Raw genomic sequence first — 72,089 nt, forward strand, 5'->3', positions numbered from 1 at the left:
TAAACAAGTAAATAAACTGATCATGATAAGTGCTATGAACAAAATAAAACTGAGTTATAGAGACACTAATGCTAGACAAGGTCTCTCTGAGGAGCTAAGTGTGCTAGTAAACAAACCTTGCACCAACAGGGGGAAGAACATTTCAGGCAGATAAAAATAACAAGAACAAAGGCCTAAGACTGGAGCAAAAAGAACACCGTGACCAGAGTATAGTGTGTTAAGGGGAAGAGTGATTATAAGAGCAGAGTTGTAGACGGGGGCAAATCATATAGGGCCTTGTAGAAAGCTACTAGGGTATTTAAATAGAAGGGTGAAATCATTTGATAATGAGCAGTACATTTTTAAAAATTATTCTGGGGGGTTGTGGTTAAACATGGTAGATAGAACATGTACATTTATATTCCTTTGCCTCTCAATATTTACTAAAACAACAGTAGAATAAAAATCATAATAAAAGTAAACAGTTTTACAAAACTTTGAAGTCTAGAAAAAGGATGGATTAGTAGCAACTAACTTAGCTAAGAAGGTAAGTCAACAAAAAAATCAAGTCAATTCATATCCCCAGAAATCTGGAAATGTACAGAAATTAAAGACCAGATACTTCTGAAAGAGATGCTAAAATTTGGAACTGAAAAAAGGAACATTTTGCTAAAATTCTGAATAAGAAGCATTAGAACCCCACCTCCAGGTTTCCTATATCACGATTGTCAAGTGACATCTTTTCCTCCCAAACAGAAGGCTACAAGTTTATCTCATGAGGAAAATGAATCAGAGAGGCTAAGAGCTCAGAACTGTACAGCTAAGGGTGGGGTCGAGGTGCTGGACTGAAAATGGGGGAGAAGTATAGGTAAACAATGATGTCTGATTTGTGCCTCTAAGAAAGGAGATTGGAAAATTCCTCCCCAGGGAAATCGATTGTCCCAGGAGGAAATACCTATAGATACTGACCTTTAGGAATTTCTCCAATGAAACATCCAGGTGTCCATTTTATCACTCTGTAGGGAGGTCCCCAATCGGTGAGTAAACAAAACCCACTCATACACACCTTGCAATAGGCTTCTTCAGTGTTTTGTTCTTAAATATGAGTGGATACTCAAGGATCACCAGGCACTTGAGTATAACCTATGGCATGTAAGATAGAAACTAAAACATGTTTTTGTTTTTTTTTTAAAGTGAACTTTGAAGAAACTCAGACAAAGAATAGAGGAGAAAAAAAAATTAATGGAAACCACAATTAATACCTTGAGAAACATAAGAAAATGTATTTAATCTCTTTATCAAAAATAAGATATAGGTCTTGGGGTTAAAAAATGTGACCACAGATTTAAAAAATATATATCAATAGAGATCTGTAAGATAAATCCCAAGAAATATCTTGGAAAAGAGAACAAAAAGAACAAGAGGTGGAAAGTAGGAGAGAAAGAAAAATCATATAATAAATTGGGTTCCACATTCAACTAATAAGACATACAGAAAGGAAAAATAGGGAAAAAGCAGTGGAAAATTAATTATTAAAGAAATGAAATTGAAGATAATTTTTCCAAAACATTACTTCTAATCCATTTTTTCCTCAGGAAGCTCCTACCAAAATGAGGGAAGAAGCAAAGAAAGTGGAAGATATGGAATTCAACAAGAAGCTCTGCCGAAGTGAGGGAGGAAAGAAAGAAAAAGAAAAAAAAAAAAGAGAAAGAGGGAGGGAAGGAGGGAAGGAAATACAGGAGGAAGGGAAAAAGCAACTGACACATCACCCCATGTTTATGAAAATACTGAGAGAAATATACCCTGGTAAGCATAGTAGTAGTCTTCAAAGATATCCATGTTCTAATTCTCAGAAGCTGTGAATATGTTACTTTACATGGTAAAAGGGAATTTGCAGATATGATTAAGTTAAGCATCTTGAAATGGGAAGATTATACTGGAGGGTGAAATGTAATAACAAGAGTCCTTAGAAGAGGGAGATAGGAAGGTCAGCATCAGAGAAGGAGATGTGACAACAGAAGCAGAGATCAGAGTGATGAGATTGCTAGAAGGGTCCACAAGCCAAGCAATGCTTCTAGGAACTGGGAAAGGCAAGGAAATGGATTATCCCCTAGAGCCTCCAGAAGGAACACGGCTCTGTTGACACCTTGATTTTAACTCAGTAAGATCTGTTTTGGACTTCTGCCCTGTAAAACTTTGAGATAATAAATTTGTATTGATTTAAGCCAGTAAGTTTGTGGTAATTTGTACTGCAGTAATACGAAACTGATATACACCTCTAGCAGTGTGTTTGAGGATGAATTCATAATGAGCATGTAGAAAACTGAACAAATGATAATGACAGAAAACGAGCAATTATTAACTTAAGAATAATAAAAAAGCTGTATAAGAAAATATTATATCATGAGGTGCAGCTCTGCTCACTATTTGTGTAACACTATTTACATAAAAATTAAATATTGATTTAATCAAAATAATTTTAATAGAACTAACTAAGAAGATGTGAGATAAGGAGGTATGTGTATGAGTGTGTGTGTGTGTGTGTGTGTGTTGGGAGTCTATTGTGCTTGAAAGAGTGATAAGTATTCATTTTGTAAGAAAGGTTAACAATAGATAATGTCTAAGATTTTTTAAAATTAAGAAATAGCAAATGACTTAGAAATATAGATGAAATACCAATAAGAAATACCTAAACAAATTGAAAATGGTAGCTCCTGGGTAGTGGCAATTGGAGAAAGTCGGGGAGGGAAGTGTTAATTTTCTTGACACACTTTGTAATATTACTGGACTTTTAAAACTTTTTACTTCTATTATTTGATTAAAATAAATAAATATTTAATTTTAAGTTGCTGCACTCTGTCTTTTGGTAGGGAATAGATTATAAAGGAGTTGAGGTGGGTACAGATTGCTCAGTTAGGACATGATTGCAGTTTATGAAAGAGATAATGGAATGTTGGAGAAGGTGTCAGTCATGATAAACTAGGAATAGATAAGGGCTATTTTGGAGGTAGAATCAAAAGACAGAAGAGATTGTTAAGGGAAAGATAAAGAATGATTCCTAAAGTATTTAGCTGGAGCGTTTGACAACACGGTGATATAATTTCAGGAATCATGTGTTATCTTGTATATTCTGTGCCTGGCATTGCATCTGCTTTAAATAGTGTTATTGATTACAGGGCTGCGCGCGCGCGCGCGTGTGTGTGTTATAATAATTTAGAGTAATTTATCTGGAGTTTTTCATTTCATGTATCAGCGACTAAATTTTTTTAATCACAAATCCACAGATGTTATAGAATCCAAAGTTACAAATAAATGCCAAATTAAAAGGCTTGAAACAAACGAGCAGAGCATATAGGAAGAAGTTAATGAATCTGAAGAAGGCGAGAGTTTCTCTGTAAACTCCACGAGTCTGAGATTTTTACCGGTTTCTTTCATTGTTGCACTCCCAATATCTAAAACGGTAGCCCAGATTAGACCCTAATCAATACTAGGTTGTAGGATGAATGAATAGATGAACGAGTGAATGAGAGCTCGACTCTGGGCACGGGGAGAACCAGGGACAATAGCGCACACGTTTGCCACAGTGTACGCGCGGCTTAAATCCAGGGACTGGCTCCTCCTTCTGAGCACAGGGGCAAACACTTCCCTCCGCCACTCTGCGGGTCGGTGCAGCCCCGGCCCCGCCTCCGCCACCACCTCCTCCTCCGCCGCTGCCGCCGCCTCCTCCTCCGCCGCTGCCGCCGCCGCAGCCGCAGCCGCCGCCGCCGCGTGCAAGGGCTTCTGGGAGTCGAGTCTCGGGGTCTCGGGGAAGGGGCGCAGGTGGCCGCCATCTTGGGCTGCGAACCGGCTCGGTAGGCTCCACGCTAGGGGCGGAGTGGCTGCTGCTCTGTTACTCGCAGTAGACGTCGCCGCCGGGGACTGGAAAGTCAGGGCAAGGAGGGTACCACATTAATGGGTAAGTGGGAGTGACACAGGCCAGGTTGGAGGATCCTCGATCCGGTCCCTTTGAACGCTACTAGTTCCTGGGGCCACTGTTTTTAATTATCCCCTTCCTCACGAAGGGTTCAGGACCTGGCCTTGCCAGGGTGGTTTCTCAGGTTTTCCTGAGGGCGACGTTAATCGCGGGGGCGTGGCAGCCGCACCTTTTCCTTGCAGACGCGATGGCGCGCTGAGTCCAGATTCCGCTCAGCCAGGCAGGCTGGTCCTCGGAAGGAGCTTTGGGCAGCCGATCTCATCTTCTCGCCGCTCTGCCTCACCGTTTCTTGGCAGTTCTTCTCTGTACATGGTCTTGGTAAACGTTGCCACTCACTCCTGGTACGCAGCGGCTGTCTGTATCCTGCAGCTTATGGAAATTCCACAGTGCCCAGAGAAGAGGCAGGTTCTGTCCCCGGGGCCTGCTTGCAGTACCCTGTATTGCCGCCGCCGCCGCCTTTTCCACCTGGATGCAGGTGCCTCCAAGTGCTCAGTCCCGACGGCTGCATAGTTTGTCTGCTCCGTTCCAAGATGCAGACTTAATAATGTTTCATGGATAATGCATGAGAGATGAAAAGATTCGAAAGCTGTGAAACGGCGTAATGATACTACAAAAGAATATGACACTGGCATTTACTCATGAACTTTTTTGGCAAATTAAAAGAAAAGACTTCTAACTTAATCTCCCGATTACAACTCTCAATAATGACTCATTTTGTAGGAAAGTGACTTTCTTGTTAAGCTATGCAGAACAGCTCTGTCGTTCAGATCCTGGTAGGTTATAGGGACTCCAGTTGGCACTTCCCCATTTTTACAGTGTTGTAATTGTACTAATGAGGCACCCAAACCCATGGCAGTGAAGGCTTGACTGGCATGAGAAATTCTGATAATAGATATAAGAAAAAGAAAACCCTAAGTTCAAATTCAAGTTATTTTCACAACTTCAACACAGTTTTTCTGAGAGCTGGGCAAAAAATATGCTTATGAATGGAAAAAAAAAAATTCCTCTGTTTGGCAGCTTTAAAGTAATGTGAATACAATTCTTGCATTTAAAATAATTTGTATGAGACTCCAGCCTTCGAAGTACAGTCTTTAAATTTATTTTCCATTGATTGGATGAGGCATCTTCGGAGATAATTTTCCTTAGCCGTAACATATCCTTTAAAGCAACTGCAGAGAGGATGCAGGTGTTAAATAAGAAGCAGGAAGTTAGTATTAAAGAAAAGAAAAAGGAACAAATGATATATGAGTTGTTGGGGCTACATTTTATTTGGTTAACAAGTTTATATTGAAAAGTGGTTGCCTGGATTAATGGTCTCAGAAGTAGTGTCTGCAGTGTGTTTTGTGTGTGTGGTGGGAGAGTGGGACACAAGGTGATCCAATCAGATGTGGGAAGAAATTATTAGAACTTGTATTTGTTTACCTTTAAAAACTATTCCTTTTAAATGTTTTTTATGTTTTGTGAACTTTTTAATTGGATAGTACATTAAGGTAGTAATACATGTATAGAAATAAATATATTGAGAATGGATGCACAAATATATTTTACATGCATGATCAAAAAAGTTTAGAGGCCACTGGCTTAGAAAATGCCGCAAATATAGTTGATAAATATTTTAAGAGGTTTATTTTCATGAAATTTCATTTTGATAAGATACTTTATACTTATTGAGTATAATACAACAATTAATATAGAGTAATGAACTCTGATCTTTATTTTTTCTTCGAAGAGCCTAAGCTGTTAGTAATATGATAGATTTTTATATATATAAAATAAAGAATAATGCTAAACATTATTATTATTAACAAGATTGAGCAGTTTCTAGTGATAACTATTTGTAGGTGCACACAGTACTGTGAAAGTCCATTAAATATTTTAAAGAGGGATTTTGGTCAATTATAAATGCATTTTGATTGCCAGAATATAACGTGTTAAGTTCACAGGCACGAAGTACTTTTTAAATCATTTCCAAGTCCTCAGTCCATGCCATTCTATCTTTAGCTCTACCACTAGTGAGATTTGTCTCACTATCTTTACCAGTGACCTGATTACCAAATCCGTTGCCTGGTATGGTACTTGGCTTATTGCAGCCCCTTATTTGTTTGATGAATCGATGAATGGATAAATTGGCCAGTTTTTAGTGCAAACTTAAATATTCCTCTAGCTCTTGAACTCCCTTCCCTTATAGGACTTATTTTCTTTTGATTCTCCTACTTCTCTGACTTATTTCTTTTTGGTTTCCCTACTTTGCATTTTCCACTAAAATGTGAATATCCTCAAGGTTTCTCCTTTGGTCATCTTTCTTTTATAGCTCTACATGATATTAGATGATCAGTTCGGACTCTTGTCCTGAGTTCTGACTCATATTTTCAACCATCTATAGATCAAAGCCTCTCATATGTGCCCTAAGTACTATAAATTTAACATGTTTAAAACCAAATCAGTGAAATAAGGGTAATGATTTTGTGTTTAGATCAAAATCTATTAATTTGTTTAATCTGTTATTCCTAAGATATTTTGTCATTTTGCTCCAATCTTAATATGGGAATGAGGGAATGTATTCTTCGTATGTAACTTTCAGAATGGTTTTTGTTGCTCTATTTAATCAGTGACCTTTAATTTAATTGCCCCAGAGTAAGCATCTTGTGTTGTTTTGAGAATCATCAGTGTCTGTTCTCTTCTCTTAAGATGCCATGGCTAGTCCAGGGAAAGATAACTATAGAATGAAAAGTTATAAGAATAAAGCCCTAAATCCTCAAGAGATGCGTAGACGAAGAGAAGAGGAAGGAATACAGCTTCGAAAACAAAAAAGGGAAGAACAGGTAGGTGTTTTTAAATATTTAATTTTGTTTAACAAAAGTTATATCATGTAGAGTTTTTAGAAGTTTAATTATTATTGCTAATTTTTAGATAATTTAAAATGGAAAAGTGTTTAGGAAATTGACAAATAGCTGAAATAGCTAAATCTATTCTTTAGTTTATTAGACTACAGGAATAATATTTGTAAATTTATGAATCAGATTCCTGTATGGTTTTTAGTAACGAAGAGGAATAGTATTTCTGTTTCATTGATAAACGTTTTCCGTCATTTATTTTATTTTATTTTTTTTTTGTCTTTTTCGTGACCGGCACTCAGCCAGTGAGTGCACCGGCCATTCCCATATAGGATCCGAACCCGGGGCGGGAGCTTCACTGCGCTCCCAGCGCTGCACTCTCCCAAGTGCGCCACGGGCTTGGCCCCGTCAGTTATACTTTTACCCCACTGCTAAGAAATTTTTACTCTTGAGTCTATTTAGATTACTTCCATTTGTCAATGTAAAATTTTCCCTCTAAAAAAAATTAATTATACTTGTTTGCTGCTTTGTGGTTTTCATAGCTCTTGCCCCTAAGTTAATTATAGTAATCTTCCCATTCTATTCATACTGTTTTCCTGTAGTCTCAGCCAGATCTCTTAGCCTTCCCTGTTTATACTTTGCATATGTGATATAAAGAATTGAAAATCATTTAAGAGAGTGCATCTCAACAACATTTTTCATTCTAAGATATTGAAATTTAGAAATATTTATAAATATATAGTAGGGTGTGGTCCTTACATATACAAATGAAAAGTGATGTGTGAAAAGGGCTAGCAATGAAGAAAGTAGAAAAAGCCCAGCTTTAGAAATATAATTATGATTTGTCATCTCCCTATCCATAGTATCTAGCACAGTCTTTAATATATTATAGTAGATACTAAAAAAAAATTTCACTGAATGATTAGAAAGAGAAGTGTGTATACATTGAAGAAGAGGAGTATTTATTTAGCTATCTAAAGGACTATACGGTAGTCCCCTTTTGTCCAAGGATTCCTTTTCCATGATTTCAGTACCCACATCAACTGTGGTCTGAAAATATTAAATGGAAAATTTCCTAAGTAAACAATTCATAAATTTTAAATCGCTTGCAGTTCTGAGTAGTGTGATAAAATCTCTCACCTTCCATTCCATCCTGCCCCATCCCTCCTGGAATGTGAATCATCCCTTTTTCTAGTGTCTCCCCTTTGAGATGGAAAAGGCGTTAAATTTGTCGGTGGAAGACATGAACAGAAACGTGTTCGCCACTATCTGTGGTTTCGGGTATCCACTGGGGGTCTTAGAACATATCCTTTGTGGATAAGGGGAGGACTACTGAAACCAAATTTTTTTTTTTCCTCAATTTTTGTTTAGGAAGTGTACCTATAAATTTCCCTTAGTGACCTCAACATGTTTCTTTGTCTCTTTCCTCCTTCCCCCCCTCTTTTTTGGCCGCTGGCCGGTAAGGGGATCCAAACCCTTGATCTTGGTGTTATAACACTGTGCTCTAACCAACTGAGCTAACCAGCCAGCCCTTTTCCTTCATTTTTATCCACTCCTGAGTTAATAAGCATTGGGTCGTCTTTCCTGAGAATTTGTTCTCTAGTCCTTGTTAATAGGATATACAACTCTGTTAATATACCTTATGTTATCTCTCCTATGTAACAGATTTGCTTTTTAATTAATTAAGATTTTCTTGGAAAAATTCTTAGGCACCTCATAATTCAGTGTAGGTATGTATGCTTTTTCAAGTGCTATGAAATGTAAATGCGTACTCTACTTACGGGCTCGCCTTTGGTAAAAGACCTGAGATTGAAAATGACCTAAAGTAGGTCTGCAAGCAAAAGCTAACCTAGCCCAGAAAGTTTTACTTCTCACAAGTACTCTAGGTCTTTCTGGTGTAATGATTGGGAAATACTAAGATATTCATAATTTTAAATTATAAATTATTAGTTTGTTTTCTTCACTTAAATGAAAAATGGAATTCTATGGCAATTGAATGTTTTATGGAAAGCTTAATGTATAAAGTGATTTCTTTTTATTATAGTTGTTCAAACGCAGAAACGTCTCTTTGCCCAGAAATGATGAATCTATGCTGGAAAGTCCTATCCAGGATCCGGATATCAGTTCCACTGTACCCATTCCAGAGGTATATTTTACAAAAATATTTTGAATTCTATTTCAGCAAAATTTCAGAAGTGTATACAGCAAATATTCATGCAGAATATTTAAATGTTAATCATATTTTCTTTTGTGTGTTTTAGGAAGAAGTTATTACTACAGATATGGTTCAGATGATTTTTTCTAATAATGCTGATCAACAGCTAACAGCAACACAGAAATTTAGAAAACTGCTTTCTAAAGGCAAGAATTATTTCAGTATGCTTATTTGATATTACAGGATTTTGTAGTAGTTATATTTTATTAGATATTTTTTATTTTAAAACACCTTTCTTTGCCAGACATAGTAGATTTTAGTTTCTGTTTAAAATAACATCTATTTTTAAATTATATGAGTATTATCAAAGTAACACATGTTGATTATAGAAAAATTGCAAAATGTAAAAGAATTTAATGACGCAAATATAAAAATCCTTTTAGTCCTGCTGCCAAGAAACAAAGTTAGAGAAACATAGTTTTAAATTCTTGTGGAAATATTTTTCAGACATGATTTTTAAATGGCAACATAACATTATAGGACAAATATAAAATCAATCAGGTATATAATATTTTCCCAATATTTGATTATCAAAAATGATGCTACAAAAATCATGGTACAATCTAAAACTTCCTTGATATACATTCATAAAAGTGAAATAGTGGGTCAAAGGGAATAACCAGTATTAATTTACACTCCCATCTTCAGTTTGTACAAGTATTCATTTCACTGTATTTTTACTAAAACTCACAATTATCTTTAAAACAGAAATAATGCTTATGCAATTATAGCTCATTGTATGGTAATTTTTTAGAAATTAGGTTGAATATTTTTCCTTATTCATCGACTTTTTATATTTTATAATTGCCTGTTCATGTTATTTGTCCAATTTTATATTGAGTTTATAAGAATTAATTATTAAAAAAAAATTTAAACCTTTGTCTTGTGTTTCATATATGGAATTTATAGAATTAGTGATTCTAATTATGTGGAATCCCATATATAAACTTATAAGATTTTGAAAATGCCCTTGGCTCTGCTGCCTTATCTTCCTAAGAGAGACAGAATTTAGTAACATGAGGAATGAAAGAACTCTTGTGGTCAAGACAGCATAGATTATAAAGTTTTTACCTTTCCTTTCCTATTGTACTATGTGTTCATAAATACATTTATCTTTTGTTGTCCATTCCTCATCTCCCAAGCTAAAGTAACTTATACAATCAAGAACAGCCTTCTCTCTCTTCCTCACATACTTCACAGTTTTTATTTTTGTAATTGGGATTATTTTGGGGGGTCAAATTAATATTTTTAAATTGTTTTTTACATTATCAAATTCTCTTTCAAGATTTCTTTTTGACATGTACATTATATCATAATCATTAATAGAATTTTTTTAGATTTAATTATGTTTAAGAGTTTTAGATTTTGTCACCAGTATTTTTATACCACAACTTCTCCATTATTGAATTCTTTATTTTGATTCATCTTTTATTAAGGCATTAATGAAAGAGTATTGCTTGAAGAATTTTCTTCCCTTGTCCCTATGAAATTTGCATTGATACAATTCCTTTTCAGCCTTTGCATGTCTAAATAACATCTTTCTATAATGTCTTTGAGCAAGTTGTCTGGGTTTAGAATTCTTTGAGCAGAGTATTTTATTCTCAGTTGCCCTAATTCCTCAAGATATTCTGTTTCTGTTAAACTGTAGTATCTTTCTCATAGAGACAATTTTTTTTCCTCTTATTTCTTCTTTGTAGTGGGATTATGCTTGCCCAGGTTGGGTATACAGCAGGAGTTATAGATGTTTTCTTTTACTGATTGATATGAGTTCCTGCCAAATTTCTCAGGCCTAGAAAAATATTAGATTTGCTGTGTTTTTACTTGATATATCGGTGTAGGAAATATGGGAAAGTAGCCAGAACTAGAACTGGAGGCAGAAACAGCAGGAAATTTTGCCTTTTTTGTCAGTGTTTTTAAAATTGTAATTAGTGTTCTTACTGTTGGCACTAGGGATTTATAAATATGCCCCTGGCTACTCCACAGCCTACCCTTAGCTCTAGTCTTTACTCTGATTTGTTATGACAGTGACCTTTTTATTTCCCTATCATGGCCACTCTTGTGGATATAAATCACAAGTCATTCTTTTCTTCAATCCTAGTTTTGTAGAAATTTCTCCAGAGCTTTTTTGTTTTGCATGACTCCTTGCTTAGTTTTCAGTGCTGAAGCAGATATTCCCCTATTTCGCTTATGTTTACATTTTCATAATGACTAAAAGTCTTCTTTATGGTAGTTCATTACCTTTATAAAATTATATAAACTATTGTTTATTCTTTCAATTAATATAATACTAATAATAGTTCATGATATCTATTAGATTAACTGATGTTCCAAGTGCACTTTAATTGCTCTCTTTTAGATGAAGGTAACAATAAATGTCTTGCTTTTAATCCTCCAGGAAAAAACCGTACTTGGGTTCTTATATCTATGTGTATATATATCATTTATATCTATATTTACCTACATATGTAGATATAACTGACTGCCTCAGCACTCACTTCTCCCCAGCTTCTAACCACAAAAACCCTGTTTTCTTCCTTTTCTCGGCCTCATCTCCTTCTCCCTTCAAAAAGAACAAGATAAAATTTTTGTTCCTTAAATTAAAAAAAAAAAAGGAGGATAGTAAATTTAGAATTTTCTTTTGGAAAAAAGAGAAAAAAACAAGAATGTGAAAGTGGTAACTACAACCCTAGGATTTTGTTTTGATTTTTTTAAAGGTGGAACGTAAAAGATTACTAACATGTAGTTTTTCCTGTTGATGTTTTATGACTATAACAATAGTTTAGGGTCTGGAATTAACATTTTGAAGAATCTGAAATTTTCATTTAGAACTCCAAAACGAAACTTTATGGGCATAGCTTTATTAACTTTGCAGAAATCTTCTAATTTTTGACCAAGTTAGAAGAATAGCACATTTGTGTAAAAATGAAGAAAAGAAAGAAGTTCATTTTGAAGTAAATCTTTTTTCACAATTGAGAATATGGTTTCTAGGATTTGAATTGACTTAAAACTTAATGGGAAGGTTTTTCTTTTTCAAAAAAGGAGGATTTGTACAGATGTTCTATGATTACCATTCACTTATTCATCCTGCTGATTGTTACAATGTGTTAATATTTATATGAGTTATTTATGATCGTTAATATAGTCAAATAGAGGAAGTAAAAAGAAAAGGAAGAGTCAGAAGTGGAAATGAGAATTCTTTGTGACTAGATGGATGTATAACTCAGTAAAAGATTTGGGTGTTGGGCACAACGCAAGGAGAAGGAACACACATAGTGATATAATGAGTTTAGTTTTGGTTATGCTACATTTTGAAGCAGGCGCGAAAATAAAAATGCATCTAATAGGCACTTAGAAATATGGTCTGGAATAGAGAAGAATTCAGTTAAAGAAGTTAGATTCGTGAGTTATCACAAATGATAATGATAAGTGATAATTCAATTCACATAATAGGTAAATTTTCTAGGAAGCAAATAAACAACAGGAATAAGACTAACCCAAAGGCACACCAACAGAAAAGTCACTGAAGAACCACAGAGGGTACTTTTTGCTGAAGCCAAGGTAGAAAAAAAAAGTTCTTTGTATGTGACCAGTAACTAAAATATCTTTGAATTTTACATAAACTTCCTAGAGATTTTATGATTCTCAGAAGCCCTCTGCATTTCATGAAAACTTTTCAGGAATTTTAGATAGTCCAATAGCATTTCTGTAAATAATAAATAATACCCGACAAAATAGAATCTCACCTGGATAAGACACATTATGCAAGTCATGGTTGATAGTGCAGGAGTTATCCTTGGAAATTGAGGGTAGTGGTATAATTAGTGGAAACTTTCTCAGATGGTGTTTTGAGTATTGCACTGAAATAGTTCCATGTAGCAAAGGTAACCTCTTAAATAACCTTTAACTTAAGAAATTTAAATATTTACATAGGAAGTATTTTTAAAATTTCTTACCATTGCTGTAATGAGAAAGTAGAATTGGCTTTGCAAAAAACATTGCAATTATGACGATATTTGTCTTCATTTACATCCAGCTAAGGATTTTAAACTTAGATCAGTAAAACCGAGGAAAGAGTATTTTGTGTGCACTGTCAATTGGTATAGGGACCAGATCATTGTCTTTTTGTGTCTGTAATAACTTGATTCTTTTTTAATTTTTAGAACCTAATCCACCAATAGACCAAGTTATACAGAAACCAGGAATCGTACAGAGATTTGTGAAATTTCTTGAAAGAAATGAAAATTGTACTTTACAAGTGAGTCTAGTTTCCTTCTTAATGTCTTTCTAGAAATGACATGATTAAAGTTTCTAATGAAAGCAACTTCTGCAATGCTGACTTTATCGTAAGCATTCAATAAATACTTGGCAATTAAAGGAAAAGGTAATGCCACCTGTTTCACCTTGGGCACATGCTTGTTGCAGTGCTAGTTTCTTTTAGGAATTGTTATTTTATTAAACAATTTTAGAAAAAGTATATAAAACCATTATAATGTTAAGAAAAATTCTGTAGCTGCAGATCTTTAATAACTTTTTTATTTTAGAAAACCTCAAACTAAATTGTTCATTTAATGGTTAAATTTATTTTAGTTTTTAGCTAACCAGGGTTGTAACTTTTTCCTCTTAAAACTAATTGATTAGTTCTTTTTTTGAAAGAAGAATAAATTAGTGTAACCTACTAAAATTGTGACCAAGGTTAGGTTTGTCCTCAAGAGCATTGCTTCTCAACGATGTTATAGTTACAGTTTTAAGATGTCTTCCAAATAATTTGCTGCTAATGGTTTCTTGTTTTGGAGCCAATTTTGTTTGAATTGCTTCTATTATAAATCCATCACATGTAAGTATATTTGAGTTACTTCCGTTATAAAATCCATCACATATAAGTATATCTGAATTCTAATTGAATTGATATGAGTAAATTCTCAGAGGCTCTGCTGCTTAAAGAAGTCCTAGTCCTGGCTCTGCTAATAATGACCTCTTGATGTTAACAAACACCTAAATCTCTCAACTTCTAATTTTCATTTTCTTAAATGACGAGGTAAGGGCTGTATGTTCTCTAGGGAGACAAAAGTACTTTTTATGATTCTAAGTTCCCTAAATATACTATTGCTGTATTAAGTAGTGTCTCTTATTTATTTTTAAACTCCTTGCTTTACTTAGAACACCAAGCTCTGTAATACTAAACATTAGGAGTTTTATGAATTGCAGGTTGAGCATCTCTAATTTAGAAATCCAAAATTGAAAATCTCAAACTTTTTGAGCACTGACATTATGCCGCAAGTGGAAAATTTCACACCTGACTTCATGTGACCAGTTGCAGTCAAAATGCAAGTGCACAACACAGTTTATTCAGTATCCCCAAGGAAAAAAAGACCTTTCCAGCCCACTTCAGCTGTGATGTGTCTTTTCTGTGCATGCCCGGATTCCCCCACACAAGCATACCCACAAAGGGTAATAAAATAGTGCATGTTTAGGCTGGATGTGCAGACAGCATTTTCTCATATGATGTCCCTAATGGGGTCAAAATGTGCATGCATTACTCACTGTGCTTTTTTTGCTTATTCTCTGCTCTGTGGTGTAAAGATATTGTTGAAAATATCAAACTCTTGTAGATAACCCTTTGTGTAACAGCAATAAGAAAAAGAAGAAGCATTTATATTTATTTATAGCACAGAAAGTCAAGCTATTGGAGAAACTGGACAGTGGGGTAATGTGAAATGTCTTGTAGAAGAGTATGGTGTTGGAATAATCACCATATATGACCTGAGGAAACAGAAGGGTAAACTCTTGGGGTTCTATGCTCAGAACAATGAACAGAAGTTAATGAAAAATGGAAAACACTACATAAAGCCAAAAATGAAGATACTGATTATGTATTTATTGAAAGAGTAGATCCATCATTGTCACAGTGAACACTTAATGTTACATATTAAATGCCACTTAATTCTATGCTGCTATTGAAACAAAAACCTATCCTGATGAACTAAATATTGAAGGGAACTATGAATATTCAGCAGTCTGGTGGCAGAAATTTAAGAAGAGACACAGCATTAAATTTGTAGTATGCTGATCATGAAGCAGTGGAGAAATTCATTGATGATTTTGCCAATGTTATCACTGAGGAAAATCTGATGACAGAATATGTTTAACGCTGATAAAATATCACTGTTTTTCACTATTGCCCCAGAAAGACACTAACTGCAGCTGATGAGACAAGCACTACTGGAATTAAGGACACCAAGGGCAGAATAACTGCTGAGATGTGCTAATGCAGCAGGCATGCATAAGTGTAAACTTGCTGTGATAGGCAAAAGTTTGCATCATCACTATTTTCAAGGAGTGAATTCCTTACTGGTCCATTATTATGCTAATAAAAAGGGATGGATGACCAGGGACATTTTTTCTGATTGGTTTCACAAACATTTTGTACCACTGACTTGTGCTCACTGCAGGGAAGCTGGACTGGATGATGACTGTAAGATTTTGTTATTTCTTGACAACTGTTTTCTGCTCATTCTCCAGACGCAATTCTCATAAAAAATAATGTTTATACCATGTACTTTTCTCCAGTGTGACTTCATTAATTCAGCCATACAACCAGGATAAACTTGGATCAATGAAGAGTGAATATAAAAAACACTTTCTTGAATAGCATGCTAGCAGCAGTGAACAGAGGCATGGGTTTATGGAAGGTTTTCGGAAGAAGTTTAGTATGAAGGATACCATATATGCTGTTGTCAATGCTTGGAACATAGTTACTAAAGACAGTTTGCATGCCTGGACAACCTCTGGCCTGTAGTTATGTTTAGTGATGATGCTGAACAAGGTGGTGACTTTAAGGGATTCTGTATGTCAAGTGAGAAAAAAAAATGTTTTACCTCCGTACATATGCAAAAAATATACCTTCAGAGTCCTCCAGTAAGCTGAAAGAAATGGATATCAAAGAAGATTTTAACACTGATAATGATGCTCCATTTGTTCATTCATTGAGCGACAGTGAAATAGCTGAAATGGTTCTGAATCAAGGTGATCGTGATAATAGTGACAATGAGGATGATTTGTTAACTGAAAAAAGGTGCCTATAGATGACATGGTGAAAATGTGTGATGCGCTTTTTGAAGGACTAGAGCTGCATGCATTCATAACAGAACAAGAAATCATGTCAGTTTACAACATCAAACAGATACTTCTAAGATAGAAACTATTGTTAATGAGGCAGATGACTCTGGAGAAAACATTTAAAAAAGCCATCCAGCAAAATGCCTCCTTACCCCAAGAGGACTGACTTCCTGGTTTAACTGTTCCTCATGTTTCCTTTCACCTAAAAAAAAAAAAAAGTACAGTGGACAGTAACCTTTTAATCAAAACATAGCATTGTAGATGGAAACTGAAAGCCTGCCTTTTTTGTTGTTGTTTCTGTTTAACAGCTGATACATGTATTGTGGTGATGCTTCTGTGCTGCTTAGTTACCCTGAACACATTACTTTTTCACTGTATTAATGGTATATCATATTTTTTACTGTTATGTACTTATCTGTGAATAAGTGTAAGAAAATGATTGCATATCAGTAGCATATAAATTCAGAGTCGGGAATGATGGTTATGCCAACTAACCACAGATTATAACCACATGTGTGGCTGGTATAGTGACCCCTTTGCTTTCTGATGATTCAATGGACACAAACTTTGTTTCATGCACAAAATTATTAAAACATTGTATACATTTACCTTCAGGCTATGTGTATAATGTATATAAGAAATGTAAATGAATTTTGTGTTAAGACTTGGGTCGCATCCCTAAGCTATCTCATTACGTATATGCAAATATTCCAAATCTGAAAAAATCTGAAATCCAAAAATATTTCCGGTCCTAGCATTTTGGATAAAGGAGACTCCACCTGTATAAATTTAAATGTGTTTATATATTGTTGATTCTGTAAATTTTCATTATATTCTTTCCCAGGTCTTGTTTTTCAAATTGAAGAATACTTTTTAAAAAATATTTTTATCTATGAAATCTGACTTCATGATGCATCTTATTAATCATGTCAGTCTTTCTCTCAGACTTGTTCAGCTGTTTTTACTTCCTCTCTTCCCTTTTTCTCCTTTCTGACCTTTCTTTGGTGCTTTCATTTATTTTACCTTTTTTCTTCTTAGTTTGAAGCTGCGTGGGCATTAACTAATATAGCATCTGGAACTTTTCTGCATACCAAGGTAGTGATTGAAACTGGAGCTGTTCCAATTTTTATCAAACTTCTTAATTCAGAGCATGAAGATGTTCAAGAACAGGTAGGTTTCTAATTTGTTTTAATACTAGATTTTAATTTCCTTGTGAAAGTACCATTTGTGATTATGATTTGTAATTTATTTTTGTGCCTAATTGTCTGTACATTGCATTTGTTAAAATATAGTAGTTTTTTTTTCAATGTAAATTTAGGAGGGAGGAAGAATGAACTGTGTCAGGCATAGTCCTGGTTTCTTTATAAGTGTGATCTCAACTAGCATAGGAATTACTATTCCTATTTGTGAATGAGCATACTGAGACCCAGAAAACTCATACCCTGAGTTACAGTGAAATGTTGAACCAGGTTTTAAACTTTAGTCTGACTCCTTATTCTCCACATGTTAAGTGGATTATTTTGTTGTTCCTTTTTAAAATATCACATTACTTTGAATAGAACGATTTTTTAATAAACTGCATGAATACATTTTCAAAGTTTTGTTGTGAGAAGGAAAATTTAATCACATGTAATTGCACCATCCAAAGAAAATCAAGTATTTTATTTTTGTTTTGCATCATTTTAATGCACATTGATCTGTTGATCTCTCTACCATACCATTCGTCATGTAATTTTATATCACTTCCTTTTTCCATTTAACACTAATATTGGGCGCCCTTTCTTATGGCATTAATTATTCTCCCAAGAAAATTTTATTGACTACACATTATCCACTCGGGTTTGTACCATAATTTGTCATCTATTCCTCAATTGTTTTACATTTGAGTTTCTAGCTTATTAGAGTTGTTAATGATATTGTGATGAACATCATTGTATATCAGTCTTTATATGCCTTTGATTATTTTATTAGGGAAAATGACTACCTTGCCAAAAGATAAAAAAATTTTAAGGCTCTTACTATATATTTCCAAGTTGGCCAAAAAAGTTATACCAATTAATATCTGCACCAACAGAATATTGTACTTCATAGGATGGAAAATGTCTTTATTTTAAAGGTTTTTCTTAAAAAAAATAAAAAGTAAACTTAGGTCTAAAATATATATTAAAAATGTTAACTCATGTTTTAAACGTTAAAATAACATTTTCCCAATTGAAAAGTGACATGTCTACTTTTGTACTGGCATGAAAAATCTGAAGTGAGAATATAATAAAATGACTATTTTTATTTGTGTTATTTCTCTTCTAAGTGAAATTTAATAAGTGAATAATTTGATCTTTTACTAGCATTTATTTTAAAAATTATAATGAACCCTGTCTAATCTTAAACTTATTTTCAGGGATCAATCCAAGCTAATTCTCATATTAGCCATTACCTCATTTTTCTGTGCTTTGTTTCTCCTTCCCTTATTTTACAGTGAGTGGATTCTTGGCATAGAAGCAAACATCTAGTATAAGTAATTGGAAAATTTGCTAAATAGATATATTTTGTCTCTTCATGTAGATTCAGAGTAGACAAACTATGTTTTTTGTTGAACAGTATAGGCATTTTACTAGTAAAGGAAAACTTGTTAAATGCCCTATTTTTCAATTGATTTAAAAAATTATTAAATTGCATTTTTAAAGTTTTCTTTTCTCACTGCCCCACTTTTGTTTTTCATATGTTGTTTAAAACTATTGCTTTGTTCGTTCTGTACTAAGATCTCTCATTCTTAAGAGAGCATCTTAAGATATTGTCTTAAGAAAATTTTTTCTTATTTTTCTAAGGCTGTTTGGGCACTTGGTAATATTGCTGGTGACAATGCAGAATGCAGAGATTTTGTTTTGAATTGTGAAATACTTCCACCTCTTTTAGAGTAAGTACTTTGTTTATCACAATTAAGTTATTACTTTTGGAAAAGAAACTATATACTCCACTATGTTTCTACATACACTATTATGTTCTTCAGTGATGCTTTTTAAATTTGGCTGATAGTTAGCCATGCCTGTAGTAGCTTGAAATTAGGGAAAACCAGGAAAAATTTCAAATTGTGTCTTATCTATGTCTTTTATGTCCTCTTAAACCATATTTAACAGTGATCATTGCTTACTTGATGCTTACTATGCCAAAATACTTACTATACAAAACAATGATGTATAGAAGTTTATAATATAATAAAATGTAAACATTGCTACAGCAGGGAATCTTTAACACTTGAACAGATGGTGTATTTAGGATGTCAGAGGGGGTTATATTTGATTTTGAAATAAATGTTCAGAGAACAAATCTCATAAAGATTTTTCTTTCAGGATTAGAATTTTACTTAAAGTGTCTAATACAGTGGTTTCTTGAACCGTTTTACACATTTTTTTGAAAAGATATTGCTTTATAATGTAAGGTTTTTTATAGAAATGACATAAAATTATTTGAAAGATAGGTTTCTTTATACATTTTGATTATCATTCACTAAGAGGAACTTTATTTAGGCTAAATGACAGTGATAAGTACTGAAAAAAATGGAGGAGGTGATTAGAAGGAAAATTTTTACGTTATCATTTCTGCGCTATTCTCCATCCTCTCCAGCAGAGGATGGTAGACCATATTTCCAGATACTAGTTTGCAAATTACATTTTACTCCTTTAAAGAAAGTAGCTATCTGTGGACAGAAGTAATTTCTTGGCATAATTTCATTCAACTAAAATTAATTGAGGACAAACATTGTAGGACACTGAACCACTTGCTACAACTGCATTTACTATAGGTTTATCCAAAGTTAATGTTCCATACTATTTAAGAAGTTAGCTTAGCTATAAAAAAAATACTAATACTTTCTGTCTTACAATGGTTCAACATACTTTTTTTTGACTTTATGATGGTGTGAAACTAATGGGCAGTCAGTAAAAACTCACTTTGAATTTTGCATTCTTATCCTTTCCTGGGCTAGTGATATATGGTACGATATTCTCTTGCAGTGCTTGGCCAAATCATCTAATACAAAGCCTGTTTTATAATAAAGTTTTGAATATCTTATGTAATTTATTGAATACTGTGTTGGAAGTGTTCTGAGCATGTTTAAGGTAGGCTAGGCTAAACTATGATGTTCAGAAGGTTAGGTGTATTAAATGCATTTTTGACTTACAATATTTTCAATTTATGGGTTTCAATAATGGGTTTGTCGAGACACAACCACACTTAGTTGAAGAGCATCTGTACTGATTTACAGTTCAATATCAGAGTCATTTTGAAGTTTGTACTATTAAAAGCATCTTTTAGTGAATTGACTTTCCATTCTGCAAAAAGGCCATTATCATTTTGATAGAGATTACACTGAATCTATAAATTGCTTTGAGGAGTATTGCCATCTTAACAGTATTAAATCTTCCAATGCAAGAATATGGGGTATCTTTTAATTTATTTAGGTCTTCTTTAATTTTACCAGTATTTTGTAGTTTTCAGTGCCAAGTCATATACCATCTTGATTAAACTAATTCCAAAGTATTTTATTATTTTTGGTGCTATTGTAAATAAAATTGTTTTCATGATTTATTTTTTGACTTGTTATTTGGTAGTATATAGAAATACAACAAACACAACTTTGTTGAATTCATTTATTAGCACTAATAGTTTTTTGGGGGGTTATTTCTGTATACAAGATCATGTTACTGTGAATAGAAATAGTTTCACTTCTTGCTTTCTATTAGGCATCTTTTATTTCTTTTTTCATGTGTAATTGCTCTGGATAGAGCTTTCGGTACAGTGTTGCATAGAAGTGCCAAAAGCAAGTATCTTTTTCTAATTATCTTGGAGTGAAAACTTTCACTGTTTCATTATTGAGTATGATTTAGCTGTGGGTTTTTTATGAATACCCTTTATCATGTTGAGGAAGTTTCCTTCTATTCCTGGTTTGTTGAGTGTTTATATCATGAAAAGATATTGAGTTTTGAGTTCTTTTAAATGCCTTTTTCTTTTTGGCATCAATTGAGATGGTCACTTTTTTTTTCTCCCTTTATTCTGTTAATGTGGTTTATTACATTGATTGATATTTGTATATTGAACCACCCTTGCATTCATGGGATAAAACCAATCTGATCCATAGTATACAATCTTTTTACTATACTGCTGGACTCAGTTTCCTAGAATTTTATTGAGGACTTTTAAATGTATATTCATAAGAAATCTTGGTCTGTACTTTTGTTGTGGTCTTTGGCTTTGGTATCAGGGTAACGCTGTCCTCAAAGAATTAGGAAGTGTTCTCTTCTATTTTTTGGAAGAGTTTGAGAAGGACTTAATTCTTTCTTAATATTTGGTAGAATTCACCAGTGAAGCCAGTTGATGTTGGACTTTTCTTTACTGGGAAGTTTTTGATTAGTGATTTAATATCTTTACTCTTTATAGGTCTATTCATATTTTCTATTTCTTCTTGAGTCAGTTTGGTAGTTTGTGTGTTTCTAAGAATTAAAAAAATTTCCTCCATGTTATCCAATTTGTTGACTTTTAATTATTCATAATATTCTCATTTAATTCTTTTTATTTCTGAAAGGCTGGTAGTAACATCACCCACTTTCATTCCAAAATTTAGTAAATTTGAGTCTTTTTTCCATTGTAGGTCTGAACAAAAGTTTATTTTGTTCAGTTTTTTTTAAAGAACCACGTTTGCGTTTTGTTAGTGTTTTTCTATTCTCTATTTTGTTTATCTTTGCTCTTATGTTATTATTTTCTTCCTTCTGCCTGCTTTGGGTTTCATTTACTCTAATTTTTTAAAATGCTTGAAGTGGGAGGTTGAGTTTGTTGATTTGAGACCTTTTTTAATGTGAGTGTTTATAGGTGTAAATTTCCCTCTGAGCATTGCTTTCACTGTTGTGTTTCCTTTTCACTCCTCTCAAAATATTTCCTGGTGTGTGTGTGTGTGTGTGTGTGTGTGTGTGTGTGTGTGTGTGTGTGTGTGTGTGTGTGTGTGTGTGTGTGTGTGTGTGTGTGTGTGTGTGTGTGTGTGTGTGTGTGTGTGTGTGTGTGTGTGTGTGTGTGTTTGGATCTACTGGTTATTTAAGAGTGTGTTACTTAATTTCCACATTTGTGAATTTTCCAGTTTTCCTTCTGTGAGTGATTTTTATTTTTATTCCTTTGTGGTCAGAGAAGATACTTTGTATTATTTTAATTTTTTAGAATTTATCAGGCTTGCTTTGTGAGCTAACATATGATGTATCCTGGAGAATGTATCATTTGCACTTGAGAAGAGTATATGTTCTTCTGTTCTTAAGTGGAGTGTTTTATAGATGTCTGTTACATTTAGTTGATTTTTAGTTGTAAAGTCCTCTATTTTCTTACTGATCATCTACCTAGATATTCTATCCATTGTTGAAAGCAGCATTTTGAACTGTCAAACTATTATTGTACAATTGTCTATTTCTCTCTTCAATTCTGTTTGCTACACATATTTCGGAGCACTGTTTTTAGGTCATATAAGTTTATAAGTGCTATATCTTCACGATTGATTGACTTTTTATTATTATATAATGTTTTTCTTTGTCTCTTAAAACATTTTTTGGTTTCAAGTCTATTTTGTCTGATATTAGTTTAACCACACTGTCTCTCTGTTGATTACTATTTTGCATGGAAATTTATTTTCCATTCTTTCACTTTCTACCCATTTGTGTCTTTGAATCTATTTTTTTACACTATTTTTTTTATTAAATGTTTAACATGTTATCCTACTAGCCAAACACTACACAAATGGTGTAGGGTGCTTAACTCTATATAAACTGAGACAATAAAAACTCAAGATTCTCTTAGGAGGAAATGATATTCACTATAAAAATAGTGCTGTGTCTGGATAAAGAGTCTTGTTCCACTGCATGGCCAAAAGTAATACTATATATGAAATAGTATTTTCCTTCTTTTTTGTAATTTGCTTCTTTCCCTCAAAATTTTTCTTTCAAAAACTTCTTAGTGAAATATAACATATGTACAGAAAAGTTCACAAGTCATAACTGTGTAGGTTTGATGATTTTTAGAGATTGTAGGTAGAAAATAAGTGAAATTATTAAGTTATATACAGAAGATAGTTCTATAGAGAAAAATAAAAAGGGAAGGGGACTAGAGTGATAGATAAGAGGGAACTGTAGTATGCATAGTGTGGTCAAGAAAGAATTATTCCTAAGTAAGTATAATTTTAGCAAAGATTTAAAGGAAGAGAGGAGGTATAGCTTTGGAGGGAATGGATCTAGAATGCTAGCAATTTCTCTTTTTGGCTGCTGGTTACACAGATGTGTCTTTGAATCTAAAGTGAGTCTCTTGTAGATGGATCATGTGTTTTTTGGTTTGTTTAATGTATTCTGCCAGTTAATACTTTGTAATTTGAACATTTAATCTGTTTATTTAGTGTAACTACTGATAAGGAAAGACTTACTTTTACCGTTTTGTTACTTGTCTTCTGTATGTCATACCTTTTTTTCTCCTTAGTTTCTCTAATGGCCTTCTTTTATATTTAATTGATTTTTGGGGGTAATGGACAGTATTGATTTCCTTCTCATGTCCTTTCTTGTATATTTTTAAAGTTATATTCTTGAGAGTTACTCTAGGGAGTACAATTAACATCTTAAACTTACAACGATCTTGTTTGAATTACTACCAATTTACCTTCAAAAGTAAACAAAAACTTTGCTCCAAGACATCTCTGTTCCACTCTTTTTAAGTTGTTATTGCCACAAATGGCATCATTATACATTGTGTGCTCATTACCATAAATTTATAATTATTATTTTATGCATTTGTCTTTTAATGACATAGTCAAAAGTTTACAGCAACTAAGAGAGCTTTTGACTGTCATCCAGAGTTCTGATAAAATTGATTCTGACAGTGTTTGCAAGTTTTTTATTAGAGTTTCTGGGGAAGGATGGGCCCCCAGAGTTCTCTCTTCCACCATTTTTGCTGCTGTCACTTCAAAACAGGGATTTTTTTAAACCTACATTCTCTATACTTTTAGCTGGCTTGTGAAGATCGTTATGAGGGTAACAAACTCCTGAAATTACATGCCAAAATTTTGTTGTGTGTGCTTTCTTTGTGAAGTAAGATTCATTATGGTCTCAAAGGGCACACAACTCACTAAAAGTTTCAAGGACCACACTACTTTAGAGGATCTATTTAAATATAAATAACTAAAACATAACTTATTGTATTGTGAAAACCTATAAGAAGCACATCCTTAGGAGGCTGAAAAGAAAGTTCTTGTTTCAGACACTTAGTTTCTTAGCAGATATCAGGGTTTATTACAAACCAGATAAAAAATACTAAGACACATAATCTGTTAAAATGAAAAACCTCCCTTGTCAATAGGTGACCTTCATTTAATTTGACCCTGTATTTCCTGCTTCCTGAATTTGTATCATGTATTATTTTTATGATCAAAGCAAAAGTAATCTAGTACTCTTTTTAAAGTATATAGAAATAAGTAAAATTACCATACACCCTTTATTTTCAAAGTGTTTATGATTTCTTTTAAGAATCCATTCAGATCATAGATTCAAACTTTAGAGAATAGAACTGTAATACGTTGACTTTTGCTTTTGAATGTAATGAATTTTAAAGATTTCCTTTTCCTGTTTTACCAGTTTGGAAATCTTATAAAATATATTGAAGAACTTTTATGTTATGATAGAAAATAGCTAACAAGGAAAAATGAATGTAAAGTGACGATCCCTTTTTTCTTTTTCTTGGCAGGTTATTAACAAATTCAAACAGACTCACAACAACCAGAAATGCTGTATGGGCCCTCTCAAATTTATGTAGAGGCAAAAACCCTCCTCCAAACTTTAGTAAGGTATGAGTAAAATACACAATTTAAAGAATCCATATCCATAAACTTTTAAGTTTCTTTGTGATAGATATTTTTGAATTTTAGGGGACTCTATTGTTAGTAATTATTTTCTTAATTGACTAAATAATATTTGCACATATACAAAATTCAAAAGATTTACAGTAAAAAGGAAATTTCTCTTCCACTCTTCCCCCACCCCTTGAATTCCTTTGCCCAGAGGGAACCATTATGACCAGATGTTTCTGTCTTGGAGTTGACTTTAGAAATCTTCTATTCTAGTTCTTTTCATTTACAGGAAATTGAAGCCCCCACAAAAATTAATGTAATTCATCCAGGTTTACTGTTAGTTTGAAAGTGGGAAAAGTCACTAGTCCAGAGTGGTTTGTGCTTTCCCATTGTACCTTTTCTCTCTTAGACTATCTTTTTCCTCATCTACTAATGTTTTGCTGCTTGAAATATATTAGTAAATGTCCACTTTAGTTATATTATCTTACCTCCAAGATGCTGTTAGAAATATAGAATGTGGGTAAATTTTTAAGATGCCATTCTACTTCTTCTGAATTCAGTGTCTAAGTGAATTAAAGGGGAAAAATGACTACAGCACTAAGAGAAGCTCAAAATTTGGTAAAGATCTAGTGATAAAGTTTCTGGGGATAAAAAGTAAATTTTTAATTCAAAAAAAGTGATGCATGATGAATTAGTATGCCTTCTCATTTATTCTTTCACCATTCCAGTCCTAAGAATTTATGATTTAGCCACATTTTGTCTGAACAGCAAGCATGGATTGAAAATCATTGTACCATGGTCCATTTTATCTTTTACCATTCTCCATGACATGTTGTGAGTTTAATCATAGTTCATAAAACTCTTCCTCAACCTTCCATGCCTATTCTGTTCTGTGTTTATTGACAAGTACATATGACTAAGAAGCTGATTTAAAGTATTATAAAATATACTGAAAATAAAATGGGGAACAAAATTACTATTTTAAAAAGAAATTTGGTTTAATAGATTTATATTGTAGAGAAACATTTTTGAATAAGGTGTACTTCACAACCAACTTCCTAAGGAAAAAAGTTGTGCAGTAATGTTACAGCAAGGGACTTACTCAGTTTAAAAGTATTTTGTATGATTTGCAGTTTAATAATAGCAGGGGAAGGAATGAGTATTCGGACCGTGTATAATACAAGGGAAAAAATACTTATGAGGTGCACAAATGCCCTTCAAACGGCCTTTTAAAAAGAAATATGAATATTATATGTTAAAACTGATAATTTGGCAATGATATAGAGGTGAAGGGAAAAGTGTTCATATTTTGTCTGAGGAGATAATAAGGGTCAGTGTGTCTGATGATGGTGAGTTCTTCGCCTGCTGTTTTTATGTTAGACTTGCATATGTAGAATTGTCTTGCTAGTCATAGTCATGCTTTTAGCAGTCACAGTAATTTCTTTATTTTGCCTCTTAGAAACAGTATGTGATACCAGCATTTTAATTAAGTTTTTACTAAGTGAAGATTGGTTTATGCTTTGCTCTTCTCTTTATATTCCTTTCTTTAAAGTACATTCCTTTTGGGAGTTTGGTTTTTTATGTTTTACCGCACTTTTAAAATAGAGAGCATGCATCCATACGTATATATGTTAAGATATTAATTATGTGATAATAGTTGTAAAGATATAATTAGTTTAAAAGGCCCTGTTTGATTTTTCTTTCCTTTTTTCTGCTTAGTAATAGTATTGGATTCTTTTTTTTAAATAACTAATTACATTTTGAGATTTTTTTGTTCTAACTACGTTTCATGATTTGTAAAAGTTCTTTAGCCATAGGCAAATAGTGAAGACTTAAAAAATTTGTAATAACAAAGTGCCTTATTTAAATAATTTATTTTTAAATAAGTTTTTTCATGTAGTTGATACCTTTGAAATTATGTAGCGTATTTTTTCTGAAGAATTTACTTACTTGAAAGATACTACAATTTATAAAGTTTGTAATTTATAAAACTGATAGTCTAAATCACATTTTTCTAAGCATCCTTTTTAAAGTTAATGAAACATTTCATGGAACATAAAGGACTTTGGGAAGTTATGTGGATCTTGAGAATTCATGTAGTAATCTGAATTTCAGACATATATTTATAATACTAGTTAATACACATTATTTGACAGCTGGAAGAAAGAGGATTACTAATTAAGAGGCTATTTGTAATTTTATTTTCTGTCCTACTACTTCTCCTTCCTTCTCCATTATTCTCACTCTCAGCTTATGACATTGCTTCCACTGAGAAAATTTAAGCAATCAGAAGAGAACTTCTGCAGTTTACAATTGCCACGTTTGCCATTGTGTCATCATTCGTACCTACCTCTTATACTTTCTTGTCATTGTTGATTATTTTTTCCACGCTCCTATATAAGGTTAACTCCTCTACTTGTGTACTACATAGCTTTCTCTGTCCTGTTTAGGGTCATCACTCCAGCAATTCCCTTTTCTCTCTTCGACATTATTAATTTTTCTCCCCTCTCCTAAAGCACTCTCATTACTATAAAAATATGCTATTATTTCTCCCATCTGAAATCTTATTTTGGCCTCTGGGAACCCCTATTAGTTTCCCTGTTAGTACCACCTATTTCTTTGTTCCCCTTGGTAGCAAAATTCCTTATTTATCTATTCTTGCATGGTCCACTTCTCTCCTTGCATTCCTTCTTGAATCCACTCCAATCAGGCTTTTTCCTTAGTGATTGCACTGAAACTGCTTTCAACAAGAGCATAAATATTTCTAGATTGTGAAATCCAGGTATCAGTGTTTAGACATCATCTTACATGATCTGCTAAGTCCAAAGGTCATTTCTCAGTCTTCCTGTTAAATCTGATCTATTACCTGCATATGCAACAATTTAATCACTCTCTCTTCCTATATCAACATTTTTCATTTTTTAAAAGAATGTTTTATTTTTTATTGTAACATCGTTGATTGTATGTACCTGTGGAGTACAGAGTTGAATATCAGTACCTATGTGCAATATGTGATGCTCAAATCAGGATAATTAGTATATTCAACATTATATAAATTTGTTTTCAGGCCACTACACTCTCTTGATTTTCCTTCTACTTCAGTGATTGCTCCTTCTTGGTTATATTTATTATTTACTCCTCTTTTACCTCCTAAAGTTGGTGGTTTTGACTTTTTCCTATGTCTATTTTCACTCACTTTCTTGTTGATTTCACCCATTCTGTGACTTTAAATATCATCTGCATGTGAGCAGCTTCCAAATTTCAACGTTTGGCTCAGATCTTTTGAACTCCACACACAATATCTTTATTTAGATATCAAATAGACATCTCAAACTCAACATATCTAAAATATAGCTCCTGTTCTTTTTTCCCCAAACCCACTCTGCCAGCAGCCTTTCCCAGATCAGGTAATGGAATTTCTTTCTTCGACTACTCAGATGAAAAACTTTGTTATTTGTACATACCTTCTTTTATCTCATATTCTACATCCACTTTGTCAGAAAATTTTATTGGCTCTACTTCTGAAATATATGGGTCACTGTAGCTAAATTCGGTAATATTCAAGGATCAAAAAGAATAAAGAAAGGTATTAGTTTTAACACATTGATAAAATATCTGAGTCCATCCTGATACTAAAATTAAAATGGAGAAAGGAAAGCTTGTCTTTACCAAGTAGGATGCCAAATATTACATATAAAAATAGTGTTATTAGAAAAGACAACCATCAAGGTAATAACTGGCTTAGGTGGGAATCACAATGAGTTTTAAAACCGTTAGCTGAATGATTGTTGGGGAGCAGTTTTTTCACATGGTCTGAAAGTATTGCCCTACAGAGTAGTTATTAATTACAAAGAAGGTGGGAGGCAGGTATGTTTATTGTTTAGAATTATAGCAGACACTACCTACCTTAACCAATTATTAAATTTAACATCAATAATAAAGGGAAAACTGACATTATGTGCTTCTAGATGTGATACAACTAAGAGGAACATATCATCACCTATGTAAGACTCCTGTCAGAAATGTGAAACCCAAACCTAACAATGAGCAAACAGTAAGGTAGTCCAAATAGAGAGATGGTCTGCAGAATAAATTGCCTGGACTCTTTAAAACTGTCAGAGTTACGAGGACTACGGATAGGCTGGGGAACTATTCAAGATTAAAATACTAAAAACACTACGCATCTGTTAGAATGGTTAAAATCTAAAAAACTGACAATCCCAAGTGCTGGTAAGATGAAACTGAAACTCTTGAGAATGTAAAATGGTACAGTTACTTTGGTATAAACTGTCTAGCATTCTCACTGTTTAGTATTTACCCAAGAGATAGGAAATAGCATGTCTGTAAAAAGACCTGTATGCAAATATTTATGGCAGCATAATTTAAAATTACCTAAAACTGGAAACAGTCCAAATGTACATTAGTTGATGTGTGGATGAACAAATTATGATGCATTCATGTGATAGAATACAACTCAACAATAAGAAGGAACCGACTACTGATACATGCAGAAACATGGATAATTCTCGGAAGCATTAAGATGAATGATGGAGCCATACATGAATGCTACATCTCGCATGGTTCCATTTACATGATATTTTGTAGAAGATAAAACAATAGGAACAATCAGATCAGTGATTGCCTGAGGAAAGGAAATTGGCTTCAAAGGGGCAGAAGAAAACTTTTGAGGATGATAGACATATTCTCTATTTTGATCAGATGGTGATTTTACAAATGTATATATTTGTCAAAATTCCCAATAGGATTGTTTACCTAAAAAAGTGTAATTTTACAGTTTGTAATTTGTACCTCAATAAACCTGATTTTTTTAAAGAAAAGACACTAACGAGACATAATAAATAAATGAAATATTTAATCCTTTATTAAATACACTAAAAATAAAAAGCAAAGAATTTAGTAAATACACTAAAAAGAAAGTGTGAGCAGTATACTACAAGAGAAAATCACTTATCCATGCAAGAGACATTAAGAGAAAGACAAAAAGAAAAGATCTCCAAAACAACTAGAAAATGGCAGTAGTTAGTCCTTACCTATCATTAATTACCTTAAATGTAAATGTATTACATTCTTCAATTATAAGACATAGATTGGCTGAATAGATAAGAAAACGAGACTCAACTATATAGTATGTCTGTAAGGACACATATAGACTGAAAGTGAAGAGATGGAAAAAGATCTTCCATGCAAATGGAAACTAAAAGAGAGCAGTAATAATTAGATAAAATAGACTTCAAGTGAAAAACTGTAAAAATAGATTTTAAATAAAAGACTATATTTATATAATAATAAAGGGGTCAGTTGAGCAAGAGAATATAACAGTTCTAAATATGTATGAACTCAACATCGGAGCACCTAAATATATAGTGCAAATGTTACCTAGGTATAAAGGGAAAGATAGACTGCAATAAAATAATAGTAGGAGACTTCAAAATGCAGCTTTTAACAATGAACAGGTCATTTTTTTCTCATGCATGATTTTGTAACGTTATGCATTGGTCATGTAGAAAATATCGTTCACTGAATTATACAACTCTCTGAAATACTGATACCTTTCAATGTATAATTAATACTTTTTAAAACTTACGGTATCACCACCAATATTGGGAAACTGTCAAATTTAACAGTGGTAGATGCAAGTTTTCCAAAACCGATTTTGAAATCTCAAAATCTATCATTGGCAACAGATACTATCAGTTATTTTCCTTAAAATGACAGACTCACTTTGTTTATATTTTTTAAAATGTCCTCCAAATTTTTAAGACAGAATAAAGATTAATAGTTTTTTAAAAGTATAAACAGTGTTTTGTGGACAAAAGGGGCTAATTCAATTTGCAGCTAAATCACAAGAGTGCTTTTCCTGGAGATCACCCTAGGACTTCTATGTGCAGAAGTGCTTTATACATATTTCTTATTTCATCTCATAAAATATTCAAAAGACATGAACTCGTGTGTTTAGATTCAATAAAATTAATAATTTTTACTGCTTATTCAAGGTAATTCTTAAAACTGGCTGCCTCTACCCCCTTTTAACTGGAGATGAAGAATACAAAGCTCTGTAGTACATGTTGGTAGTACTCCCTTGATTTGTGCTAAGGTATGAACAGTTTGACCCACCATTCCTTTTGCACCTTTAAGTGCAAATGTCAACAAAATGAAAAAGACCAATGATGCCTTAGTAAATTATGACAAAAATAGTTTTGACATTACACACCCCCTAAAAGGGTTTCAGGAATCCCCCAGTGGTCCATGGACCACATTTTGAGAACCACTGGTCTGTGACACTCTTCCTGTAGATAGCTACTTGACTGATTCTCTCATCTCCTTCAGTGTCTGCTCAAAAGTCAACTTTCCTGTGAGTTTTACCCTGACTACTGTATTTAATAATGTAATTTGTCACTACCCCCAGCCCATGAGTGTTCCTGACCCCCTCATTTTACTCTACTTTTTGTAAATCACCTTTTAACATAGTGTTTGTTTTTCTTATTTCGTATGCATATTAATTTTTAAAGTATTTTTTCTTCCACTAAAATGTAAACTCCTCAGAGGCAGAAATCTTTGCATCTTTTGTTTGTGTATATATTCTAAACTTGTGGAATAGTATAACATTATAGGGCTCAAGACTTATTTGTCAAAGAAGTAAGTTTTCTGGGAGAGATTTTTCTTTATCATTCACTTTTTTTTGAAATTATTATTTTCACAACCATATTTTATATTTTCAATAATTATTTTTTTTATTCTCTGGTTGCATGTCTTTATAAAATTCTGTTCTTCTTTTATGGACCCAGGAAATTATCTTATCTATCTGAAGATAAATATAGTTTTCTTGAAGTTTTCTCTTTTCTGGTATCTCTGTATCTTTGTACTTTTTTGTCTATTCATGGTTTATTGATAGTCTCTTTCCTACTGGAGGCTACTCTTGTTTTTCTGGTGATTCTTGGCTCTTTGGACAAATTTAGGAGGGAGGCACTAAAAAGCCAAGCGGAAGATGGGTGTATGGGTGGGGCTTGTTTATGGACTTTATTGTAGGGTAATTAGGTAGCAAAACCATATTTTCTTTGAGGAACACCAAATTTCAGACTCTTTTCTGAGACCATTGTGTTTTTCAAGAGACAGGTTTTTATTCTTTGCTGAAAGGTGGGTAGTTTGGGTTGGGATGTAGGTAATGCATGTGGCAACTGCAGATTTGGGAACTGGGCATTGGAAGAGGGCCAGAGGTTTTCATCAGTCCATATGTAGACTTTTACTGAATTTCCTTAGTTTTTAATCCAGTGCTTCATTTCTGCCTCTACTGTGCTTGATATCCCAAAGTTGAGTTTCTGTGGTTCACATTTTGTTGTTCAGTTTCTCTTTAAAAAAAAATCTCCAGTCTTTGGTTGCATTGAGAATGCTAGTCACCTACCTAAGTAGTAGAACCCAGAGTCTAACCTGCTTCTTATTTAGATTTTTAATCTTTCCCTCTATTTTAGCACTGCCTCCACTGACATCTGTGATAATTGGCTCCTCTGCTTCCTAAGGCATTTTTGGAATGATGGTGGGAGGATACATTAACTTCCTTCTTATTGGTAGCTCCCTCTCCAGGAAATGAGGTTCCAATTTCCCTCCTCTTCTCGGCAGTTCCAGTTCCTTTATTCACTTTCATCTTCATATATTATAAATGGGTTATAAATGTCTACTGGTCTCCTCAAAGATGGTATTTGTGTAGCTGTTCCTTTTCCTTGTTTCTGAAAAGACAGTGGGGCAGAAATGCTTTTACTTTGTTCTCTTAAAACTAGAAATCTAGGGCTGACCGGTTAGCTCAGTTGGTTAGAGTGCCACCTTGTTAACATCAATGTCACGGGTTCAGTTCTCTCTTCCAGCCAGCCACACACACCAAAAAAAACTAGAAATCTTCATTGTTTTTTAGCTCAGTAAAAAGATATATATCAGCTACACTGATTTTTTTTTTTTAACTCAGATTTTGTATTTGCTTTAACAAACTGATTCACACATTTCTCTGTTTAAGAAAGATGTGGTTGGCAAGGATGGAAGCAGGATTGTTGGGGAAATATCCAGTTTTGCCAATTCTATTTACTAACTTACAGATGGGCATATCTATTTTGTAAGCTAACTGATTTCTTTATGTGGGTCCTAGGGTCATCCTTAAAGGAGGGGGGCCTAGCAGAGATAATAACTACTTTCAGAATATTATAGTTTGTGTACTTACAGTCGTTAAAATAGAGGTAAAGGGAAAGCTTATCTAAAATATTAGAACATGAAAAAGCTGTCACCACTTTTCATTTATTGCGTTTAAGATATAGCTCTTTTTGAGGAGAGAGACTACGGGATATGTTAGGTAGCTGATTTCAGAAAACAGTGTTAAGGAATATAGAATCAATACTGATTATGGGAATAAAATGAGCCAACATTGAGTGCTGACTGTATGCCAGGCACTCTTCTTAGTTCCCATATCCCTTCTTGCCAATTTAATAGTACCGTATTATCCCTGTTTTGCAAATGTACAAATTGGGGTTTAGAGATGTTAGGTAATTTTCCCATGGTCACATAGCTAGTAAGCAGTGTGGAACCTAGGTCTGTCTAACAGGAAGACAGGAAGGATCACAGAATTTATCTAATTCAGCCCCTTTGTTTCACAGATTGGAAACTTATCCACAACTAACTAGTGGTGTGTTAATGCTAGAGGGATTAAAAATCTGTTGTCAAGTGTTCTGTTTTTTTAGTTGAAGATTTAGGGTTTCATTACGTTGAGAAGAAATACAGTTGATTAGCGACTTCCATTTTAAGATCCTTCAGAAATATATTTATTTTTGTATTTTTTATATCTTTGCTCTTCAAGTTATTGTTAGATTTTTTTTCCCCAGTAAAATAGTGTAATGAGTTAAGTGAGACTTGTTTAAGTTAGATCATATTCTGTGATCATTATATTAAACATTTAACTGAAGTACTTAGACTTGACTCAGTTTTGATATTCATTTTGGGGGGTACATATATGATTTAGACATAGACAGGAGAACCCAAATACATATTTCATTTTTAAAAAAACCTTTAAATTATCAAATATCTTATTCAGTATATGATTAACAGGAATCATAATCAGTCATGTTCATCTTTTTGATCATAATTTTAAAACAATAGAATATTTTAATTTCTGTGATATTTTTATTGCAGCAAATTTTTGTATTAAAACGAGTTTCTATGTTTTCCTAAGGAAACTGGGTTTTAGAGAGACAAAAAATATAAATATTGGCTCTTTCTTCCTTTCTAGGTTTCACCTTGCTTAAATGTCCTATCACGATTGTTGTTTAGCAGTGACCCAGATGTGTTAGCAGATGTGTGTTGGGCCCTTTCTTATCTCTCCGATGGACCCAATGATAAAATTCAAGCAGTCATTGATTCTGGAGTCTGTCGAAGATTGGTGGAACTTTTGATGTAACTATAATTTCTGTTTAATAATTGTATGATTGTATATTAAGTTTAGCAATTAAAGAAGTAGTGGCCTCATAAACAGCTCAAGAGTCACTTTCTTCAGGAAAAATTAAAAAGCTATTGACTCCACACTTTGACCTTTAAACTTATATCTTATATCCTGTAGTTATGACTCATTTTGAAAGTGAGTTTCTTTAGTTTTATGTGATCTCTTTAGGAATGAGAGAGACTCAAGAAGTATTTATGGAATGATTGTTATCTGTTAAGCTGTTATGTGAGATATTGTTAATGAAGTATAAAACACGGTTCTTGCTCTCACAGAACCAAATCTAGTTTGTTATTTATTATTATTAGTTTGTATAAAAGTCCATTTAGTGAAAATCATTTAGTGTTTCACTTGTGTTAAAGATAAGTTTCTCTTTGCTGGTCTGTTATAGCTACCTTCTTTAAAAAGAACAGATTTTCTAGAAAGAAGTTAAAACATTTTATGAAAATTTGCTTTAAAAAGATACTATTTCTTCCTCATCCTCTTACCTTCTTTAAAAAATATTTATTATCTTCCTTCCTTTCTTCTTTTGTCAAAAAGCCGTTAAGTAGGCCCACAGGAGGCAGGTGGCATAAAGAAGAGAGGTCTGATAAGGGGTTGGGGCCCCAATGTGAGGACAGCATCAGAAGAGTGTGAGCAGGCAGGCCCAGTGAGGGGATCAGGCCAAATCCTGAGCATGGCACCCACCATACTGAGCAGACAAGACAAGCAGGCTAGAGCGGGGCTTGGAGTCAACACACCATGGTGTAGCAGCCTAGCTGGGTCGGGAGATTGGCCATATGTAGGGAGATTAGGATAATAGAAGCTGGTTTCTTATAATCAGAGAATGGAGATATAAATGTGGAAGAGAATAAAGCCTGTATAATCCTGTGGTATTAGATTAGAACTGGAGATATCAGTGGTGAATTCATGGCTCTCAACATGAAGAGATAGGTGTAGAAATAAATGTGTGTGTCTGTGTGTGTCCTCTTAAAGAGTCTGGGAACACTAACACCCCTATAGTAATAACTGAGCACAGTGGTTTCTAAACACCATTCTCCATTAAAAGGAACCAGGGTTCTTGGAGAAATTATTGATTCCAGGGCTGGACTGAGAAAAAATAAGATCAAGGCAGAAAATAATGAGTGCTCAAAGAATGGAGAAAAGTCAAAAGACACAGAAGCCCACTTGAAGAGGCTCTTACTGTCTAAATCTGGGAATTTGAGCTTCAAAATGAATTATAGTAATATAAGTTATTGAATAAAATAGGAACCTATAAGTCCATATTAAAATAGGTAGATTGACCAATAGATAAGGCATGTAGTTGGAATGATAGCATTAGAAAATCATCATTGGTAACAATACTAAAAATAACTAATACTTCAGACAGTAAGCATCAAGAGATCTAAATCTAGTGGTAAAAGTAGTTTAAGAAATGTGATTTTTACATAGTCTCAAAATAGTCTTCATAAAATATTAATTACAAAGAGGAACAATAATGGTAAAGTAAAAAAAAAAAAAACATTTGACAGGTCTCGTCTAAATTAGTGACCAGACGTTAGCACCACTATAATAGTACAAACTAAACATCATATGCCACCCAATAGGATGTAAAGAAAAGACTAGCATTTGTGATATCCCAGCCAAAAATACATATCCTAGGTCTTAATCATGAGGAAACATTGGATAAACCCAAATAATTGGCTTGTGATCTTGAAAAATGTCAAACTCATAAAAATCAAGGGAAGACTGAGGAATCTTTCTGGATTGAAAGATACTGTAGACCTGACAACTGGGTGCAACATGTGATCCTGGATTAGATTCTTTGTTATAAAGATATTACTGGGATAATTAGTGAAATTTGAATGGTATCTCTGGGTGAAGAATACAGGAGTTTTTTGTACTATTTTTGCAGGTTTTCTGTCCATTTTAAATTCTTACTAATATGTAAGTTCATATTTTTATTATTTTTAGGCACAATGATTATAAAGTTGTATCACCTGCATTAAGAGCAGTTGGTAATATTGTGACTGGTGATGATATTCAAACACAGGTGAGTTCAGACTTTAAGAAGTTTACTGTGTTTCAGACCACTTGATTAGATATTAATCAGGATGTAGTTGTACAGGCATCTGTATGTGACAGTAAGCATATTCTTGATAACAAGTGATCAACCTCAAATACCTCTCTGGAAAAACACTATCCTAGACTTTATCAGTGCAAGGAGGTATAAGACATGGGTTCTGTTCTTGGGATTTGTATTCTACTTAGGGAGAAAATATATATTAAAACAAAGCAGATCACCTAAGGTAGTAAATGTTTGCTGTGAACTGATCAGTCAGTAAATGCTATAAAAGTTTAAAAAAGAGATTAGTGCGGGAAGAAATCTGTGTAGTTTCCATAAAGAAGTTGGAAGTGAAGTTAGATCTTAAAAGTAGAGAAGTACTTAAGTAGATAGAAAAGATTTATGTGATCATTGGTACAGAGACAGACGTGTGAGGTATGTTTAAAAGGCATTAAACTTGACTGGAATAGAAACTGTTAGTGAGAGGGTAATTGATTATAAATAGATTAGAAGTGGGGTTGGAAATGGAGGTTCTTCTATACTGTATTAAAGTCCCAAATTATGAGAATGGGTGGAAAGATGGCAAAGAAACATTTCCAGGACTGGTATTTAAACTATGTGCATGTGTGTGTGTGTGTGTGTGTGTGTGTGTTGTGTGTCTTTTGGAGGATGATGAGATGTCAAAGAAGGTGTGATGATATGATTTGACTTCAGATTTGGGTTACAGTCTTTCTTGAAGATAGAAACTTAAACTCTGTACCACAATAGATTCTCCTTTCTTTACCACCTTAAAGTATATTTTTTATTCTAACCTACGTGTTCTTTCAGTTTTAATCTTATAAAGTTCTATTTAGATACTCACCAAAGTTATTAAACAGTGATCCTTAGTAATTGATAGTTATTCATTTAAAATAGCTCTTTAAATGAAAATGCCTTTCTAAACATACACCATATTTTTCAGCTTAATTTCTAGTGCATTGCTTCATACATTCTTCATCATGTAAATTTAATTTAAATCATTGGGGTATTTTGAATATAGGAACATAATCTTGCCATGGAATAAAGAATGTAAAGGGACAAAACAGAATATACTTCTTTACAAAAGGTAGAATAGTAAAAATTGTAATGAAACACTTATTCTATACATTAAGGTTTCTTAACAGTTATAGAATGAGATGTTTTTAGACTGGTATATAGATATAGATATTTTTTCTCACTAAAAATTTGGCAAAAGTAGAGATTGGATTCTGACCTCCGTCACTAAATCTTTCTTCAAGTTACTTACAACAGCTGAACTCTGAGTGCATTTGTAAACTTAAAGGACACACCTCTGATTTGCATTTTAGTGAACTGAGAACAGAGTACTTCACTGCACTGTCATTAGACAAGTTTTGGTAAAAATAGAAGTATAGAAGACAGCAAGTGCCTAAGTTTTACTTTGAGAGGAATTTCTCTGTTCTTACTTTTGTTTTTCAGGATGGTTTTTGTACTTATAAATAATTTCCTAGTAGATTTTTGTGTAGATTATTTACTATAAAAGTTTTTGTTTCCATTCCTAACATGTTTTAGGTAATTTTGAATTGTTCTGCGTTACCCTGTCTCTTACACTTATTGAGTAGCCCAAAGGAGTCAATTAGAAAAGAAGCCTGCTGGACCGTTTCTAACATCACTGCTGGAAACAGAGCTCAGATTCAGGTATTTACCATTCAGATCTGAGAATAGAACAGGAAGATCTAAGAAGCCAGTTTGGACTAAAGTTAACATTTTATCAGTGATACTTTTTAGTGAGTTACTAAAAAAGATTCTTTTAAAGAAAGATTCTTGAAAAGTATTTTAAAGAACATGGTCATTTCTCCTTTAAGATGACAGCATTTACGTCTGAAATAATTGCATTTACTTGTAGTATTCTAGGGAGAAATAGCAAACACACACACACACACACACACACACGCACACACACGCATATATAAATGCCTAAATGCCTAGCACAGTGCCTGACACATAATGGTTAATCTTTAGAAAGGGATTTTTATTCCTTAGTTTTTAATAAGTTAGGTAGTGATCTTCCTCTCAAAGCATTTAATGATTTATTAGGGTCCTATCAAGCTTCTTGAGTCAGTGATTAGTCGTATGCCTTGTGCTTTGTCATCTTTAAAATTTTTATTCTGCTAATATCTACTCCAGTCTTTAAAAAGCTAATTTCCTTTTAAAAAAAGAAAAGTATATGAAAGTTTGTTGATAGATTAGAAATAAAATATTTCCAAAGGTATTTCCAAAAACCCTGACATTTTAAAGCCATAGAGTTCAAAACTCCTGTACTTGGTAATATTTTAAAAATAGTGTTTGCACTTATTATGCTTTATAATTTTTCCTCCTCTCAGGCTGTTATAGATGCAAATATTTTTCCTGTTTTGATTGAGATTCTTCAGAAAGCAGAGTTTCGCACCAGAAAAGAAGCAGCTTGGGCTATAACTAATGCAACATCAGGAGGCACTCCAGAGCAAATAAGGTGTGATACAGATTTTTAAAAATTGTTTTTAAAAACTTTTTTAAAAATGTAAGTGAGACAAAATTTGAAATAAAACATACTGTTTGTTGGTCAAACTAAAACATTATTTTTAAGTCACTTTGGTAAGCATTTTTAACATGAAATGACAGCATTTGTTGTATGAGTTATTCATTCTCCATGGTTTATTTTTTTCATTTAGCTTATAGTTAACATTATTCTTGAGAGGCTATTTATGAAAAATCCGAGCAGGTATGGTCTATGATAATTTGCCAAATACGCTATTATGGGCATTAAATATTTTTTAGACCATTAAAATAAGTGTAACTTATAAAGATATGGCTAATACATTTGAATATCCACTTATTTAAAATAAAATTGAAGTAGACTTTTGTTTATTTAGTGATGTTCTACTCCTAATAAGTTGTTAGTCTTGCCTGTGGATAGTATTTTACTTTTATTTTTCTATACTAGTTATCTTTTTTTCGTTTTTATGTTAACTTTTTGAATCTAAGGCTTTTATTGTTTGTTTATTTTACTGACTGCATAAGTAGTAGGTACCATGCGCTTTTAAGTCAGCCTGGTTTCAAATTGTACTTCTTTAAAAGTTGTTTGATCTTGACACCTAAGGTTAGCTACTGTTTTCATTACTTGAAATCATCATAGTTTTTATTATTGTATTGTTTCCTAAGTCTTTTTGTCATATACTTTCACTCTTTTTATCTCCTGTAGCAAAGTTTCACTTCATACATCTATAGAAGCCTAACTTTCCTACAGAGAATCTTCTTATTCTGAGGATGTCCACATATAACACAAGACTTTTTAGGTTTCATGAAGTGACTCTTTAGGAAATATTTTCTAATGAGTATTTAATTTATTTTTTAATTTATAAAACTAGAAGTCAAATTTCAATGCTGTTTTATTTACAGATCACTCATGTGATTTTGAAATCTACCTATTGCAAGATCATTATCTTTTATTGCCTTCATTTGTACTATTATTTTGCTCTCGCAGATTCATATCATTTTATATTGGTAACATCACTGTCACTGCTTTTTATTTTCATTCTACCTCTTTGCTTTAATCCATATTTCCACTTTATTTCTGTTATGAATATAAGCAGTAATAAAACATGATCTTTTCTTTGTTCTATCTTATATTTTTTTTAATGCTAATGTTATTTTTATTTGCTTTGGGCTGAAAGTTTGTTCAATTGCAAACAGTTGTATTTTTTCAATTTATTTTCATGATTGTATCTATTTCATACATTATTTCTTAAATTTATTGTTGTGATCAAGTGCCCAAACTGAGATAATTATATTTTAACCATTTTCACCATTTCATTAACTCTGCATTCACGAATATGGGAAGAGGACTTTTTAATCTCAGATTAGGTTCAGCATGCATACCACTAACATTTGTTGACTGCTTACCATTGCCAATTGTTGTGGTAAGTAAATCATTTCAGTTATGAGCATATAAGTGTATCTCAGGTACTTTTGTGTATTTTTTCTCCTTTAACCTCATAACTCTGAGCTAGTTATTCATTCAGCAAGTATTTTGATCTACTGCAGTATAGTATATGGCAGCGAGTGCTCCAGTGAAGGTATATACATTTCTTTAAAGGGACAGAAACTAATTTTTATTAAATGCCTACTGTATTCTCAAAAGAACCTTCTGAGATCGGTGCTATTACTATCCTCATTTGAAGATGGGGAAACTGAGGCACATAGAGCAGTTGCTCAAGATCACACAACTTGAATTGGGACTTGAAGCCATGCAGCCTGGCTTCAAAGCATTTTTTTTTCTTTCTAATTTTTATTTTATCAATATACAGTGTAGTTGATTTTCGTGTCCCTTTACCAATTCCTCCCTCCCCAATCCGTCTCCCGCCTCCTACCCATCAACATCATGTCTGTTTTCTTGTCTTAACAAGTTCAAGGAATTGTGATTGTTGTGTTTTCTTCCCTCCCCCACCCCATTGTTTGTGTATTTATTTATTTATTTTTAGGTCCCACAAATAAGTGAGAACATGTGGTATTTCTCTTTCTGTTACGGACATTTCACTTAATATAATTTTTTCTAAGTCCATCCATGGACTTAGTCCATCACTTGTTGTGAATGATAGTATTTCATTCTTTTTTATAGCAGAGTGGAATTCCATTGTGTAGATATACCACATTTTCTGTATCCACTCATCTGATGATGGACATTTGGGCTGGTTCCAACTCTTGGCTATTGTAAATAGTGCTGCAATAAACATTGGGGTACAGGTATCCCTTCAACATGATGATTTCCATTCCTCTGGGCATATTCCCAGCCAGAGCATATTTTTAACCTTTGTGGTTAATATGGATTTTTTGCCAAGTGAACAATTCAGTTACTTCATTTACATTATAGGGGATGGAAAAGCAGCTAATAACAACTAGAAAGGACAGAGCATTAAGAAATGAGTGGAATTTTTTTATGAACATTATTTATGAAAATTATTCACAAGATGGCCTGTTTTGTTCCTAGAGGCCTGCTGTGCTTTTGAAACATGCATATGTTTTAGCACATCAGCTATGATTGTTTTTGTGAGAAATTTCTTGAGGTTTAATTTAGATATCTCTTCTCCTTCTCCATTTCTGCCTACCCCTATATGACCCTAATGTGTGTATATAAGCCTTGCCTTTAAAATAAAATAACACCTTGAACTCATTATTCTTAGTGCTCATATGCCTTGTAAAAACAGGCCCAAGTACCAATTTGCTTGTGTGTGTATTCTGTGTACTTGCAGTACCATTTATTTCTGATTATATTAAACTAGAGAATAGGGGAATAAAGAAGGTTTTCAGCTTCTTATGTAAGTGAAAATTTAAGTGTTTGTAACTTTTAGTTTGTATAGGAATACTTTTCTTAATTGCTTATGTAACATTTCACTATGAAGAATATTTTCATGTCATTGTTATAAACAGTATTTATTTGTCTTTTTAACTCCATTTTTTTTCTCTCTTTTTAATTACTCTGAAGGTATTTGGTAGCCTTAGGCTGCATTAAACCACTTTGTGATCTTTTGACTGTTATGGACTCCAAAATAGTCCAAGTAGCTTTAAATGGACTTGAAAATATTTTACGTCTTGGAGAACAAGAATCTAAGCAGAATGGAATAGGCATTAATTCATACTGTGCTCTCATTGAAGAAGCATATGGTAAGCAATCAGTTTAAAAATTTATAATTATGGTCACTTCTTAATTATCTTTCAAAGGCATTTCTCTCCTCCATCTCCATAAAATTTTTTGTTGTAAAAGCAATATAATATTTTTAAAATGTTTTAAAATAAGTAACCCATAATTGTATTACCTGAAACCTTTATTTTTATTACTTACTTTTCTTTTTATATTGTGCTTATGCACAAATACTTTACATTGATTTAATTGTAGTGTATGTGTAGTTTTGTGTTTTACTTTTTAACATTCTGGAGGAATTTTACATTTCTATGTAATTTTTATGATTATTTTAGCCACATAATATTATACTGAGTGAATGCTGAGTGTAGTTTTAGCCTTACTGAGTGCAATTATAGCCGTACACGTGTAGTTGCCTTTAGTTTGTGCTGGAGACCAGCTCCGCAGGATTCGTTGGACCTGAATAGGTGGTGTGGCATCAGCGAAAGAAAGAGACGGACCACAAATGTCTAGTGCAAGTGTGGACACCAACCACAAGAATCTGGCTTTATTTATATTTTTTTACTTAACCTTCTATGTAATGATTTATCTTTTAATTAAAAACATTTCTTATATCGTATCCATAGAAAAGAAAGGTTGAAATGTTGGAAACCATCCATGCTTTCACAAGAACAAAAATGTTCCAAACCGCTAATGCTTTTACAAAAACATCTATTCGTACATCAAAAGTTTACCTCAAAAGTTCATTACCTACTGCCAAGAAACTATACAAGAGCAGCATGTTTAATTTCAAAACATCAGACTTTCAGTCTGAATCACAATTCTTAACTTTTTAAACTTACACATAAACTTATATTCTAAACTCCTATTAAGTCTTACTTATACTTATATTTAACAATTTAATGTTTTATGTTTTATATTAATCATTCTAATTCTTAACCAAAATCACAATGTCTATAACATGATTTTTTATAATGAAACGTAACTATAATGTTCTATTATATTTTATGCTACTATTAAAAACAATTACACTTTAATCTAAACAAAATCTATTAATATTGAAACCTTTTTATGTACCTCTACTGTTTTACCTATCCATTTCTATAACAAAATTTTTCTGTTTTCTTGTCAATTGACTCTGGGAACAGTACAAGGAACAAAGTGAAAAATTAAATGACCCTTCTCAGGTACTGCATCATTCCAGTCCCGGAATGATATGTACTTGGTGAGTCAAGTGAAGCAGTGGGAGTGGAGAAGGAACAAAGAAATCTGTAACTGGTTGTGATCAATGTAAACACCACTGCACTTGGACCCACTGTCTCCCTAGGAGATGTGGATTTATAAAAATTTAACACAATAACTTCATTCCACACACACAAAAGTATGATCACAACTATAGAGCCAGTTATTCTAAAATTATGGGTCAATGCACACACCACTAACAGGACAGATCAACAGCAAAATTAAATCAAGCCAACCCATACCGGGAACATACATCAAAAACACCACTAGTACTGACAATGCCTTTTAAATAAACCAATTAATTTTGATATATTATTAACATGTTCTTTGAGAAACTCCAGGGCCCTTGGAATCTCCCAAAGCCATACTAACCCAAAAGGTTAGGCCTTCTAATTCTGGGAAGCCTTGTCAACCAAAGGTGAACAAACAGGAAATTCCATGGAGCCATGCCACACACATGGGACCCCCTTGCAGCCTACTGAACAAGGGGTGTCGCTCCTCAGGCTCTCATGCCGTTCCCTATAGCAGGATGGCTCTCGACAAGTTTGTTTCTGTTTACTGTGTTATATGTGCCAAAATAAGCATCTTTCTGTGTATAAATTTGCTGCTTCTGTTGAATGAATATCTTGGGATAATGTTCTGGAATGCAGTTGCTGAGTCTTAAGCACAAACTTCTTTTTAAGCTTTTGATATATTTTCTCATTTTGCTTTCCAAAGGCCTGTTACTTGACAGTGTCACTAGCATTTTGTGAATCTACTCTACTTGTTTTGTTGATTTTGCTGATTTAGCAGATGGAAAGTTGCTTTTGTGTGCATTTCTTGGTTTATTTCATACAGAGTGGTATGTATTTTCCATGCATTAGTGTAATTACTCATTCTAATTGCATATTTATTGTACTTTGTCCAGTTACCTAATTGACTTTTCTATGTAAAAATTTGAATTAATTTTATTTTATAATTGTTTTTTTGTCTTTCTTTTTTTTTTTTTTTCCTGAAAGCTCTCCTGGAATATAGTTTATTTTGATATGGCTTTTCTCCCAGTCTTTTAATTTTTTTATTTTAATAAAACAAACCATGTTTATTTATATTGAATAAGTGACTCAGTCTAATCTTCTATTTCTTCAAAGTTTACAGATTCATTGCCCCCACAGAGATTTGAAGAAATTTTTTTTTTAATGGCCACATTTTTCTGATTGTATTTTTAAAATTTAACTTAACTCATATGGAATTTATTTTAGGATAAAGCATGAATCTAAACTGATTTTAATTTATTACATTAAATATTCACTTTTCTGCATTAAGTCCTCTTATGTCGTATGGCTGATTCAAGCTTTTATTCATAATTCTTAAAGCTTGGGATATCACTTTGACTTTCTATCAAATTACATAATGTCACCGGTTAAGACATTATATAAATACAGGATATTAATCACTGATTTAAGAGTATTTCCTTACTACAGTCATTATTTTGGCCACAAGTTATACTAGGGCTTGGGATATTCTATGATGGTATGGAGATATGACTACTTTGCTTATTGTTTGTTATTCTACAATAATCCAGTTGAAGTGGTTTGTCTGTAATAAAATGAAAAATATTTTCAGCATTACCAATAGTTATGTGTAGAATTTTTTCTTGTAAGCAGTAAACAGAGTGCTATAGATTCTCCTCATCCTTTCTAATTGATGTTTTTCAGTTTCATTTATAGATTGTACTTTTGGTAAATCACATAGTAGCTATATGTGGTGTTTTGTGAAAAAGAGTCATGGATTTGCAAATAGTATACATTTATGCTATAATGATAACCTCTGGCTCATCGTGGTTTGGTTTGTTCATTTAATTTGTTCTGTTGCTTTCCCTTTTTGTCTTTCGTTATTTAGCATAATTTCTCTGGAAAGGTCCTGTGGAGTTACTTAATCTAAAACTCATTTTTCAATTGAGAAACTAAAGTGCAGAGGAACTGAACTTACTTGGCCAAGATCATCCAGCTAGCAGGGTGGTATCTGTGATCTTCTTACTCCGAGGCCTGTGGTTCTTCTTAATATCACACTGCCCATACTCCCATTTTTGAAGAATAAGGCATAAGTGTTGGCTATTGATATGTACAAAAATTAGACAGAAATAGCAGTCCCATTACCAGTGGAGTGATGGATACTGTCTATTTATATTTTGATTTAAATATATACTGAAACTTTTAGTAACTTGTTTTTATGTATATGCTTTATATAATAGGTCTGGATAAAATTGAGTTTCTGCAAAGCCATGAAAATCAGGAAATTTACCAAAAGGCTTTTGATCTGATTGAACATTACTTTGGTGTAGAAGAAGATGACCCCAGCATTGTACCTCAGGTGGATGAAAACCAACAACAGTTTGTATTTCAGCAGCAGGAAGCACCAATGGAAGGGTTTCAACTTTAACTTGGTGGAAGCAAGAAATGAATGGCTAAAAAGGGTAGCTTTACATATTTCCTTTTTGTTGCCAGTGTCAATGTTTGATGTTTTTTGCATAGAATAGAAAAGAAAGAATTTGATGGACTTTTTAAAAGCAAAACAAAAACAAATGTTTCCATTCAGATGCAATCTTTCATTGTAGTTTGTTCACTTGTTTTTTTTTTTTTTTTTTTTTGATGTGCCTGTATTTATGTCTTTTGTTATTTGGATTTTTGTATCTATTTATGAACAATTATGCAATTATTTAATAACTTAAGCTTGAAATGAAGAACTTTGGTAAAGTATTACATAATGATTCTGAATTTTTTCAAGCATTCTTGGGAACTGCACATTAGCAGTACCGCTATTGATAATTGTATTTTGGCTGTAAGTCAGACATGCCCAGTCTCTACTAAATCTACCTCTACTTTGAAGCAAAAATAAAAACAAAAAAGCTTCAGAAGCATGAAATAAGTGGAAAAGCTAAATTAGAATGTGAAAATATTTATTACCTTAAATTATAAATCACTGTGCTGTAGGTTATACTTTGCAAAAAAAAAAAAAATCGCAACAGAAAACCCGTAAAATTATTTATAAAACATAGAAGAGCTATTGTACTGATAATCAGTTAAAATGTGACAATTGTGAAGAGAGAAGCTGTTCCTCATGTTGAGCACATTAAAAAGATTATTTTACAAAACATTTAAATATTTGTGTTTTTAATGTATAAATGCTATTGTATATTTTGTATTTCAGCCAAATATGCTACCTTTTTTGAAATAGTGTTTTATTATTTTTTCACTCTTTATTTTAAAGAGCATCATAACAGAGATGCCATCATGAATCTAAAGAAGTGCTGCATATCTAAAATAATACTGTAATTATTTCTCTGATTTTTAGAGCAGTAATTGAAAAGTTTCATTCTCCATGTGGTAATGAACTTTCTTGAATGACAAAATTATCCTGAAGAAATCATCTTGTGCATTAAATTTTATTAAATATGTTTAATGTTTGGACACTAAATGATGATATTAATGAAAATTGCTGAGTCTTTAATATGGTTCAAATCTATATTAAGAATTTATTTCTTTTGGTAATACTTAGAGGATTGTACTGCTGCTTGTTATGAACCATGTGTTAGATTACATTTGTATCAGATTGGACAATGTAATGTATGTGTTTTGTGAATTAACAGCAAAAACCTTCAAACTATGAAAGTTTAAAAGAAAGTTTTCAATAGAAAAATTATATATACATTTATTTATAGATTCATATATATTTGTGTCTGTGTTACTTCCACAGTACTATGCTTGGTAGGATTTTCTAAAATACAGTACTATTGAACTCAGTCTTTTAATTTGTAGTTATATTCAGGCTATTTACATTTCCAATTACATACCTAGAGTACTTATTTGAAACGTAGTCTACAACATTTTTAAGATGGGAACTAAAAGCAATTTTGATATGATTCATAGTCTGTTCTGTAAAGAAAGATTTCATTTATGATAGCATTTATAATGTTTCTGCTGGAAGTCAGAGGCATGTTACAAGAGGAAAATGTATACAGGAATACTTTTAAATAGTATGATTTTACTTTGAAAATTGCATATCATGAAACTAAGCTTTTGGCAAGACACTTAAAACCGACAGCTATACAATACAGGTTTAATGGTGTCCATAATGCTGACTGCATCTGCCAATCCTTTTTTATATTGTTAAGTACAGGCTTGTCTCTGTGTCCTTTTTATTGAAGAAGTCACATGGTTGAGTATAAAGTTTTTCCTTTGCATTATGCATATTCGAAAACAGGGTAGTTGTATTAAAGATTACCAAATTGATGATGGATTTACCAGATAAACACTTTTTTGTGGTGCAGATGGTTCTAAGTATCAGGTGACAGGGTATTCTATTCTACTCTTTCTAATCAATTGAACTTGATAATGCAGCATAATTCATAAACTAACCAGCTGTGCCTGCTTTTATTTTGATGACCCCATAGTCACTGTAATAAATCTTAAGCCAGATCTTTCAAACAAAATAGTTCTTTGTAGAAGGAAAAATAATATGTGTGTTTGCACATGTACACACACATAGAATGACCTGTGAAGATAAATTTTTAAATTTTTGCCAGTAAAAGAAATTTAATATCTCTAAGTACAGAATATGGCCATACTTTAATCATTTAAATACAAATTATATTTAATTTCTTGGATATGTTACTTGAGTAATTTGATTAGATTTGAATGCAAAGGGTACACTGTCTAGTAGTTGGGACCAGCTCTTGGCCTGGTGATGAGTTTATTGGATCAAGACTAACAAATACTTTGTTATTAGAATATTTAAAAATATCTCTGCTCTTTTCAAGTGTACTGTTTAAAATGCTCCACAGTGTGTTTTCATTAATTTTTACTGGTCCCTGTAGAAAAAAAATTCTTTTTTTAACTTGCTTTTCTAAGATTTATTATATTTAAATCCAAGAGAAACTGTGCCAAAAAAATTAAGGTAAAATATGTTATAAAGGGGACTGCATGCAACATTAATGCAAATATTAAGAAAATACTTGAAAGAGTTCTTTTCATTAATTAAATTTGGTGTTTTATTTTGTCTGAATTTGAATTTCTACTAGTTAATCTATGCAATTATGCCTACTTGTTTTATGTTTATAAGTACTTGACTCATTGGCCTGGTTTTTTTACTATGAGTTTTATTTTGAAAGTTGTTTTAATTTTTAGTGTCATTTGTTCACTTGCTGGTAGCACCAGAACATGAAAAAAATAAAATAAAATCTGCTGGCACAGAAATAACATATCATTTGCTATCTGTAAAACCTATTTGCAGTTAAAGGTTGATTTATTGGATAAAGGACTAAAAGCAGCATTTATTACCTTTGCCTTTATATTCTTCTCTTAAGAAGGAGCATTATGGAGCAAGTACATATAAAAAAAGTTTTAGCGGATTTTTGTTGCTGTTCTAAATTCAGCAGTCTACTGGCTGCTTAATTGTGAAACTGTGATATTGAATTGTTGTTAACCTTTATTGATTTTAGTTCATAGCATTATTGTTTTATGCAATGTGACATTTTAGGAGCCAATATAATAAGGCTGTAAAAGGGTTTTGTGTCCTTAAATTCTGATTGTGGAGTGAAATGAGGGGAGGATATTCTTACCTAACTAAATAAACCAACATTTGAGCAGTATGCAATATTATGAAATGTTACAGCACTATATTGAAAATAATAAATACTATTTTACACTTGCATTTATATAAATGTGTCTATTTCATTTCTTCTCATTTGTGATTGTATATAGAAATAGAAATACACAGGGAGCTAGAAGGAGATTTCATCATTGGTTAAAATTCCATCTACTTTCTAAAACCAACAAAGGATAAGATAAAATAGAATTATTAATAATACATAGTTAATCCAAAACTAGGCCAAAAACAAATAACAAGATTGTAGATCTAAATTCACTTACATCAATAATCACAGTAATTGTTAATGATTTAACCACTCCTTTTAAAATACAGAGATCATCTGATCAAATAAAAAACCAAGACTCATATGTTGCCTACAAGAAACCGTTTTATAAAGGAGCAAATTGGTTAAAAGTAAGAGGATGGAAAAAAGATACTACATGCTAACACAAAGTAAGTTGGAGTGGCCATTTTAATGGCAAGGTACATTTCAGAGTGAAGGATATTGCCCAATATAAAGAAGTTGATTTGATAAAGTTATCAATCGATGGTAGCAAAAATGTGGAAACAACCCAAATGTCCATCACCCAATGAATGAATAAATAAAATGTGTTATGCCCATACAATGGAATTACCCAGTAATAAGAAGGAATGAAATATTGATATACGCTACATGGATGAACATTATGCTGAGTGAAGAACCCAGTCACAAAATAGCAAATATTGTATGATTCCATTTATAAAAAGTGTTCAGACTAGGCAAATATCTAGGAACAGAAATAGATTAGTGATTGCCTAGGACTAGGGAGAGTTGGAGGGAAATGGAGAGTAACTGGGTACAGAGTTTCTTGGGGCAATGAAAATGTGATTTTCTAGTATATTTACAGAGATCTCTATTACCACAACAAAAGTTTAGCTTCTCAATGGCACTACCCGTATTTTAAGTGTTCTATTGGAAAGTTCATTGTTCTGTGTGCTATGTTGTTATATTACTTGAGAGTAGACTAAGCAAAAAAATGCATATTTTAAACTCTAAAGCAACCAATTCTTGTCATGCAGTTAGCCGAGCTTCCTTGGATCTGTTTATAGTTTTTATCAAATTTGGAAACATAACCATTATTTCTTCAAATATTTTTTCAATTCCTATTACACTTGCATTAATCTGCTTGAAGTAGACACACAGCTTATTAATGCGTTGCTCATTTCTTTTTCAGTTTTTTTCTCTGTGTTTTATTTTGGGTAGTTGTCATTGCTTTGTCTTCAAGTTCACTAATATTGTCTTCTGTTGCTTCTAATCTCTTAGTTCCATTACAGTATTTCTTATATCAGACCTTCTGTATTTCATCTCTAGTAGTTTTATTTAAGTCTTTTTTTATATCTTGCATGTTTCCTATCATGCTCAGGCTTTCCTCTACTATTTTGTTCATAGCAAGTATAATTAAAATAGCTGTTACAAAGTCCTTCTCTACTAATTCTATATCTGTGTTATTTCTTGGTCTGTTTCTATTTTTTGATTTTTTAAATTATGGGTTGTATTTTCCATTGCATGCATTCTTTGCATATTTGTTAATTTTTGATTGATTGATATTAGGCATTGTGAATTTTACCTTGTTGGAAATTGGATTTTCTGTATTCCTGAGCATTGTTATGGGACACAATTAAGTTACTTAGAAAAAAAGTTTATGTTTAGATGCTACATTATTTTGTGCCTACAAATGTAGAATTATTATATCCTATTTTAGGTTCATTATATCATATTTAGGCTCAAATGAGAATTTGTAATTTATGTGCTACAAGAACAATATCGCAAAATTGACATTTTCAGATTACTTGATAAGTGAATTTTAACAAAACAAACTAGTTGGCACTTAACTGAAAATGATTTCCTTTTTGGCCATTGAGGTGGAAACAATGTATTTTTCCATTGAAAGATAAAGGCACAGCAGCCTTATGCTAAGATGAAAAATATGATCAGGTTGAAAAATCAAACACAGCTTTTCATGGCAAAGTATTCTGTACCAGTGCACTAAAGAATGGCCACCATCCAAAAGAAGCAGTCAATAGATGGAAGATTACATAATCTTTGGTTTAGCATTTATTAATGTTAAAAAAAAAAAAGTGACAGGGAACGTGGTCGGTTAAGAAAACAACATAACTGAAGGGAAACAAGATAAGGGAAAAAAGCAGCCCTGTTATTTCTTTCTTTTCTCTTGGCAATTCAGCATACTTAATTTTTTATTAGTATATTTATTATTACAAATCATAGTTTTTCTTCATGCCCCTTAACCAAACTGTCATGTCCCAACCCTCCTCCCCACCTTCCATGGTGCTAAGGAAAGAAAAATAGAAAAAAAGAAAAAGAAAGAAGGAAAATACCACAAAATGCCCTGCTCTTAATCCCCCACTCCCTCAGTCACAATTCTAGAATAATAGAATATAAATATATTAATCTTGTGTGCTGTTTATGAAACAGGCAAAAGTCTCTCTCTCTCTCTCTTTTTTTCCCCGTCTTAAGCCATAGGAGTAACTAGCTTTTCATCCACAGACAGGTTCTAGTCACTTGTGTTTATCATAAAAACCACTAGCACCAAGAAATTGGCTGCTGCAATTTGATGTCAAGTCACATTACTGGGTAAATATTTTTTAAAAGATTTTGTGCATGTATACGCACACAAACACATACCTGTGGTCAAATGATAGCTATCCTTTCTCCTGAATACATGTTAAGTCATTAAAATTGCCTCAAATATATTAGAATACACATTATGTATGTATAGAATATGTGGGCATACATAATATGCATGCATAAATATACATGAGTTGCATGCATAAACATACATATGTTTAGGTTTTTAAAAATACACTAGCAATTACCCACTTCATTTGAAAATGCATGTATGAATTACCCCATGAAATGTAAACCACAGTATATATAATCACAGATTTCTACTGATTAAATATAATAAGACACCTAAAAGTCTTGACTATGGATATTTTTTTTTTTCTAATATGTTTAACATAACACATGTTAGTAAAAGTCATTTATGGAAATTTCTGTACCAGATAACACAATTCTCTATATTTGAAATTATTGATTTCTGTTGGACTAACGACAAGCTATCTTCTATTCACTTTTAACAGAATTAGATATGCAAAAATAGAATTAAATACTGGTATGTTTTGAAACTATCACATCTTTGAAAACTCGAGTTTTACCTACTTTCTTTTAGCGCTAACTGTGCCCTAAGAATTTTGATGTATATCATGAAAAGAAGACACCGATTTAAAAAGAGCAACAAAAGGAAAATCATATCAGTGTAATTTTTTTTTAAGTTGCATTTCTAGCTAATTAATTTGGTCATTCTGTGCCATAGCTTACCGTCTTCAAATGAACATCTGTTCCTACTTGCATCCTAGACTGAAATTTAAAATTTTTCAAAGGATAATGTTGCAGCATCATATACTGAAGAGTATACATTAAGGAAAATTCCTTCTGAAGCTATTACAACACTTTTTCTACACGAAAGTTAACAATTTATATCATTCACTTTTTTGTCATGTAAAAAAAGGGTATTCAAGTTGTCGTACCCATAAAACTGACAGTCTGGCTGGCTGGCCTAGTCTATGGGTTTTGCCACTAAGTTTTATATTAAGGATTGGAAATTGGACTGGTTTCTTTAAAGAGGGAAAATCAATTTTTTATATGTTCAAGCACCACTTTTTGTTAATGTTCTCCCTAGATTCTAAGCTTTGAAAAATTTTGCCAAACGCTACTTCTTAAGCAATATTTAATTTCAATGTTAAATAATTAACTGTCTACAAATGAGTTTACAGTAAAAATACAAAAAGCAACACTTTAAAAATTAAAAAGGAGGGCCCCGAGCCACCTGCACCAGAACAGGCAAGTGCCACCGCAGGACTCCCAGCCCAGGCCAGTATGCATAACCCAAAAAGGTCTGAGCCACCAGCCCACAGGCACTGAGGCAGCCATGCCAAACTGGCAGTCCCTGCAGGACCCAAGCCAGACACTAGAGTAGGAGTGGACCATGAAATCCCCTGCCACAATGACTAAACACCAAAGCAAAGATACCAGAAATAGGAAAAATCAAGAAAGTACACCACCACCAAAGGAAAATAATAATGCTCAAGCTCTAGATCCTATAGAATGGAAAGTCCTTGAAATGACTGACAAGGAATATAGAGCAACAATTCTAAGGAAACTAAATGAGGTACAAGAAAACTCAGTTAGACAACACAATGAAATGAAGAAAAGTATACAGGACCTGAAAGAAGAAATGTACAAAGAAGTCAATGCCCTGAAAAAGAATGTAGCAGAACTTGAGAGCTGAAGAATTCATTCAATGAAATAAAAAAAAAAAAAAAAAACAGACAGTTTAATCAGGAGGCTAGAACAAGCAAAAGAAAGAATTTCTGACCTTGAAGATGGGCTATTTGAAATAACACAGGCAGACCAAAAAAAAAAAAAAAAAAAAAGAATTTAAAAAATTGAAGAAAATCTGAGAGATAATAGATAACCTTAAGTGCTGAAATATCTGAATCATGGGTATTCCAGAAGGGGAGGAGAAGTGAAATGGCACTGAAAACATATTCAATGAAATAATGGCAGAAAACTTCGCAGGTATAGGGAAAGACACTGATCTTCAGATTCAGGAGGCTCAAAGATCCCCAAACATATTCAACCCAAAAAGGTCCTCTCCAAGGCATCTTATAGTCAAACTTGCAATACTCAAAGACAGAGAGAGAATCTTAAAAGCTGCAAGAGAGAAGCATCAAGTCACCTATAAGGGATCCCCAATCAGACGAACATCAGACTTTTCATTGGAAACCCTAAAAGCCAGAAAAGAATGTGATGATATATTCAAAACACTAAAAGACAAAAATTGCCAGCTAAGTCTACTTTACCCAGCAAGACAATCCTTCCAAAATGAACGGCAAATAATATATTTCTCAGACAAACAAACCTACAGGAGTTCACTACCACACGACCAGCCTTATAAGATATTCTCAATGGAGTACTGGGTCTGGTACCTGAAAAACAACCATTACTACCATGAATACACAAGAAAGAACAAATCCCACTAGTAAAATAAAAATGCTAACAATAAAGAGAAAAAAAATGTTTATCTACCACCTCCAGAAACCAACAAACACAGAAGACAAACAGTAAATCAGAAAGAAAGGAACAAAATATACTTAAGAAATACAAACAAAATCAATCAAATGCTAGGAGTAAATCAACACTTTTCAATAACAACTCTTAATGTAAAAGGATCAAATTTCCCACTCAAAAGACACAGACTGACTGGATTAAAAAGGTGGACTCAACTCTATGCTGCCTTCAAGAGACTCAACTCACCTGTAAAGACACACATAGACTAAGAGTGAAAAGATGGAAAAAGATATACCATGCAAATGGATATGAAAATGAGCTGGAGTAGCTATTCTTATATCAGATAAAATAGACTTTAAACAAAAAACCATAAAAGGAGATAGAGAAGGCCATTATATAATGATAAAAGGATCTATCCATCAAGAACATATAAGAATCATAAATATATATGCACCCAACATCGGAGCAGTCAGGCTTATAAAGGAGACACTATTCGACCTAAAGAATGAGATAGACACTGTATTAGTCCGTTTTGTGTTGCTATAACAGAAATACCTAAGACTGGGTAATTTATAAAAATCAGGTTTATTTGGCTTACAATACCGGGACAGCTGCATCTGGCACAGGCCTCAGGCTGCTTCTACTCATGGTGGAAAGTGGCAGGCAGCCAGCAGGTAAAAGCAGATCACATGGTGAGAGGAAGCAAGAGAGAGTGTGAGAAGAGGTGCCAGGATCTTTTAAACAACCGGCTTTTATGGGAACTAACAGTAAGAACTCACTCACTACCCCTCCTCACCCAGGGAGATCATTAATCCATTGATGAGGGATCTACCCCCATGACTCAGCTTCCAGCACTGCCACACTGGGGATCAGATTTCCACATGAGTTTTGGCAGGGACAACACATCCAAACTCCATCAGACACTAATACCATAATAGCAGGGGACCTGAACACCACACTCTCAATATTGGATAGATCGTCTAGGAAAAGAATCAACAGAGAAACACAAGATCTAAACAACACATTTGACCAATTAGACTTTGCAGATATCTACAGAACATTCCATCCAACAACCTCAGAATATTCATTCTTCTCATCAGCACATGGAACGTTCTCCAGGATAAACCACATGATAGGTCACAAATCAAGTCTCAATAAATTTTAAAAAATTGGAATTATTTCATGTATTTTTTCAGATCACAGATTAAAATTAAAATCAATAACAAAGAAAACTCTGGAAACTACATAAACACATGGAAATTAAACAATATTCTACCTAATTACAAATGGTTTGAGAAAAAATTAAATAGGAAATCAAAAAATTTATTGAAACTAATGAAAATAATGATACATCATACCAAAACATGTGGGATACTGCAAAAGCAGTGCTAAGGAGGAAATTTATCGCACTAAGAGCTTACTTCAGAAGAATGGAAAGATGGCAAGTGAACAACCTATACCTCACCTTAAAGAACTAGAAAAACAAGAACAATCCAAACCCAAAGTTAGTGAACAGATAGAAATCATTAAGATCAGAGCAGAACTTTATCAAATTGAAACCCAAAAAACAATATGAAAGATCAATGAAACAAAAAGTTGGTTTTTTGAAAAGAAAAATGAAATGGACAAGCCATTAGCAAGGCTTACTAAAAAAAGAAGAGAGAAGACCCAAATAACAAAAATTAGAAATGACAAAGGTGACATTACAACTGACACCTCAGAAATACAAGGAATCATTCGAGACTAATATAAACAACTATATGCCAACAAATTTGAAAATCTGGAGAAATGGATGAATTTCTGGACTCACATAAACTATAAAAACTGAGCCAAGAAAATATAGAAAATCTGAACAGACCAATTAGAATAAAAGAGATTGAAGCTGTTATCAGAAGGCTCCCAATAAAGAAAAGCCCAGGACTGGATGGGTTCACTACAGAATTCTACCAAACATTCAAAGAGGAATTGATACCAATCCTCTACAAACTATTCCAAATGATTGAATCAGAGGCCAATATCCCAAACTAATTCTTCTTCTTTTTTTTTTGTCTTTTTCATGACCAGCACTCAGCCAGTGAGTGCACCGGCCAGTCCTATATAGGATCCGAACCCACGGCGGGAGCGTCACTGCGCTCCCAGCACCGCACTCTCCCGAGTGCACCACGGGCTCGGCCCATCCCAAACTAATTTTATCGGACAAACATCACCCTGATACCAAAACTAGACAAAAACACAACAAAAGGAAAACTACAGGCCAATATCCTTGATGGATATAGACACAAAAATCCTCAATAAAATACTAGCTAACAGAATACAGCAACACACACACAAAATTATCCACCATGATCAAGTGGGATTTATCCCAGAGATGCAAGGTTGGTTCAACATATGCAAAACAATAAATGTGATACAACAATCACTTCTATAAAATCAAAGACAAAGACCATGTGATCATCTCTATAGACGCTGAAAAAGCATTTGACAGAATTCAATGTTTGTTCATGTTAATGACTCCCTATAAGTTAGGTAGAGATGGAAAGTTTCTCAACATAATTAAAGCCAAATATGATAAGCCTATTGCCAATATCATCCTGAACAGGGAAAAGCTGAAAGCTTTTTTCTTAAAAACAGGAACTAGACAAGGATGCCCACTCTCAAACTCCTATTCAACATAGTGTTGGAAGTACTAGCCAGAGCAATCAGAGAAGAGGAGGAAATAAAAGGCATCCAGATTGGAAAAGATGAAGTCAAACTGTCCCTGTTTGCAGATGACATGATCCCATATGTCAAACAACCTAAAGCCTCTGGGAAAAAACTCTTAGAGTTGATAAATGATTTCAGCAAAGTTTCAGGATACAAAATCAACACACAAAAATCAGTAGCATTTCTATACTCCACCAGTGAACATGCAGAAACAGAAATCAAGAAAGTTAGCCCATTTACATTATCCAGCTAAAACATAAAATACTGAGGAATAAAGTTAACCAAGGATGTGAAAAGTTTCTACAATGAGAACTACAAAAGACTGTTGAGAGAAATTAAAGAGAACACAAGAAGATGGAAAGATATCCCATGCTCTTGGATTAGAAGAACTAACATTGTAAAAATGTTCATAACACCCAAAGTGATCTACAGATTCAATGCAATTCCCATCAAAATTCCAATGACATTTTTCTCTGAAATGGAAAAAACTGTCTTTGCATTCATATGGAATAACAAAAAACCATGAATAGCCAAAGCGATTCTGAGCAAAAAAATAAAGCTGGAGGCATAACACTACCTGACTTTAAACTATACTACAAGCTATAATAACCAAAACAGCATGGTATTGGCATAAAAACAGACACATGGATCAATGGACTAGAATAGAGAGACCAGAAATCAACCCACACACTGACAGCCATCTGAACTTTGACAAAGGCACCAAGCCTATACACTAGGGGAGAGACTGCCTCTTCAGCAAATGGTGCTGGGATGACTGGATATCAATGTGCAGGAGAATGAAACTAGACCCATCCCTCTAACCATATACTAAAATCAACTCAAAATGGATTAAAGAATTAAATATACACCCTGAAACAATAGATCTACCATATGACCCAGCTATCCCACTGCTAGCTATATATCTAGAGGAATGGAAATCATGAAGTCGAAGGTATACCTGTTCCCCAATGTTCATCGCAGTGCTCTTTACAATTGCCAAGAGTTGGAACCAGCCCAAATGTCCATCATCACATGAGTAGATATGGAAAATGTGGTATATCTACACAATAGAATACTACTCTGCTATAAAAAAGAATGAAATACTGCCATTTGCAACAACATGAATGGACCTATAGAGAATTATATTAAGTGAAACTAGTCAGGCACAGAAAGAGTAATATCACATGTTCTCACTTATTTGTGGGAGCTGATAAATAAATAAATAAATACACAAACAACCTGGGGAGGGAGGGAGGAAACAGAACAATTACAATTCCTTGAAGTTGATATGACAAGCAAACAGAAAGGTGATTGCAGGGAGGGAGGAGGGAGAAGAAGGAGAGGGAGGTTTTGGTAATGGGCTACAATAATCAACCACATTGTATTTTTGACAAAATAAAATAAAATAAAAAATAAACTATATTACAAAGCCATAATAACCAAAACAGCATGGCACTGGCATAAAAACAGACACATGGATCCATGGAATAGAATAGAGAATCCCGAAATCAACCCATATACCTATAGCCATGTGATCTTTGATGAGGGCACCAATTTTACATACTGGGGAAGGGACTGCCTCTTCAGCAAATGGTGCTGGGAAAACTGGGCATTCATAGGCAGGATAATGAAACTACACATGTACCTCTCACCATATACCAAAATCATCTCATAATGTGTTAAGTAATTAAATATACACCCTGAAACAATAAAACTCCTTAAAGAAAACAGGGGAAACATTCCAGGATTAGGACTGGGTACAGACTTCATGAATACAACCCCAAATGTACAAGCAACCAATGGAAAAATAAACAAATGGGACTATATCAAACTAAAAAGCTTCTGCACTGCAAAAGAAACAATTAACAGAGCAAAAAGACAACCAACAGAGTGGGGGGAAATATTTACAAAATATACATCTGACAAAGGATTAATATACAGAATATACAGGGAACTCAAACAACTTTACAAGAAAAAACAAGTAACCCAATTAAAAAACGGGGAAAGGAGCTGAATAGGCATTTCTCAAAGGAGCCTCCATCAGACTAACAGCAGACTTCTCAGCTGAAACTCTACAGTAAGAAAATGGAGTGACATACTCAAAATACCAAAAGAAAAAAACTTGCCAGCCAAGAATACTATACTCAACAAAGCTATCCTCCAGTAATGAGGGAGAAATAATGTATTTCCTAGACAAATAAAAATTATGGGAGATTCAAAGAACTCAAGCAACTATACAGTAAAAAAACAAATAACCCATTTAAAAAATGGGCAAAGGAGCTAGATAGACATTTTTCAAAGGAAGCCATACAAATGGCCAACAGGCATTTTAAAAAATGCTCATCATTACTAATCATCAGGGAAATGCAAATTAAAACCACATTGAGATATCTCCTCTGCCTCGTTAGACTGGCTATAATAAAAAAGACAGAGAATAACAAATGCCGGTGAGGATATGGAGAGAAGGGAACATTCCTACACTGCTGATGGGACTGTAAATTAGTATGATCACTATGGAAAAGTATGGAGGTTTCTCAAATGACTATGGATAGATCTACCATATGATTCAGCATGCCCACTTCTAGGTATATACACAAAGAAATAGAAATCATCAGGTCAAAGGGATACTCGCACTCCTATGTTCATCACAGCTCTATTTACAATAGCCAAGATATAGAAGTAACAAAAATGTCTGTCGATGGATTACTGGATAAGGAAAATGTGATATACATGCACCATGGAATACTACTCTGCCATAAAAAAGAAGGAAATTCTGCCATTTGCAGCAACATGGAAGAGCTTGGAGAAAATTATGCTAAGTGAAACAAGCCAGACACTGATTGAAAAATATCATGTGTTCACTCATAAGTGGGAGCTAAGAGAGAAAAGAGAAGGTAAAGAAAGACTACAGTGGTGTATTGGACTTGCAGAGGCAGAGTGCATAAACAAGGTTTCAGAGGGATGGGAAAATGTGGGGATGTTGGGGATTAACTAGGTGGCGGACATGGGGATAATTGAAATTTGTGGTAATGGGCATTCTGATATCATTGATTTGACCATCACATCTTGGGCACAGGTGGTGAAAGTCAGCTTTGTACTCTATTAATATGCATAATCAATACAATTTTTAAAAATCTACTCTACTAACAATTTTAAAATATACAATACATTATTAACTATAGTCACCATGCTATGCAAAGGATCTTTCAAATTTATTCTGTATGTCTAACTGAAACTTTGGACCCTTTGAACATCTCCCCATTCCTTATCCCTTCCCTCCCACCCAGCCTCTTATAACCACCATTCAAACTTTACTTCAAAGTGTTTGACTTACTAGATGCCATATATAAGTGAGATCATGCAGTATTTATCATTCTGTGCCTGGCTTATTTCACTCAGCATAATGTCCTCCAGGTTCATCCGTGTTGTTGCAAATGACAGTTTCCTTCTTTTTTAAGGCTGAATAGTACTCCACTGTGTATAAATGCTACATTTAAAAAAAATTCATTCATTAGTTGATGGGCACTTAGGTTGATTCCATATCATGGCTATTGTGAATAGTGCTGCAATAAACTACAGAGTACAGATATCTCTCTGAAATACTGATTTCAAGTCCTTAGGATATATACTTGGAAGTGGGATTGTTGAACCATATTGTAATTCTATTTTTAATTTTGGGGGGAACTTCCATACTGTTTTCCATAATGGCTGTATTTATCTTTCTACCAACAATGCACGAAGGTGCCATTTTCTCCACATCCTTATGTATACCTGAAGTCTTCCATCTTTTATCTAAAAGCCATTCTGACAGATGTGAGGTGATATATCATTGTGGTTTCAATTTTCATCTCCCTGATAATTAGTAATGGTAAGCATTTTTTTCATGTATCTATTTACCATTTGAATGTCTTGTTTTGAGAAATGTTTATTCATGTCCTTTGTCCATTTTTTTAATCCAGTAATTTGTTTTCTTGCTATTTAGCAGTTTGAGTTCCTTACATATTTTTGATATTAGCCCTTTATCAGATGTGTGGTTTGCAAATATTTTCTCCCAATCCATGGGTTTTTCTCTTCACTCTGTCGATTGTTTTCTTTGCTGTGCAAAAACTTCTTAGCTTGATGTAATCCAATTTGCCTCGTGTTTTTTGTTGTTGTTGTTTGTTTTGTTTTCTTTTTTCTTTTGTTGACTATGCTTTTAGGTTCATATATGAAGAATTATTGCCTGTGCCAGTGTGATGGAACTTTTTCTCTACATGTTCTTCTAGTAATTTTGCACTTTTAGGTCTTATATTTAAATCTTTAATCTATTTTGATTCTATTTTCTGCGTGGTGAGAGAAGGCTATTTTCATTCTTTTGCGTGTGGATATCCAATTTTCTCAGCACCATTAATTGAAGAGACAGTCCTTTCCCCCTCGTGTATTTTTGGTACCTTTGTCAAAAATCAATTGACTTTGGATATATGGGTTTATTTCTTGGCTCTCTCTTCTGTTCCACTGGTCTATTTGTATGTTTTCCTGCCAATACCTTGCTGTTTTGATTACTGTAGTTTTTAAATATATTTTGAAATCAGGTAGTGTGATGCTTCCAGTTTTGTCCTTTTTCTCAAGATTGCTTTGGCTATTTGTACACATTTTATGATTTTAAAAATTGATTTCTGTGGAAAATGTCATTAGTATTTTGATAGAGATTGCATTGAATGTGTAGATTGCTTTCGGGAGTATGGACATTTTAACAATATTAATTCTTTCAATTAATGAACATGGGATATCTTTCCATTTACTTGTGGCTTCAATTTCTTTCATCAGTGTTTTATAGTTTTTAGTGTATAGATCTTTTATCTACTTGGTTAGATTTATCCCTAAGTATTTTTGTTGTTGCTGTTGCTATTGTAAATGGGGTTGTTCTCTTGATTTCTTTTTTTAATCTTAGTATATAGAGAGGCTACTGATTTTTTATGTTGATTTTGTGTTATGCAATTTTACCAAATTTGTTTATCCCTTATAAGAGTTTTTGGTGGAGTGTTTAGTATTTTCAGTATATAAGATTATGTCATCAGCAAACAGACAATTTCACTTCTTTTCACATTTGGATGGCTTTCATTCTTTTTCTGTCTAATTGTTCTGACTAAGACTTCTAGTATTACATTGAATAGAAGTGGTGGAGATGGGCATCCTTGTCTTGTTCCTGATCTTAGAGGAAAAGCTTTCAGTGCTTTGCAATTGAGTATGATGTTAGCTGTGGGTTTGTCAAAAATGATATTTAAGATATTGAAGTAATCTCCTTTTGTGTCTAATTTGTTGTGGGTTTTTTTGTTATTATTATTATGAAAGGATGTGGAATTCTGTCAAGTTCTATTTTTGCATTTATTGAGGTGATCATATAATTTTTATCCTTTATTCTGTTAATGTGGTGTATCACATTTACTGATTTCCATATATTGAACCATCCTTGCATCCCAGGGATAAATTTCACTTGATCATGTTGAATGATCTTATTAATATGCTGTTAAACTAGGCTTGCTAGTATTTTGTTGAGGATTTTTGCATCTATGTTTAAGAATATTGGCCTGTAGCTTTCTTTTCTTGTAGTATCCTTATCTGGATTTGGCATCAGGTTAATGCTGACCTTGTAAAGTGAGTTTGAAAGTATTTCCTCTTCTTCAATTTTTTTGGAAGACTTTGAGAAGAATTGGTATTAAACATAGTTAAATGTTTAGTAGAATTAAGCCAAGAAGCCATCTGGTCCTGGCCTTTTCTCTGATAAGAGATTTTTTTTTATTACTAATTTGATTTTCTTACTCATTATCAGTCTGTTCAGATTTTCTATTTCTTCATGATTCAGTATTTGTAGATTGTATGCTTCTTGGAATTTACTCATTTCTCCTAGGTTTTCACACTTGTTGGCATAAAGTTGTCTTTCATAGTCTCTAATGATTCTTTGTATTTCTGGAATATTTATTATTACAACTCCTCTTTCATACCTGATTTTATTTATTTGTGTCTTCTCTCTTTTCTTTTTAGTTATTATGGCTAAAGGTTTGTAAATTTTATCCTTTTGAAGGGCCAACTCTTAGTTTTGTTATTCTTTTCCACTGTCTTTGTAGTCTCTGTTTAATTTATATCTACTCTCATTTTTATTATTTTTTCCTTCTAACTGACTTTGGGCTTAGTTTCTTCTACTTTTTCTAGTTCCTTGAGATGTAACATTAGATTTTTAATTTGATGTAGGCATTTATTACTATAAACTTTCCTCTTAGAACTACTTTTGCTACACCCCATGTTTTGATATGTTGTGTTTCCATTTTTGTTTGTATAAAGATATTTTTAATTTTCCTTTTAATTTCTTCTTTGACCTATTAATTGTCCAGGAGCATATTGTTCGATTTCCACATATTTTGTAATTTTTCCAAAGTTCCTACTGTTACTGATTTCTGGTTCCATTCTATTATGGTCAGAAAATATACTTGATGTAATTTCAGTCTTATAAAACATGCTAGAACTTGTTTTGTGTCCTAACATATGATCTGTCCTAGAGAATGTCCCATGTGTACTTGAGAAAAATGTGTATTCTACTGACATTGGATGAAATGTTCTGTATGTGTCTCTTTGTTAGGTCCAGTTGGTCTAATGTGTAGTTAAAATTCAAGGGTTTCATTATTTATTTCTGACTGGATGATCTATTCATTGTTGATAGTGAGGTACTGAATTCCTCTGCTACTATTGTATTGCTTCTCTCTCTCTCTTCATTTGTGTTAATACTTGCTTTACATTTTTAGGAGCTCTGATGTTGGGTGCATATATACTTGAAGTTGTTATATCCTTTTGCTGAATTGACTCCTTTAACATTATATAATGACTTTACTTATCTCTTTTTACAATTTTTGATTTAAGATTTATTTTTGTCTGATATAAGTATAGTTAACTCTGCTCTGTTTGGTTGCCATTTGCCTAGAATATCTTTTCCCATGCCTTCACTTTCAGTCTCTGTGTGTCCTTAAGGCTAAAGTTAGTCTCTTACAGACAGTATATTGTTGGATCTTATTTATTTGCCTATTAAGCCATTCCATTTCTTTTGATTGGGAAATTTGGTCCTTTTACATTTAAAGTAATTATTGATAGTTATGGACTTACTATTGCCCTTTTGTTAATTGTTTGCTGACAGTTTTGAAGTTTCTCTGTTCCTCTCTTTCAATCTTGTGGCCTTCCTTTGTGGTTTATTGAATTGGTATGCTTTTACTTTTTATTTTCTGTATCTGCTAGAGGTTTTTTCTCTGTGGTTACTATGTGGCTTACATAAAACATCTTATAGTTATAATATTACACTGTAAGCTGATAACAACCCAAATTATACTGCATACAAAGACTCTACACTTTTACTTCTCCTCCCCACCACATTTTGAACTATTGATGTGACAATTTACATCTATTCATATTGTGTATCCATTAGCATTATTATAGTTATAGTTGTTTTAAATACATTTTTCTTATTTTATACTAGAGTTAAAAGAGATTTATACATCACCTTTACAGGATTAAATATTCTGAATTTGACTATATATTTAACTTTATTAATTAAATTTATACTCTCATATTTTTTTTGTTACTTAGCATCCTTTTGTTTCAACTCAATGAACTCCCTTTAACATTACTTGTAAGGTTTTCTCATGGTAATAAACATCCTCAGCTTTTGTTTGTCTTGGAATGTCTTTATTTTCCTTCATTTTGAAGAATATTTTTGCCTAGTGTAATATTTTTGGTTGGCAATTGTTTTCTTTTACCACCTTGAATATTTTATCCCACTCTCGCCTGGCTTTCAAAGTTCCTATTGAGAAGTCCACTCATAACCTTATCAGTGGTTCCATTATATGTGACAAGTTTCTTCTCTCTTGCTGCTTTCAAGATTCTCTCCTTGTCTTTGGCTTTTTAAAATTTGACTATAATATTTCTCAGCGCATTCTTTTTTTGAATTGGTCTTGCTTGGAGTCCTGTCCTTTGAGCTTCCTGAATCTGGACGTTTATATCCCTCCAAAGATTTGGGAAGTTTTCTTTAAACATACTTTCTGCCCCCTTTCTCTCTCTCTTCTCCTTCTAATGCTCCCATAATTCACATATTTTTACATTTGGTGATGTTCCATAGACCCCTTATGCATTCTTCACTGTTTTTCAATCTCTTGTCTTTTTGTTCCTCTAATTACCTGATTTCAAATGAGTTGTCTTTGAGTTCACCAACTCTTTCTTTTGCATGATTGAGCATGCTGTTGAAGGCCTCCACTGAGTTTTTCAGTTCTGTCATTGTATTCTACAACTCTAAGATTTTCCTTTGGTTCTTTTTAATGGTTTCTATTTCTTTATTAAACTTCTCATGTCATTAATAAATTGTTTTTCTGATTTCATCTGGTCATCTTTATTTTCTTGCATTTCATAGTGTTACTTTAAGACCATTGTTTTGAATTCTTTTTCAGGTAATTTACATATTTCCATTTCACATTTCACTGGGGTCATTTATTGAAGCTTTATTAATTTCCTTTGGAGGTGTCATGTTTGTCTGCTTCTGTGTTGTTTGTTTAGCCTTGCATTGGTGTCTATGCATTTGAAGCAACAAATCCCTTTTTCAGTCCTTATGTACTAGTTTCTGCAAGTTAAGGGCTTCACCTATTAGGACCAGGAACAATCCCACCTTCACAGAAAGGGGTTGAAGCCAAGACAGTGCTCCTTTAAGATCTTCTGTGGGATGGAGGCTAGCAAGACTGTAACAGTGGCGCAAATAGGCAAGTCTCCCAGCAGTTTTCTGTGTTGGCAGGATTTCTCCCAGATGGCAACCAAGAGGGGCTGGCACTGAGACAGGGCTCCCTCAGGAACAGGTGTGGGATGGAATCCAGAAAACCTGTCCCTGTGGCACAAATGTGTAAGTCTCCCAGAAGTTCATTGTGCATCCAGGATTACTGCTGGGCTATGGTAGAGAGGAACTAGAGATGAGACTGGAAGGATCTGTTTACTTCAGGATCTGCTGTGGGACAGAGGCCCATGAGTTTGTCAGTGGCACAGATAGGTAACTCTCTTTTTGGGTCCTTGTATATGCAGAACTAATCTGGGACTATAGTTGAAGGGACCTGGAGCCAAGTTACAGGGTAAGTTTTAGGTCCACTGTTTGATGTTGGTGGGCCTGTATGCTGAGGTACTAGCATGTGTGATACCTCCTGAACCCCTTGGTGGAGTTTTTGATAGCAGGATAAAGGTCAAATGGGGTGATAGCTTAGCCCTTTGAGGAACAGGGCCATTTTTGGATTTGAAGCCATGACTGTGGTTAACAGTTCTGCCACATGTGTGTAGGTCTGCCCTCTCAAAATGACCCTTCTAGGCCGTAAACTCCATCAGTGTTTCACAAACTCCCACCTGAATCCCAGGGCTCCCCAAAAAGGCACTTTTGTCAGTGGATGACTGCAAAATCATTGTTGTTGGGGGGCTGGAGGTGGATATGAGTGGGAAACCTCCTATTCCACCATCTTGCTGATGTCCAAAATCAAATTTCAATACTGACAAACTTCTGCTCTTGTACGTTCACTGTACTTTTATTTTTAAAGAAGAAGAAAACAAAAAGCTGAAAAAACCCATGTTGTCTAGGCAAATAAACTCAAATCTTTCTGTTGTGTCAGATATTATAATCTTCTATGTATATTTTAAAATTAAAGATATTTCTATATACCTTGTATTATCTGACTTGAGTGAAAAGCTACTTATTCATGTCACACCCTTTCCTAGGCCTAAATACAAACAAACATTAAAAAACAAAAATTTTCCTTATAATGTTATTGGGAGAGGGAGAGGTAAGCTCTACTCTATGCTTAAGTGTTAATATTCTTATTTTTCAAGACTTACTTCTCAAAATCCATAGTAACCTATAGAAGTTTAATGCCACTGGTCCTATTATTTCTCACCATGTTTATTACAAAGCAAGAGAAGTTATGGGAATAAAGTGGTTTATACATATTTGCTTTCTAAGAATAATTTGGAATACAGTTATAAAAATTTTAGTTTATGAATTAATTCTGTCATCTATTAGTCTACTAGGTCTCTTTTGGAATAACAGTATACACATCCTCGGGGCCAAGTTCTATAATTCCTGAATATTCTTAGCTATCTTGTTCTGAGACAGAGTAAAGTCTGACTGGAAATTAGAAAATGTTGAGTAAAATCAGCTTGCTTTGCCTATCCCACCTCTCAAGGGCTTCATTTATAAACGGAACACAGACCAGAAATCCTATGTACACTGGATCCTTTTCAGGATACCAACCTGTTGCTGAGTTTTAATTCTTCATTTTTTAATTAGGACAAAAATGTCTCTTCTAACATTTATAAGTGATTTATAGATTTAATGAGATTATATCAAAATATTCTGTAACTTACAAAACATAAATTTATATGATTGCTACTTTGTACTGAGCATCTACTAAGTCTTAGAAATAGTACTGTAAGCTTTACCTATACAGTAATGCATTGCATAATGATGTTTCAGTCAATGACAGACCACATATTCAACAGAAGTCCCCTAAAATTATAATGGAGCTGAAAAATTCCTGTTGCCTAGTGAAATTATAGCCATCATAACATCATATTGCAATGCATTGCTCATATAGGAGCAATAGGCTATACCATATACCTAGGTAGTAGCAGGCTATACCATCTAGGTTTGTGTTAGTATATTCTATAATGTTCACATGAGGAAATTCCCTAACAATGCATTTCTTAGAATGTATCCTTGTCATTAAGCAACACATGACTGTACAAAGTTACCTCTCTTAATATTCAACACAACCCTGCAAAGTTGTTATAACTACATTAAGTTTATAAACGAATAACACCACTGAAAGAGGTTGAGTGATTTGCTAAGGTCAAATAACTGGAAAGGGCAGAGTCAAGATTCACCGGGATATTACTTTCAGAGACTTTACTTTTCCTTTCTACTCAGAACTAAGGCAAAAGCATTATTTAATGTCCTTAAGGATGGAGGGTGGATTAAAGAAAGGGGAAAACAATCACTGAATAATTTGCCCCTTCAGCAAAGCTGATGGATAAAACATACATTTGCATTTTAGAATAGACCACAGACCACCCGAAAATGTATCCCTAAACTGCATACACTTTTTAATAGTTTTATGCATCAAGTGTAAGGTGAAAAGTGAAAAATAGAAAGATTTCAACATAAGAAAAATATTGTAAACCATTCCAGCCAGGTCCAAGCTTAATTTCTCATAAGTTTCATTCTAATCATTATCAAATATATAGACAAATCACAAATGACATAAAACAGGAAAAACCATAAAGATTTCCTTTGCTTTTGGAAAACATCTGAGAAATAACAGATAATTCTTTTTAGAATGAGGAAAAATATTTTTTAAAAATTTTTTAACAGTAACTAATGTGAGGGTACTTCATAAAGCTCATGGAAAAATTCATATTATCTTTTAATTCTATGTTTCCATGACTTTTTTAAAGTACCCTTTTGTGTCTTCCTTAGTCATTAAGACATCGTTTTTGCTTACAACCTTAATATTACTGTCATATTTTGACTCTTCATAGTAATTGTCTCCAAGTAAAAGCAGGGTATTAACACTAATCTTTAAATTCCATCACTGTGATGTAGTTCTAACGCACACACCAATTTCTAACTTCTTGGGACATCCTGTACAATAGATAGATTGTAGTTACTGGAATGAATAATTGCTCAGAAAAGCAGCACTGCCTCAACTGCAATATGATTTGGTAGTCAACATTCTTGCTTTCCACTGAAAGATTATACGAGCAAAACACTGGATTCTTTGAGGTTTCATCCATCAAGGGGATGTTTCTGTGCAGCTTCAGACCAAACATTTCTTAACGTGTTGATCACAGATATGGGGTCTTTACTCCTCAAAATGGCACTGCCAGGGCTGGCCCCGTGGCTAACTCTGGAGAGTGCTGCGCTGGGAGCGCAAAGGCCGAGTTCGGATCCTATATAGGGATGGCTGGTGCGCTCACTGGCTGAGCGTGGTGCTGACCACACTGTACCAAGGGTTGTGATCCCCTTACCGGTCAAAAAAAAAAAAAAAAAAAATTGGCACTGCCAGACAGAATTATGTTACCTCCTATCTCCGCACATTTATAAACAGTGTCAGGCCCACTCCACCACAGGACTCTGTGGAACTCAATCAGTGAAAATGGCTTTATATCTTCAATGAATTTCTGCCTAACAAGCCCAGGTTCCACTGTCATAAACAAGGCTATATTTATTTGATTAGCCCATGGTGCCAAATGCTCACCAGTAGTTCCTGGTTTGATGGGAAGGTTGACTTTATCTTGTTCTCACAAATGTCGTTAGCCAAAGCCCCTGTATTTCAGTAACCTCAAGATGAGAGGTATATTGATTGGGTCCTGCTACCACCATGCACTTTACCTGCTGTTCCAACCTGAATACTATCATGTGCATGTCAAAGAAAGGGTCCTGGTCTAGCTGCCTGAGGAGGCTTTCTACCACAGAGTGACTAAATGTGATGTTGGGAACAAAATGCATCCAGGTGCAGAAAATTGGCCCCAGAGTCCAGCATCCAGGGGCTCCTGGCCTCTAAACTTGACAAGTTACTGTTGAGGATGAACAGGCCAATTTTGCAACTGAATGCCATGGTACCAAGAAAGTAATATCTTTTGATGAATTAAACCTTTGAACAATATGTTGTTACCCTCCTTATTGCTAGTTGTTTTAGTCTGGTTTGTGTTGCTATAACAGAAATACCTGAGACTGGGTAATTTATAAAGGAAAGAGGTTTATTTGGCTTACGATTCTGGGACAGCTGCATCTGGCACGGGCTTCAGGCTGCTTCTAATCATGGCAGAAAGTGGCAGGCAGCCAGCAGGTACAAGCAGATCACATGGTTACAGGAAGCAAGAGAGAGGAAGCAAGAGAGAGAGAGAGAAGGTGCCAGGGTCTTTTTAAGCAATGAGCTCTCCCAAGAACTAATAGAGCGATAACTCACTCATTAATCTCCCCTCCCCCAGGGAGAGCATTAATCCATTCATGAGGGATCCACCTCCATGACTCAATCAGTTTCCAACACGGCCACATTTGGGATCAAATTTCCACATGAGTTTTGGAGGGGACAACACATCCAAACTCCATCACCAGTAATCCATTTTCTCTTAAAGTTTATTTTGTCTGATATTGATACAGCTACTGTGGCAATATTTTGGTTAAGAATTGTCCCTATATCTTTTCTCCATCATTTTACTTTAACTCTGTATTTCCTGGTTTTAGTTCTGTCTTTTGTATGCAGCAATTATTTGTTTTAAATGCATTCTGAGTATCTCTGTATTTATTTACCAGAGTTTGGTTCACTTATATTGACTACTGATATGTCTGTATTCATTTCGATCATGTTATTTTGTTCTATTTCTCTTCTTTTTTCTATTGTCCTTTTTTCTCCCCTTTCCTTCTTGCCTTTTCACTGATTTTATTTATATTTCTGTTTTTTAAAAAATCTCTAGTAGTTTGTAAGTTATACATTCTGTTCTTATTTTTATGTTTCCCTAGGAAATTTAACATATGTATTTAACTTAAAATCTAAAGTTAACTGATATCTTTACCTCTACCAATCAAAGCAACTTCTCTACAACACATATGCTAGGTTTTTTTTTTCTGACCCAGAAATTAGATACTTTTAGAATATATAGTCAATCAATGTTTATTTTGATTTAACCATTTTTACTATTTCTTTCTTTTTCATTCATTTCTTCTTAACCTTAGACCTTCCTTTGGAGATTGTTTCCTTATTCTGAAAGTATGTCCCCAAGAAGTAGAGCCTTTAGAAATTCTTTTATTGATGGCCTCTAGTAGTAAACAGTTTTTGCCTAAAAAAAAATAATGTGTTTTATTGATCCTTTTACTTGGAAGAGAATCTTATTGAAATGACAGTTAATTTCCTCTCAAAATTCTGAAGGCATTAATCCATTATTCTCTGGCTTCCAGAACTGCTGTTGGAAAAACAGTCAGTCTGATTATTGCTCCTTTCTAAGTTATGTTCCTTTTCTCTGTGACTGCTTTTAAGATGACCTATTTTTGTTTTCTTCAGTTTTATTACAATATGTCTTTAAGTGAATTTCTTTTAAAAAATCTTATTTGGGATTAATCGAGCTTCTTGAATCTGAATTTATGCATTTGTCATTAGTTCTGGAAAGCTGTTATTTTGAATATTGATTCACTTCATTCTTTTTCATAACCTTCTAGAACTTTAGTTAGAAGACTGTTGCTAATCCATCCTCGAAGTATCACCTTGCATTCAAATTTTTCATTTTTTTTTTCTATGTTGCCATCTGACTAATTTTGATAGCTTCTCAGAGCTATCTTCTGGTTTACAATTTCTCTCTTCAGTTAATCTGCCTAATTCATTCATGTGTTTTTGTTGTTTTCTAATTTGTTATAATATTTTCATTTCTAAAAGTTCTAGTTATCTGATTTTAATCTTCCAAGTCATATTTTTAATATTCTTTCTTTTTTATATCTTTCTCTTTTTTCATTTCTTTAACCATATTAAACATAACTCTACATTCTATATTAGATTCTTTCAATATCTGCCATCTTTATGAACCTGAGTGCTACCTGTTGTTTCTGCTGAAACTTACTTATGGAAGCTTGTTTCCAGGATTATAGGGTGCATGCTTATATTTCTTGGAACTTTCTTTGTGGTTGTTCCTTGAAATCTGGGTTTAAAGTGCTTTCTTCTGAACCTCTTTTCTTTTTTGAAATTCTTCTTCGCAATATTTTTTGTTGAAAAATAGGATTGTCATAGTTTCCCACAGTCTAAGTTTTGCTAATTACTTTCCTGTGTTATAGTTTAATATATTCCTATCTCCTATATTTATTATTAAATTAGAAGTTAGATATATAGCCTTTCAGATTCAGGTTAAAAAATTTTTTTAAATGCTTCATTGGTGGTGATGTGTACTTTAATCAGGTGATACATAGTATCTAAGTCTCTCTCTTTTTGAGTTGTTGGCGGCCATTATGATTATTCCCTAGATCCACTGTTTCTTTACTGGTTGCAAAATCATGAGCCTATCATTCCCTATTCTTTTTTTTTTCTGGGATATTACTATAATGGGTATGTCTCTTCATCAACAGTTCAGTTATACTTGGCACAGTTGATACAGAAAAAGCATAATAAAAGCTTGATTCTTTA

At 33.4% G+C, this 72,089-nt stretch overlaps 1 protein-coding gene and 1 pseudogene across 1 annotated transcript; one reads left to right on the plus strand and one right to left on the minus strand.

Moving 5' to 3' along the window:
• Positions 1–3,789: 3,789 nt before the first annotated feature.
• On the plus strand, positions 3,790–46,039 carry KPNA5 (karyopherin subunit alpha 5). The gene is made up of 14 exons (XM_063097236.1): positions 3,790–3,934; positions 6,641–6,774; positions 8,831–8,932; positions 9,048–9,147; positions 13,162–13,256; positions 17,156–17,287; positions 18,943–19,031; positions 24,872–24,971; positions 34,258–34,421; positions 36,418–36,496; positions 38,078–38,203; positions 38,890–39,017; positions 42,027–42,205; positions 45,655–46,039. The coding sequence occupies exons 1-14, from the start codon at positions 3,931–3,933 to the stop codon at positions 45,840–45,842; spliced, it is 1,620 nt and encodes a 539-aa protein (XP_062953306.1). The 5' UTR covers positions 3,790–3,930; the 3' UTR covers positions 45,843–46,039.
• A 22,668-nt stretch (positions 46,040–68,707) lies between these two features.
• LOC134379134 (ribulose-phosphate 3-epimerase-like) lies at positions 68,708–69,539 on the minus strand (annotated as a pseudogene).
• Between the last annotated feature and the right edge of the window lie 2,550 nt (positions 69,540–72,089).

Source organism: Cynocephalus volans, chromosome 5 (assembly GCF_027409185.1).
Source record: "Cynocephalus volans isolate mCynVol1 chromosome 5, mCynVol1.pri, whole genome shotgun sequence".
NCBI classification, from domain to species: domain Eukaryota; kingdom Metazoa; phylum Chordata; class Mammalia; order Dermoptera; family Cynocephalidae; genus Cynocephalus; species Cynocephalus volans.

Excerpts from the sequence above, each read along its gene's own strand:
- KPNA5 (XM_063097236.1), top strand. Across the intron at positions 36,497-38,077 it reads GTGATGATATTCAAACACAG|GTAATTTTGAATTGTTCTGC; the intron begins GTGAGTTCAGAC and ends AACATGTTTTAG. Across the intron at positions 39,018-42,026 it reads GGCACTCCAGAGCAAATAAG|GTATTTGGTAGCCTTAGGCT; the intron begins GTGTGATACAGA and ends ATTACTCTGAAG.